Consider the following 72,089-nt stretch of genomic DNA (forward strand, 5'->3'; position numbering starts at 1 on the left):
CAGGGGTTACAGAGGGTTACAAGGGGCTACAACAGGTCAGAGGGTGTTATAAGGTGTTACAGGGTGTTACAGAGGGTTACAATAGGTTACAGGGGTTATAAGGGGTTACAAGGGTTTACAGAGGATTACAAAGTGTTACAAGGGGTTACATGGGGTTACAGAGGGTTACAAGGGGTTTCAAGAGATTCCAGGGGGTTACGTCAGGTTACATGGGTTACAAGGGGTTACAGAGGGTATTGAGGGGTTACAGGGGGTCAGAAGGGGTTATAAAGGCTTACAAGGGGTTACAGAGGGTTACAAGGGTTACAGGGGTTTACAAGGTTATATCAAAATGTTACAGAGGGTTACTTGGGGTTACAAGAGGTTACAGGGGGTTACAAGGGTCACAGGAGGTTACAAGAGGTTACAGGAGGTTACAGGGGGTTTCAAGGGGTTACAGGAGGTTACAGGAGGTTACAAGTGGTTACCATGGGTTACAGGGGGTTACAAGAGGTTTATAGAGGATAACAAAATGTTACAGGGGGTTACATGGGGTTACAGAGAATTACAAGGGGTTTCAAGGGGTTACAAGGGGTTACAGAGAGTTACAAGGGCTTAGAGAAGGTTACAGAGGGTTAGAATAGGTTACAGGGGTTTCAAGGGGTTACAGGGGAGTGCAAGAAGTTACATGGTGTTACAGAGGGTTAAAACAGGTTCCAAGGGGTTACAGAGGGTATCAAGAGATTACAGGGGGTTTCAAGGGGTTATAGAGGCTTACAAGGGGTTACAGAAGGTTACAAGGGAATACAAGGGGTTACAGGGGGTTACAATGGATCACAGGAGGTTACATGGGGTTACAAGAGGTTACAGGGTGTGACAACGGGTTATCCGGGGTTACAAGAGGGGTTTCAGGGGGCTTACCAAGGCTTACAGGGGTTTATAGGGGGTTACAAGGGGTTTGAAGCGCTCACACAGAGTTGCAAGAGGTTACAGAATGTTACAATGGGTTACCGGAGGTTTCAGGGATTACAATGGGTTAGAGACGGTTAAAAGGCGTTACAGGGGGTTGCAAGAAGCTGGAATCGTTTACTGAGGGTTGCAAGAGGTTACAGAAGGTTACGAGGGGTTACCGGGGGTTTCAGGGGTTACAAGGGGCTACAAGAGCTTACAGGAAGTTAGAGAGGATTACAAAGGGTTACAGGGGGTTACATGGGGTAAAAGAGGGTTACAAGGGGTTTCAAGAGATTCCAGGGGGTTACTTCAGGTTACATGGGTTACAAGGGGTTAAAGAGGGTATTGAGGGGTTACAGGGTGTCAAAAGGGGTTAAAAAGGCTTACAAGGGGTTACAGAGGGTTACAAGGGTTACAGGGGTTTACAAGGTTATAGAAGGAGTTACAGAGGGTTACTTGGGGTTACAAGAGGTGAAAGGGGGTTATAAGGGTCACAGGAGGTTACAAGAGGTTACAGGAGGTTACAGGGGGTTTCAAGGGGTTACAGGAGGTTACAGGAGGTTACAAGTGGTTACCATGGGTTACAGAGGGTTGCAAAATGTTACAGAAGGTTATAGGGGGTTACCGGGAGTTTCAAGAGTTACAAGATGTTAGAGGGGGTTACAATGGGTTAAAAGCGCTTACAGAGGGTTGCAAGAGGTTACAGAAGGTAACAAGGGGTTACCGGGGGTTTCCGGGGTTACAAGGGGTTAATGGCGGTTACAAGGGGTTACAGGGGGGGGAACAAGGGGTTAAACGGGGTTACAAGTGGTTAGAGTAGGTTACATGGGGTTAAGAGAGGTTGCAGGGCGTTACAAGGGCTTACTCGTGTTACAAGAAGTTACAGGGAATTACAAAGGGATACAGGGGTTTACAGAGGGTTACAATAGGTTACAGGCGTTTACAAGGGGTTACAGAGGGTTAAAAGGGACTATCGAAGGTTACAGGGGGTTACAAGGGGTTACCGAAAATTATGTGTTGTTACAAAGGGAACAGGGGGTTTCAAAGGGTTATGGGGGGTTTAAAGGGGATAGAGGAGTTTACATCAAGTTACAGGGTGTTACAAGGGGTTCCAGAGGGTTACAAAGGGTTACAAGAGGTTACAAGGGATAACAGGAGGTTACAGAGGATTACACGGGGTTACATGGGGTTACAGAGGGTTACAAGGGGCTTCAAGGAGAACAGGGAAGTGATAGAAGTCACATGGGGTTACAGAGAATTACAACGGGTTTCAAGGGGTTACAAGGGGTTACAGAGAGTTGCAAACGCTTAGAGAAGGTTACAGGGGTTTAGAATAGGTTACAGGGGTTTCAAGGGGTTACAGGGGAGTGCAAGAAGTTACATGGGGTTACACAGGTGTTACAACGGGTTTCAAGGGGTTTCAGGGGGTTACAAGAGGTTACATGGGGTTACAAGAGGTTATAAGGGCTTACAAGGGGTTACAGAGGGTTACAAGAAGTTACAAGAGGTGACAGGGGGTTACAAAGGGTCACAGGAGGTTACAAGGGGTTACAAGAGGTTACAGGAAGAGGTACAAGGGGTTAAAGGTGGTTACAGGGGGTACAATTGGTTACCAAGGGTTAAAAGGGGTTACAGGGGGTTACAAGAGGTTAGAAGCGCTTACAGAAGGTTGCAGGAGGTTACAGAAGGTTACAAGGGGTTACCGGGAGTTTCAGGGGTTACAAGGGGTTATTGGCGGTTACAATGGGTTACAAAGGGGTACAAACGGTTAAAGGGGGTTACAAGGGGTTACAGTAGGTTACATGGGGTTACGAGAGGTTACAGGGGGTTACAAGGGGTTAGAGAGGGTTACAAGGGGTTAAAGGGGGTTACAAGGGGTTACAGTAGGTTACATGGGGTTACGAGAGGTTACAGGGGGTTACAAGGGGTTACAGAGGGTTACAAGGGGTTAAAGGGGGTTACAAGGGGTTACAGTAGGTTACATGGGGTTTCAAGAGGTTGAAGGGTGTTACAAGGGCTTACGGGTGTTACAATAGGTTACAGGAGTTTACAAAGGGATACAGGGGCTTACAGAGGGTTACAATAGGTTACATGGCTTACAAGGGGTTAAAAGGGTTTACAGAGGGTTACGAGGGTTTTCAAGGGGTTACAGGAGGTTACAGGAGGTTTCAGGGTGTTACAAGGGGTTGTAGAGGGTTACAAAAGGCTACAAGAGGTTACAAGGGGTTACAGGAGGTTACAGAGGATTAAACGGGGTGACATTTGGTTACAGAGGGTTACAAGGGTTTTCAAGGGGTTACAGGGTAGTGCAAAGAGTAACAGGGGGTTAAAAGATGTTAAAGGAGGTTACATGGAGTTACAAGAGCTTACAGAGGGTTCCAAGGTGTTAAAGGGGGTCACTGTGGGTTAAAAGGGGTTACAGGAGGTTTTATGGGGTTACAAGAGATTACAGGGGGTAAGATTTAGTTACAGAGGGTACCAACGGGTTACAGGGCTTTACAAAGGGTAACAAAGAAATACAAGGGATTACAAAGGGTTACAACGGGTTACAGGGGTTTACAAGGGGTTACACAGGGTTAAAGAGGACTATCGAAGGTTACAAGAGGTTAAATGGGGTTACAACGGGTTACGGAGGGTATCAAGGGATTACAGGGGGTTACAAAGGGTTATAGAGGCTTACAAGGGGTTACCGACGGTTACAAGGGGTTACAAGAGGTTACAGGGGGTTACAACGGGTCACAGGAGGTTACATGGGGTTACAAGAGGTTACAGGGTGTGACCACTTGTTATATTGCGTTACAAGAGGGGTTTAAGGGGGGTTACCAAGGGTTACAGGGGGTTATAGGGGGTTACAAGGGGTTAGTAGCGCTTAAACAGAGTTGCAAGATGTTACAGAATGTTACAAGGGGTTACCGGGGTTTCAGGGATTACAAGGGGTTACAGACGGTTAAAAAGGATTACAGGGGGTTGCAAGAAGCTGGAATCGTTTACAGAGGGTTGGAAGAGGTTAAAGAAGGTTACAAGGGGTTACCTGGGGTTTCAGGGGTTACAAGAGGTTAGAGGGGGTTACAAGGGGTTAGAAGAGTTTACAGAGGGTTACAAAGGGTTACAGGGGGTTACAAGGGTTACAGAGGGTTACAATAGGCTACAAGAGGTTACAGGGGGTTACAAGGTGCTACAAGAGGTGACAGGGGGTTACAAGGGGTCACAGGAGGTTACAAGGGGTAAAAGAGGTTTCAAGGGATTTCAGGGGGTTACAACAGGTTACAAGGGGTTACAGAGGGTATTAAGGGGTTACAGGGGGTTACAAGGGGTTATAGAAGCGCTTACAGAGGGTTGCAAGAGGTTACAGAAGGTAACAAGGGGTTACCGGGAGTTTCAGGAGTTACAAGGGGTTAGAGGGGGTTACAAGGAATTAGAAGCGCTTACAGAGGGTTGCAAGAGGTTACAGAAGGTATCAAGGGGTTACCAGGAGTTTCAGGGGTTAAAAGAGGTTACAGGGGGTTAGAAGGGATACAGAGGGTTACAAGGGGTTAAAGGGGGTTACAAGGGTTTACAGTAGGTTACATGGGGTTAAAGGAGGTCGCAGGGTGTTACAAGGGCTTACGGGTGTTACAAGAGGTTACAGGGGGTTAGAAAGGGATACAGGGGCTTACGGAGGGTTACAATAGATTACAGGGGTTACAAGGGGTTTCAAGGGTTTACAGAGGGTTACGACGGGTTTCAAAGGGTTACAGGGGGTTACAAAGGGGTTATAAAGGCTTACAAGGGGTTACAGAGGGTTACAAGGGGTTACAGGGGTTTACAAGGTAATACAAGGTGTTACAGAGGGTTACATGGGGTTACAACAGGTGACAGGGAGTTACAAGGTGTCACAGGAGGTTACAAAGGGTTACAAGAGGTTACAGGGGGTTACAAGGGATTACAGGAGGTTACAGGGGGTTACAAGTGGTTACCAAGGGGTTACAGGGGGTTACAAGAGGTTAGAAGCGCTTACAGAGGGTTGTAGGAGGTTGCAGAAGGTTAGAAGGGGTTACCGGGAGTTTCATGGGTTACAGGGGGTTACTGGCGGTTACAAGAGGTTAGAAACGCTTACAGACGGTTGCAGGAGGTTACAGAAGGTAACAAGGGGTTACCAGGGGTTTCAGGGGTTACAAATGGTTACTGGCGGTTACAAGAGGTTACAAAGGGGTACAAGGGGTTAAAGGGGGTTACAAGGGGTTACAGTAGGTTACATGGGGTTACAAGAGGTTACAGGGGGTTTCAAGGGGTTACAGAGGGTGACAAGGGGTTAAAGGGGGTTACAAGGGGTTACAGTAGGTTACATTGGGTTACAAGAGGTTTCACTGTGTTACAAGGGTTACGGGTGTTAGAAGAAGTTACAGGGGGTTACAAAGAGATACAGGGGCTTACAGAGGGTTACAATAGGTTACAGGGGTTACAAGGGTTTACAGAGGGTTATGAAAGGGTTGCAAGGGGTTACAGGGGGTTACAGAGGATACAGGCTGTTACAAGGGGTTGCAGAGGGTTACAAAAGGCTGCAAGAGGTTACAAGTGGTTACAGGAGATTACAGAAGATTAAAGGGGGTTACATGGGGTTACAGAGGGTAACAAAAGAATACAAGGGGTTACAGAGGGTTACGGGGGGTTTCAAGGGGATACAGAAGGTTACAGCAAATATTGGGTGTTACAAGGGGTTCCAGATGGTTACAAGAGGTTACATGGGATAACAGGAGGTTGCAGAGGATTACACGGGGTTACATGGGGTTACAGAGGGTTACAAGGGTGTTCCAGGGGTACAGGGGAGTGAAAGAAGTTACATGGGGTTACTGAGAATTACAAGGGGTTTTAAGGGGTTACAAGGGGTTACAGAGAGTTACAAGGGCTTACAGAAGGTTACAGAAGGTTACAATAGGTTACAGGGGTTATAAGGGGTTACAAGGGTTTACAGAGGATACCAAATGTTACAGGGGGTTACATGGGGTTACAGAGAATTACGAGGGGTTTCAAGGGGTTACAAGGGGTTACAGAGAGTTACAAGGGCTTACAGAAGGTTACAGAGGGTTAGAATAGGTTACAGGGGTTTCAAGGGGTTACAGAGGAGTGCAAGAAGTTACATGGTGTTAAAGAGGGTTACAACAAGTTTCAAGGGGTTTCAGGGGGTTACAAGTGGTTACATGGGGTTACAAGGGGTTACAGATGGTATCAAGAGATTAGAGGGGGTTACAAGGGGTTACAAGAGGTTAGAAGCGCTTACAGAGGGTTGCAGGAGGTTACAGAAGGTTACAAGGGGTTACCGGATGTTTCAGGTGTTACAAGGGGTTACTGGCGGTTACAAGAGGTTAGAAAAGCTTACAGACGGTTGCAGGAGGTTACTGAAGGTAACAAGGGGTTAGCAGGGGTTTCAGGGGTTACAAATGGTTACTGGCGGTTACAAGGGGTTACAAAGGGGTACAAAGGGTTAAAGGCAGTTACAAGTGGTTACAGTAGGTTACATGGGGTTACAATAGGTTACGGGAGGTTAGAAGGGGTTGCAGAGGGTTACAAGGGGTTAAAGGGGGTTACAAGGGGTTACAGTAGGTTACATGGGGTTAAAAGAGGTTGCACTGTGTTACAAGGGTTACGGGTGTTACAAGAGGTTACAGGGGGTTACAAAGGGATACAGATTCTTACAAAGGGTTACAATAGGTTACAGGGGTTACAAGGGGTTACAAGGGTTTACAGAGGGTTACGAAGGGTTTCAAGGGGTTACAGGGGGTTTTAGGAGGTTACAGGGTTTTGCAAGTGGTTACAGGAGGTTACAGAGGATTAAACGGGGTTACATGGGGTTACAGAGGGTAACAAAAGAATACAAGGGGTTACAGAAGGTCACAGCGGGTTACAGGGGTTTACAAGGGTAACAGAGGGTTAAAAGGGACTATCGAAGGTTACAGGGGGTTACAAGGGGTTACCGAAAATTATGTGGTTTTACAAAGGGAACAGGGGGTTACAGAAGGTTATGGGGGGTTTCAAGGGGATACAGGAGGTTACAGGAGGTTACAGGGTGTTACAAGGAGTTCCAGAGGGTTACAAAGGGTTACAAGAGGTTACAAGGGATAACAGGAGGTTACAGAGGATTACACGGGGTTACATGGGGTTACAGAGGGTTTCAAGGGGGTTCAAGGGAAACAGGGGACTGAAAGAAGTTACATGGGGTTACAGAGAATTACAAAGGGTTTCAAGGGGTTACAAGGGGTTACAGAGAGTTACAAAGGCTTACAGAAGGTTTCAGAGAGTTAAAATAGGTTACAGGGGTTTCAAGGGGTTACAGGGGAGGGTTACAACGGTTTTCAAGGGTTTTCAGAGGGGTTACAAGAGGTTACATGGGGTTAAAAAGTGTTACAGAGGGTATCAAGGGATAACAGGGGGTTACAAAGGGTTATAGAGGCTTACAAGGGGTTACAGAGGGTTACAAGGGGTTACAAGAGGTTACAGGGGTTACAACGGGTCACAGGAGGTTACATGGGGTTAAAAGAGGTTACAGGGTGTGAAAACGGGTTGTAGGGGGTTACAAGAGGGGTTTCAGGGGGGTTACCAAGGGTTACAGAGGGTTATAGGGGGTTACAAGGAGTTAGAAGCGCTTACACAGGGTTGCAAGAGGTTACAGAATGTTACAAGGGATTACCGGGGGTTTCAGGGATTACAAGGGGCTACAGACGGTTACAAGGGGTTACAGGGGGTTGCAAGCAGCTGGAAGCGCTTACAGAGGGTTGCAAGAGGTTACAGAAAGTTACGAGGGGTTACCGGGGGTTTCAGGGGTTACTAGGTGTTACAGGGGGTTACAAGAGGTTAGAGAAGGTTACAGAGGGTTAGAAAGGGTTACAGGGGGTTACAAGGGGTTACAGAGGGTTACAAGGGGCTACAAGAGGTTACAGGGGGTTACAAGGTGTTACAGGGTGTTACAGAGGGTTACAATAGGTTACAGGGGTTATAAGGGATTACAAGGGTTTACAGAGGATTACAAAGGGTTACAGGGGTTTACATGGGATTACAGAGGGTTGCAAGAGGTTACAGAAGGTTACGAGGGGTTACCGGGGGTTTTAGGGGTTACAAGGTGTTACCGGGGGTTTTAAGGGGTTACAGTAGGTTACATGAGGCTACAACAGGTTGCAGGGTGTTACAAGTGCTTACGGGTGTTACAAGACGTTACAGGGGGTTACCAAGAAATACAGGGGTTTACAGAGGGTTACAATAGGTTACAGGGGTTACAAGGGGTTACAAGGGTTTACATAGGGTTACTGGAGGTTTCAAGAGGTTAGAGGGGGTTACAGGAGGTTACAGGGTGTTACAAGGGGTTGCAGAGGGTTACAAAAGGCTACAAGAGGTTACAAAGGGTTACAGAAGGTTACAGAGGATTAGACGGGGTTACATGGGGTTACAGAGGGTTACAAGGGTTTTCAAGGGGTTACAGGGGGGTGCAAAGAGATCCAGGGGGTTAAAAGATGATAAAGAAGGTTACATGGGGTGATAAGAGCTTACAGAGGGTTACAAGATGTTACCGGGGTTTCCAAGGTGTTAAAGGGGGTCACTGTGGGTTAAAAGGGGTTACAGGAGGTTACATGGGGTCACAAGAGATTACAGGGAACCAACGGGTTACAGCGGGTTGCAAAGGGTTACAAAGGAATACAAGGGGTTACAGAGGGTTACAGCGGGTTACAGGGGTTTACAAGGGGTTACAGAGCGCTAAAAGGGACTATGGAAAGTTACAGGGGGTTACAAAGGGTTACAGAAAATTATGTGGGGTTACAAAGGAAACAGGGGGTTTCAAAGGGTTACGGGGGGTTTCAAGGGGATACAGGCGGTTAAAGCAGGTTACAAGGTGTTACAAGGGGATCCAGAGGGTTACAAAAGGTTACAAGAGGTTACAAGGGATAACAGGAGGTTACAGAGGATTACACGGGGTTACATGGGGTTACAGAGGGTTACAAGGGGGTTCAAGGGGTTAAAAGGGGTTACAGAGTTTGACAACGGGTTTCAAGGGGTTTCAGGGGGTTAGAATAGGTTACAGGGGTTACAAGGGGTTATAGAGGGTATCAAGGGATTAAAGGGGTTACAAGGGGTTAGAAGCGCTTACACAGGGTTGCAAGAGGTTACAGAATGTTACAAGGGATTACCGGGGGTTTCAGTGGTCACAAGGGGTTACTGGGAGTTACAAGGGGTTAGAAGAGGTTACAGAGGGTTACAAAGGGTTACAGGGGGTTACAAGGGGTTACAGAGGGTTACAAGGGGCTACAAGAGGTCACAGGGTGTTACAAGGTGTTACAAGGTGTTAAAGAGGGTTACAATAGGTTACAGGGGTTATAAGGGGTTACAAGGGTTTACAGAGGATTACAAAGGGTTACAGGGGGTTACATGGGGTTACAGAGTGTTACAAGGGGTTTCAAGAGATTCCAGGGGGTTACTTCAGGTTACATGGGTTACAAGGGGTTACAGAGGGTATTGAGGGGTTACAGGGGGTCAAAAGGGGTTATAAAGGCTTACCAGAGGTTACAGAGGGTTACAAGGGTTACAGGCATTTACAAGGTTATACAAGGAGTTACAGAGGGTTTCTTGGGGTTACAAGAGGTTACAGGGGGTTACAAGGGTCACAGGAGGTTACAAGAGGTTACAGGAGGTTACAGGGGGTTTCAAGGGGTTACAGGAGGTTACAGGAGGTTACAAGTGGTTACCATGGGTTACAGGGGGTTACAAGAGGTTTACAGAGGATAACAAAATGTTACAGGGGGTTACATGGGGTTACAGAGAATTACAAGGGGTTTCAAGGGGTTACAAGGGGTTACAGAGAGGTACAAGGGCTTACAGAAAGTTACAGAGGGTTAGAATAGGTTACAGGTGTTTCAAGGGGTTACAGAGGAGTGCAAGAAGTTACATGGTGTTACAGAGGGTTACAACAGGTTCCAAGGGGTTACAGAGGGTATCAAGAGATTACAGGGGGTTTTAAGGGGTTATAGAGGCTTACAAGGGGTTACAGAAGGTTACAAGGGAATTCAAGAGGTTACAGGGGGTTGCAATGGATCACAGGATTTTACATGGGTTTACAAGAGGTTACAGGGTGTGACAACGGGTTATCTGGGGTTACAAGAGGGATTTCAGGGCGCTTACCAAGGCTTACAGGGGTTTATAGGGGGTTACAAAGGGTTTGAAGCGTTCACACAGAGTTGCAAGAGGTTACAGAATGTTACAAGGGGTTACCGGAGGTTTCAGGGATTAGAATGGGTTACAGACGGTTAAAAGGCGTTACAGGGGGTTGCAAGAAGCTGGAATCGTTTACTGAGGGTTGCAAGAGGTTACAGAAGGTTACGAGGGGTTACCGGGGGATTCAGGGGTTACAAGGGGCTACAAGAGGTTACAGGGGGTTAGAGAGGATTACAAAGGGTTACAGGGCGTTACATTGGGTTACAGAGGGTTACAAGGGGTTTCATGAGATTCCAGGGGGTTACTTTAGGTTGAATGGGTTACAAGGGGTTACAGAGGGTATTGAGGGGTTACAGGGGGTCAAAAGGGCTTATAAAGGCTTACAAGGGTTACAGGGGTTTACAAGGTTATACAAGGAGTTACAGAGGGTTACTTGGGGTTTCAAGAGGTTAAAGGGGGTTATATTGGTCACAGGAGGTTACAAGAAGTTACAGGAGGTTACAGGGGGTTACAGGAGGTTACAAGTGGTTACCATGGGTTACAGGGGGTTACAAGAGGTTAGAAGCGCTTACAGAGGGTTGCAAAAGGTTACAGAAGGTAACAAGGGGTTACCGGGGGTTTCCGGGGTTACAAGGGGTTAATGGCGGTTACAATGGGTTACAGGGGAGGGAACAAGGGGTTAAACGGGGTTACAAGGGGTTACAGTAGGTTACATGGGGTTAAGAGAGGTTGCAGGGCGTTACAAGGGCTTACGGGTGTTACAAGAAGTTACAGTGAATTACAAAGGGATACAGGGGTTTACGGAGGGTTGCAATAGGTTACGGGGGTTTACAAGGGGTTACAGAGGGTTAAAAGGGACTATCGAAGGTTACAGGGGGTTACAAGGGGTTACCGAAAATTATGTGTTGTTACAAAGGGAACAGGGGGTTACAGAGGGTTATGGGGGGTTTCAAGGGGATAGAGGAGTTTACAGCAGGTTACAGGGTGTTACAAGGGGTTCGAGAGGGTTACAAAGGGTTACAAGAGGTTACAAGGGATAACAGGAGGTTACAGAGGATTACACGGGGTTACATGGGGTTACAGAGGGTTACAAGGGGGTTCAAGGGGAACAGGGAAGTGATACAAGTCACATGGGGTTACAGAGAATTACAAGGGGTTTCAAGGGGTTACAGAGAGTTACATACGCTTAGAGAAGGTTACAAAGGGTTAGAATAGGTTACAGGGGTTTCAAGGGGTTTCAGGGGGTTACAAGAGGTTACATGGGGTTACAAGAGGTTATAAAGTCTTACAAGGGGTTACAGAGGGTTGCAAGGGGTTACAAGGGTTTACAAGGTAATACAAGGTGTTACAGAGGGTTACATGGGGTTACAAGAGGTGACAGGGGGTTACAAGGGATCACAGGAGGTTACAAGGGATACAAGAGGTTACAGGGGGTTACAAGGGGTTAAAGGAGCTAACAGGGGGTTACAAGAGGTTAGAAACGCTTACAGAGGGTTGCAGGAGGTGAAAGAAGGTTGCAAGGGGTTACCGGGAGTTTCAGGAGTTACAAGGGGTTAGAGGGGGTTACAAGGCCTTAGAAGAGTTACAGAGGGTTGCAAGAGGTTACAAGGGGTTACCAGGGGTTTCAGGGCTTACAAGGGGTTACTGGCGGTTACAAGGGGTTACAAAGGGGTCCAAAGGGTTAAAGGGAGTTACATTGGGTTACAGTAGGTTACATGGGGTTACAAGAGGTTACAGGGGGTTACAAGAGGTTACAGAGGGTTACAAGGGGTTACAGTAGGTTACATGGGGTTACTAGAGGTTACATGGGGTTACAAGAGGTTGAAAGGTGTTACAAGGGCTTACGGGTGTTAGAATAGGTTACAGGAGTTTACAAAGGGATACAGGGGCTTACGAAGGGTTACAATAAGTTACAGGGGTTACAATGGGTTACGAGGGTTTACAGAGGGTTACGAGGGGTTTCAAGGGGTTACAGGGGGTTACAGGAGGTTTCAGGTTGTTAGAAGGTGTTGTAGAGGGTTACAAAAGGCTACAAGAGGTTACAAGGGGTTACAGGAGGTTAGAGAGGGTTAAACGGGGTTACATGGGGTTACAGAGGGTAACAAAAGAATACAAGGGGTTACAGAGGGTTACAACGGGTTACAAGGGTTTACAAGGGGTAACAGAGGGTTAAAAGGGACTATCGAAGGTTACAGGGGGTTACAAGGGGTTACCGAAAATTATGTGTTGTTACAAAGGGAACAGGAGGTTACAGAAGGTTATGGGGGGTTTCAAGGGGATACAGGAGGTTACAGGAGGTTACAGGGTGTTACAAGGAGTTCCAGAGGGTTACAAAGGGTTACAAGAGGTTACAAGGGATAACAGGAGGTTACAGAGGATTACACGGGGTTACATGGGGTTACAGAGGGTTACAAGGGGGTTCAAGGGAAACAGGGAACTGAAAGAAGTTACATGGGGTTACAGAGAATTACAAAGGGTTTCAAGGGGTTACAAGGGGTTACAGAGAGTTACAAGGGCTTACAGAAGGTTTCAGAGAGTTAAAATAGGTTACAGGGGTTTCAAGGGGTTACAGGGGAGGGTTACAACGGTTTTCAAGGGTTTTCAGAGGGGTTACAAGAGGTTACATGGGGTTAAAAAGGGTTACAGAGGGTATCAAGGGATTACAAGGGGTTACAGAGGGTTACAAGGGGTTACAAGAGGGTACAGGGGTTACAACGGGTCACAGGAGGTTACATGGGGTTACAAGAGGTTACAGGGTGTGACAACGGGTTATAGGGGGTTACAAGAGGGGTTTCGGGGGGGTTACCAAGGGTTACAGAGGGTTATATGGGGTTACAAGGAGTTAGAAGCGCTTACACAGGGTTGCAAGAGGTTACAAAATGTTGCAAGGGATTAGAGGGGGTTTCAGGGATTACGAGGGGTTACAGACGGTTACAAGGGGTTACAGGGGGTTGCAAGGAGCTGGAAGCGCTTATAGAGGGTTGCAAGAGGTTACAGAAAGTTACGAGGGGTTACCGGGGGTTTCAGGGGTTACAAGGTGTTACAGGGGGTTACAAGAGGTTAGAGGAGGTTACAGAGGGTTACAAAGGGTTACAGGGGGTTACAAAGGGTTACAGAGGGTTACAAGGGGCTACAAGAGGTTACAGGGGGTTACAAGGTGTTACAGGGTGTTACAGAGGGTTACAATAGGTTACAGGGGTTATAAGGGATTACAAGGGTTTACAGAGGATTACAAAGGAGTTACAGGGGGTTACATGGGGTTACAGAGGGTTACAAGGGGTTTCAAGAGATTTCAGGGGTTACAACAGGTCACATGGGGTACAAGGGGTTACAGAGGAAATTAAGGGGTTACAATCGGTTACAAGGGTTTATAAAGGCTTACAAGAGGTTACAGAGGGTTACAAGGGGTTACAGGGGTTTACAAGGTGATACAAGGAGTTTCGGAGGGTTACATGTGGTTACAAGGGGTTACAGGAGGTTACAGTGGGTTACAAGTGGTTACCAAGGGTTACAGGGTACATAACTGGTCAGAAGCCACTGACGCCACGGGCGCGGCTGTTAGAGTGGTACTTTTCGACTATCGTAAGGCTTTCGATCTTATTGATCACAATCTGTTTGCCAGAAAGATCGAAGCCTTGGACATGCCACGGTGGGTTCGCGTTTGGGTGCTGGATTTTCTGTCAGACAGGAAACAACGTGTCAAGCTGTCATCAGACTGCCGGTCAGAGTGGGGCCTAGTCCCAGCCGGGGTGCCACAGGGGACCAAGCTTGGTCCCTGGTTGTTCTTATTAATGATCAACGATCTTGAGGTCGACGCGCTCACTTGGAAGTATGTAGACGACACGACTATCGCCCAAACGATACCGCGAGGTTTGACTAGTGATGTACAAAGCGCAGTTTCCGCTGTTGAGGCACACATACAAATCGTTTTAAGAACACTTTTATTCCAAGTATGTGTACAAAATTTTTTGGACCAGTTTGTACCTAGTTATATATAGAGAGTTTTTCGCATTTTTATTGAAATGTTTTTTGCTATAATTTCAATTAGTATTTATATTTTTGGAATTTATTTAATCTTAGTTTTAAGTAATTGTAACGCAATTGCCATGTTCGATATTTTAATAAACTATCTATCTATCTATCTATCTATCTATCAGGGGGTTAAAAAGAGGTTAGAAGCGCTTACAGAGGGTTGCAGGAGGTTACAGAAGGTTACAAGGGGTTAGAAGCGCTTACAGAGGGTTGCAAGAGGTTACAGAAGGTAACAAGGGGTTACCGGGGGTTTCAGGGGTTACAAGGGGTTACAAAGGGGTACAAGGGGTTAAAGGGGGTTACAAGGGGTTACAGTAGGTAACAAAGGGTTACCGGGGGTTTCAGGGGTTACAAGGGGTTACAGGGGGTTACAAGGGGTTACAAGGGGTTAAAGTGGGTTACGAGGGGTTACAAGTGCGTACAGAGGGTTACAAGAGGTTACCGGGGTTTCCAAGGTGTTAAAGGGGGTCACTGTCGGTTAAAAGGGGTTACAGGAGGTTACATGGGGTTAAAAGAGATTACAGGGGTTCAGATTTAGTTACAGAGAGAACCAACGGGTTACAGGGGGTTACAAAGGGTTACAAAGGAATACAAGGGGTTTACAAGGGGTTAAAGAGGGTTAAAAGGGACTATCGAAGGTTACAGGGGGTTAAAAGGGGTTACAGAAAATTATGTGGGGTAACAAAGGAAACAGGGGGTTACAGAGGGTTACGGGGAGTTACAGAGGGTTACGAGGGCTTTCAAGGGGATTCAGGAGGTTACAGCAGGTATTGGGTGTTACAAGGGGTTCCAGAGGGTTACAAAGGGTTACAAGAGGTTAGAAGGGATAACAGGAGGTTACAGAGGATTACACGGGGTTACATGGGGTTACAGAGGGTTACAAGGGGGTTCAAGGGGTACAGGGGAGTGAAAGAAGTTACATGGGGTTCCTGAGAATTACAAGGGGTTTCAAGGGGTTTCAAAGGGTTACAAGAGATTACATGGGGTTAGAGGAGGTTACAGAGGGTATCAAGGGATTACAGAGGGTTACAAGGGGTTATAGAGGCTTTAAAGGGGTTACAGAGGGTTACAAGGGGTTACAAGAGGTTACAGGGGGTTACAATGGGTCACAGGAGGTTGCATGGGGTTACAAGAGGTTACACGGTGCGACAAAGAGTTATAGGCGGTTACAGGCGGGGTTTTGGGGGGGTTACCAAGGGTTACAGCGGGTTATAGGGGGTTACAAGGGGTTAGAAGCGCCTACACAGAGTTGAAAGAGGTTACAGAATGTTACAAGGGGTTACCGGGGGTTTCAGGGATTACAAGGGGTTACAGACGGTTACAAGGGGTTACAGGGAGTTGCAAGGAGCTGGAAGCGCTTACAGAGGGTTGCAAGAGGTTACAGAATATTACGAGGTGTTACCGGGGGTTTCAGGGTTACAAGAGGTTACAGGGGGTTACAAGGGGTTACAGAGGGTTACAAGGGGCTACAAGAGGTTACAGGGGGTTACAAGGTGTTACAGGGTTTTATAGAGGGTTACAATAGATTACAGGGGTTATAAGGGGTTAAAAGGGTTTACAGAATATTACAAAGGGTTACTGGTCGTTACATGGGGTTACAGAGGGTTACATGGGGTTACAAGGGGTTACAGAGGGTATTAAGGGGTTACAGGGGGTTACAAGTGGTTATAACGGCTTACAAGGGGTTACAGAGGGATACAAGTTGTTACAAGGGTTTACAAGGTTATACAAGGTGGTACAGAGGGTTAAATGGGGTTACAAGTGGTTACAGTGGGTTACAAGGGCTCACAGAAGGTTTCAAGGGGTTACAAGAGGTTACAGGGGGTGTCAAGGATTTACAGGAGGTTACGGGGGGTTACAAGTGGTTAAAAAGGGTTATAGGGGGTTACAAGAGGTTAGAAGCGCTTACAGAGGGTTGCAGGAGGTTACAGAAGGTTACAAGGGGTTACCGGCAGTTTCAGGAGTTACAAAGGGATAGAGGGGGTTACAAGGGGTTAGAAGCGCTTACAGAGGGTTGCAAGAGGTTTCAGAAGGTAACAAGGGGTTACCAGGGATTTCAGGGGTTACAAGGGGTTACTGGCGGTTACAAGGGGTTACGAAGGGGTACAAGGGGTTGAAGGGGGTTATAAAGGGTTACAGAGAGTTAGAAGTAGTTACAGGAGGTTGCAGGGTGTTAAGAGGGCTTACGGGTGTTACAAGAGGTTACGAGGGGTTACAACGGGTTACAGAGGGTAACAAGGGGTTAAAGGTGTTACAAGGGGTTACATGGTACTACAGAGGGTTACAACGGGTTACAATAGGTTTTAAGAGGTTACAGAGGGTAAGAAGGGGTTACAGAGGGTTACAAGGGGTTACAGATGGTTTGCAAGGGGTTATAGTGGGTTACAAGAGGTTAAAAATTGTTTGAAGTGGTTACAGAGAGTTACAGGGGTTAAAAAGAGTTACAGAGGGTTACAAGGGGTTACAGGAGGTTACAGGGGGGTTACAAGGGGTTAGAAGGGCTTACAGAGGCTTGCAAGAGGTTACAGAGGGTTACAAAGGGTTACCGGGGGTTTCAAGGGTTACAAGGGGCTACAGGGAGTTACAAAGGGTTACAGAGGGGTACATGGGACTACAGGGAGTTACAAGTAGTTACAGGAGGTTGCAGGGTCATACAAGGGCCTACGGGTGTTACAAGAGGTTACATTGGGTTACAAGGGGTACAGGAAGTTACAAGTGGATACAAAGGGTTACAAGGAGTTACCGAGGGTTGCAAAGGGTCACCAGGGGTTACAATGGGTGACATGTGGTTTCCGAGGGTTACAAAAGCTTACAGGGGTTTACAAGGGGTTAGGGCGGGTTACAAGAGGGGGAGTTACAGGGGTTTCAAGAGGTTGCAGAGGGTTACAAGGAGTCACAAGGGCTAAGAGGGGTTTACATAGGGTTACTGGAGGTTACAGGGAGTTACAAGGGGTTACAGAAGGTTACAAAAGCTTACCAGAGGTTACAAGGGAATACGGGAGGTTACAGGGGATTAAAGGGGTTACACGGGGTTGCAGAGGGTTACAGGGGGTTTCAAGGAGTTACAAAGGTGTTACAGGGGTTTACAGAAGGTTACAAGGGGTTTCAAAGGGTTCCAGGGTGGTGCAAGAGCTTACAGCGGGGTACAAGGAGTTACAGGGGTTTACAAGGGGTTACAAAGGGATAAAGGGGTTACGAAGAGCTACAAGAATTTACAGAGGCTTACGGGAGGTTTCAAGGGGTTAGAGGGGGTTACAGAAGGTTACAAGGTGTTACAACGGGTTGCAGAGGGTTACAAAGGGTTACAAGAGGTTACAAGAAATTACAGGAGATTACAGAGGATTACACGGGGTTACATGGAGTTACAGAGGGTTTCAAGGGGTTTCAAGGGGTTACAGGGGAGTGCAAGAAGTTACAGGGGGTTACAAGATGTTACAGGAGGTTACATGGGGTTAGAAGGGGTTACAGAGGGTATTAAGGGGTTACAGGGGTTTACAAGGTGATACAAGGAATTACCGAGGGTTACATGGGGTTACAAGAGGTTACAGGGGTTTACAGAAGGTTACAAGGGGTTTCAAAGGGTTTCAGGGTGGTGCAAGAACTTACAGCGGGGTACAAGGAGTTACAGGGGTTTAGAAGGGGTTACAAAGGGATAAAGGGGTTACGAAGAGCTACAAGAGTTTACAGAGGGTTACGGGGGTTTCAAGGGGTTACAGGGGGTTACAGAGGTTACAGGGCGTTAGAAAGGGTTGCAGAGGGTTACAAAGGGTTACAAGAGGTTAAAAGGGGTTACAGGAGTTTACAGAGGATTAAACGGGGTTACATGGGGTTACATAGGGTTACAAGGGTTTTCAAGGGGTTGCAGGGGACTGGAAGAAGTTACAGGGGGTTACAAGATGTTACAGGAGGTTACATAGGGTTACAAGAGCTTACAATGGGTTACAAGAAGTTACCGGGGTTTGCAAGTTGTTAAAGATGGTTACGGTGGGTTACAAGGAGATACAGAAGGTTACAGGGGGATAAGAGAGGTTAGAGAAGGTTTCATGGGGTTACAGGGGGTTACAGGAGGTAACAGGGTGTACAAGGGGCTGCAGAGGGTTACAAAGAGTTACAAGGGGTTACAGGGGGTGACAGTAGTTTACAGAGGATTACACGGGGTTACATGGGGTTACAGAGGGTTACAAGGGGTTACCGCGATTTACAAGGTGTTACAGGGGGTTACAGTGGGTTACAAGGGGTTACAAAAGGTTACAGGGGGTTAAAAGGGGTTACAGGAGGGTAGATGGGGTTACAAGAGGTTACAGGTGGTAACATTTGGTTACACAGGGAACCAACGGGTTACAGAGGGTTACCACGGGTTACAGAGAGTTAGAACGGGTTAAAAGAGGTTACTGGGGTTAACAAGAGGTTACAGGAGGTTAAGGGGGTTGAAAATGGGTTACATGGGGTTACAGAGGGTTAAAAGGGCTTACAGAGGGTTACAACGGGTTACAGCGGGTTACAAGGGGTTACAAGGGGCTATTGGGGGTTACAGGAAGCTACCGAGGGTTACAAGTGGTTACAGAGGGTTACAAGAGGTTACAGGGGGTAACAAGTGGTTACAGGAGGTTGCTGGAGGTTGCAAGGGCTTACGGGGGGATAAAAGGCATTACAGTGGGTTTCTGCGGGTTACAAGGAGTTAAGGGGTTACAGGGACTACAATGGGCTTCAAGAGGTTAAAGAAGGTTACAAGAGGTTACAAGAGGATACAAGGGATCACAGGAGGTTGCAGAGGATTACACGGGATTACATGGGGTTACAGAGGGTTACAAGGGGGTTCAAGGGGTACAGGGGAGTGAAAGAAGTTACATGGGGTTACAGAGAATTACAAGGGGTTTCAAAGGGTTTCAAGGGGTTACAGGACAGTGCAAGAAGTTACATGGGGTTACAGAGGGTTACAACGGTTTTCAATGGTTTTCAGAGGGGTTTCAAGAGGTTACATGGGGTAACAAGGGGTTACAGAGGGTATCAACGAATTACAGAGGCTTACAAGGGGTTATAGAGGCTTACAAGGAGTTACAGATTTTTAGAAAGGGTTACAAGAGGTTACAGGGGGTTACAACGGGTCACAGGAGGTTACATGGGGTTACAAGAGGTTACAGGGTGTGACAACGGGTTATAGGGGGTGAGAAGAGGGGTTTCAGGGGGGTTACCAAGGGTTACAGGGAGTGGTAGGGGGTAACAAGGGGGTAGAAGCGCTTACACAGAGTTGCAAGAGGTTAGAGAATGTTAGAAGGGATTACTGGGGGTTTCAGGGATTACAAAAGGTTACAGACGGTTACAAGGGGTTAAGGGGGTTACAAGAGGTTAGAGGAGGTTACATGGGGTAACAGGGGGTTACAGCAGGTAACAGGGTGTACAAGGGGTTGCAGAGGGTTACAAAGAGTTACAAGGGGTTACAGGGGGTGACAGTAGTTTACAGAGGATTACACGGGGTTACATGGGGTTACAGAGGGTTACAAGGGGTTACCGGGATTTACAAGGTGTTACAGGGGGTTACAGTGGGTTACAAGGGGTTACAAAAGGTTACAGAGGGTTGAAAAAGGTTACAGGAGCTTACATGGGGTTACAAGAGGTTACAGGTGGTAACATTTGGTTACACAGCGTAACAACGGGTTACAGAGAGTTACCACGGGTTACAGAGGGTTAGAAGGGGTTAAAAGAGGTTACTGGGGTTAACTAGAGGTTACAGGAGGTTAGGGGGTTTAAAAGGGGTTACATGGGGTTACAGAGGGTTACAAGGGCTTACAGGGGGTTACAACGGGTTTCAGCGGGTTACAAGGGGTGACAAGGGGCTATTGGGGGCTACAAGGGGTTACAGGAAGCTACCGAGGGTTACAAGGGGTTACAGAGGGTTACAAGAGGTTACAGGGGGTAACAAGTGGGTTATAGGGGGTAGAAGCGCTTACACAGAGTTGCAAGAGGTTACAGAATGTTAGAAGGGATTACCGGGGGTTTCAGGGATTACAAAAGGTGACAGACAGTTACAAGGGGTTAAGTGGGTTACAAGAGGTTAGAGGAGGTTACAGAGGGTTACAAAGGGTTACATTGGGTTACAAGGGGTTACAGAGGGTTACAAGGGGCTACAGGAGGTTACAGGGCGTTAAAAGGTGTTACAGGGTATAACAAAGGTTACAATAGGTTACATGGGTTATAAGGGGTTACAAGGGTTTACAGAGGATTACAAAGGGTTACAGAGGGTTACAAGGAGTTTCAATAGATTTCAGTTGTTACAACATGTTACATGGGGTACAAGGGTTTACAGAGGGTATTGAGGGGTTACAGGGGGTTAAAAGGGGTTATAAAGGCTTACAAGGGGTTACAGAGGGTTACAAGGGGTTACAGGGGTTTACAAGGTTATAGAAGGAGTTACAGAGGGTTACATGGGGTTACAAGAGGTTACAGGGGGTTACAAGGGTCACAGGAGGTTACAAGAGGTTACAGGAGGTTACAGGGGGTTTCAAGGGGTTACAGGAGGTTACAGGAGGTTACAAGTGGTTACCAAGGGTTACAGTTGGTTACAAGAGGTTAGAAATGCTTACAGAGGGTTGCAGGAGGTTACAGAGGGTTACAAAGGGTTACGGGGAGTTTCGGGAGTTTCAAGGGGTTAGAGGGGGTTACAAGGGGTAGAAGCGCTAACAGAGGGTGGCAAGAGGTTAGAGAAGGTAACAAGGGGTTACAAAGGGGTACAAGGGGTTAAAGGGGATTACAAGGGGTTATAGTAGGTAACAAAGGTTTATCGGGGGTTTCAGGGGTTACAAGGGGTTACAGGGGGTTACAAGGGGTTACAGAGGGTTATAAGGGGTTAAAGGTGGTTATAAGGGGTTACAGTAGGTTACATGGGGTTACAAGAGGTTGCAGGGTGTTACAAGGGCTTACGGGTGTTACAAGAGGTTACAGGGGGTTACAAAGGGATACAGGGGTTTACGGAGGGTTACAATAGGTTTCAGGGGTTACAAGGGGTTACAAGGGGTTACAGAGAGTTACAAACGGTTAGAGAAGGCTACAGAGGGTTAAAATGGGTTACAGGGGTTTCAAGGGCTTACTGGGGGAATACAAGAAGTTACATGGGGTTAAAGAGGGTTACAACGGGCTTCAAGGGGTTTCAGGGGGTTACAAAAGGTTATAAAGGCTTACAAGGGGTTACAGAGGGATACAAGGGGTTAAAAGGGTTTACAAGGTTATACAAGGTGTTACAGAGGGTTACATGGGGTTACAAGAGGTGACAGGGGGTTACAAGGGGTCACAGGAGGTGACAAGCGGTTACAAGAGGTTACAGGGGGTTACAAGGGGTTACAGGAGGTTACAGGGGGTTACAAGTGGTTACGAAGGGTTAAAGGGGGTTACAGGGGGTTACAAGAGGTTAGAAGCGTTTACAGAGGGTTGCAGGAGGTTACAGAAGGTTACAAAGGGTTACCGGGAGTTTCAGAAGTTACAAGGGGTTAGAGGGTGTTACAAGGCGTTAGAAGCGCTTAGAGAGGGTTGCAATAGGTTACAGAAGGTAACAAGGGGTTACCAGGGGTTTCAGGGGTTACAAGGGGTTACTGGCGGTTACAAGGGGTTACAAAGAGGTACAAAGAGTTAAAGGGGGTTACAAGGGGTTAGAGTAGGTTACATGGGGTTACAAGAGGTTACAGGGGGTTACAAGGGGTTTTATAGGATTACAAGGGGTTACAGTAGGTTACAGGGGTTACAAGAGGTTGCAGGGAGTTACAAGGGCTTACGGGTGTTACAATAGATTACAGGAGTTTACAAAGAGATACAGGGGCTTACAGAGGGTTACAATAGGTTACAGGGGTTAGAAGGGGTTACAAGGGTTTACAGAGGGTTACGAGGGGTTTCAAGGGGTTACAGGAGGTTACAGGAGGTTACAGGGTGTTACAAGGGGTTGTAGAGGGTTACAAAAGGCTAAAAGAGGTTACAAGGGGTTACAGGAGGTTACAGAGGATTAAACGGGGTTACATGGGGTTACAGAGGGTTACAAGGGTTTTCAAGGGGTTACAGGGGAGTGCAAAGAGTTACAGGGGGTTAAAAGATGTTAAAGGAGCTTACAGAGGGTTACAAGGGGTTACTGGGGTTTCCAAGGTGTTAAAGGGGGTAACTCTGGGATAAAAGGGGTTACAGGAGGTTACATGGGGTTACAAGAGATTACAGGGGGTAAGATTTAGTTACAGAGGGTACCAACGGGTTACAGGGGGTTACAAAAAGGGTTACAAAGGAATACAAAGGGTTACAGATGGTTACAACGGGTTACAGGGGTTTACAAGTGGTTACAGAGGGTTAAAAATGACTATCGAAGGTTACAGGGGGTTACAAGGGGTTACCGAAAATTATGTGTTGTTACAAAGGGAACAGGGGGTTACAGAGGGTTATGGGGGGTTTCAAGAGGATACAAGAGTTTACAGCAGGTTACAGGATGTTACAAGGGGTTCCAGAGAGTTACAAAGGGTTACAAGAGGTTACAAGGGATAAAAGGAGGTTACGGAGGATTACACGGGGTTACATGGGGTCACAGAGGGTTACAAGGGGGTTCAAGCGGTACAGGGAAGTGATAGAAGTCACATGGGGTTACAGAGAATTACAAGGGGTTTCAAGGGGTTTCAGGGGGTTACAAGAGGTTACATGGGGTTAAAAGAGGTTATAAAGGCTTACAAGTGGTTACAAAGGGTTAGAAGGGGTTACAAGGGTTTACAAGGTAATAGAAGGTGTTACAGAGGGTTACATGGGGTTACAAGAGGTGACAGGGGGTTACAAGGGGTCACAGGAGGTTACAAGGGGTTACAAGAGGTTACAGGGGGTTACAAGGGGTTAAAGGAGGTTACAGGGGGTTACAAGTGGTCACCAAGGGTTAAAAGGGGTTACAGGGGGTTACAAGAGGTTAGAAGCGCTTACAGAGGGTTGCAGGAGGTTACAGAAGGTTACAAGGGGTAACCGGGAGTTTCAGGAGTTACAAGGGGTTAGAGGGGGTTACAAGGCGCTAGAAGCGCTTACATAGGGTTGCAAGAGGTTACAAAAGGTAACAAGGGGTTACCAGGGGTTTCAGGGGTTACAAGGGGTTACTGGCGGTTACAACGGGTTACAAAGGGATACAAAGGGTTAAAGGGGGTTACAAGGGGTTACAGTAGGTTACATGGGGTTACAAGAGGTTACAGGGGTTTACAAGTGGTTACAGAGGGTTACAAGGGGCTAAAGGGGGTTACAAGGGGTTACAGTAGGTTACATGGGGTTACAAGAGGTTGCAGGGTGTTACCAGGGCTTACGGGTGTTACAATAGGTTACAGGAGTTTACAAAGGGATACAGGGGCTTACAGAGGGTTACAATAGGTTACAGGGGTTACAAGGGGTTACTAGGGTTTACAGAGGGTTACAAGGGGTTTGAAGGGGTTACAGGGGGTTACAGGAGGTTATAAAGGCTTACAAGTGGTTACAGAGCGTTACAAGGGGTTACAAGGGTTTACAAGGTAATACAAGGTGTTACAGAGGGTTACATGGGGTTACAAGAGGTGACAGGGGGTTACAAGGGGTCACAGGAGGTTACAAGGGGTTACAAGAGGTTACAGGGGGTTACAAGGGGTTAAAGGAGGTTACAGGGGGTTACAGGTGGTCACCAAGGGTTAAAAAGGGTTACAGGGGGTTAGAAGAGGTTAGAAGCGCTTACAGAGGGTTGCAGGAGGTTACAGAAGGTTACAAGGGTTAACCGGGAGTTTCAGGAGTTACAAGCGGTTAGAGGGGGTTACAAGGCGCTAGAAGTGCTTACATAGGGTTGCAAGAGGTTACAAAAGGTAACAAGGGGTTACCAGGGGATTCAGGGGTTACAAGGGGTTACTGGCGGTTACAACGGGTTACAAAGGGGTACAAAGGGTTAAAGGGGGTTACAAGGGGTTACAGTAGGTTACATGGGGTTACAAGAGGTTACAGGGGTTTACAAGTGGTTACAGAGGGTTACAAGGGGTTAAAGCTGGTTACAAGGGGTTACAGTAGGTTACATGGGGTTACAAGAGGTTGCAGGGAGTTACAAGGTCCTACGGGTGTTACAATAGGTTACAGGAGTTACAAGGGGTTACAAGGGTTTACAGAGGGTTACAAGGGGTTTCAAGGGGTTACAGGGGGTTACAGGAGGTTACAGGGTGTTACAAGGGGTTGTAGAGGGTTACAAAAGGCTACAAGAGGTTACAAGGGGTTACAGGAGGTTACAGAGGATTAAACGGGGTTAGATGGGGTTACAGAGGGTTACAAGGGTTTTTAAGGGGTTACAGGGGAGTGCAAAGAGATACAGGGGGTTAAAAGATGTTAAAGGAGGTTACATGGGGTTACAAGAGCTTACAGAGGGTTCCAAGGTGTTAAAGGGGGTCACTGTGGGTTAAAAGGGGTTACAGGAGGTTACATGGGGTTACAAGAGATTACAGGGGGTAATATTTAGTTACAGAGGGTACGAACGGGTCACAGGGTTTTACAAAGGGTAACAAAGGAATACAAGGGGTTACAGAGGGTTACAACGGGTTACAGGGGTTTACAAGGGGTTACACAGGGTTAAAAGGGACTATCGAAGGTTACAGGGGGTTACAAGGGGTTACAGAAAATTATGTGTTGTTACAAAGGGAACAGGGGGTTACATAGGGTTACGGGGGGTTACAGAGGGTTACGGGGGGTTTCAAGGGGATACAGGAGGTTACAGCAAATATTGAATGTTACAAGGGGTTCCAGAGGGTTACACAAGGTTACAAGAGGTTAAAAGGGATAACAGGAGATTACAGAGGATTACACGGGGTTACATGGGGTTACAGAGGGTTACAAGGTGGTTCAAGGGGTACAGGGAAGTGATAAAAGTTACATGGGGTTACAGAGGGTTTCAACGGGTTTCAAGGGGTTTCAGGGGGTTACAAGAGGTTGCATGGGGTTACAAGTGGTTACAGAGGGTATCAAGGGATTACAGGGGGTTACTAGGGGTTATAGAGGCTTACAAGGGTTACAGAGGGTTACCAGTGGTTACAATTGGTTACAGGGGGTTACAACGGGTCACAGGAGGTTAGATGGGGTTACAAGAGGTTACAGGGTGTGACCACTTGTTATATTGGGTTACAAGAGGGGTTTAAGTGGGGTTACCAAGGGTTACAGGGGGTTACAGGGGGTTATAGGGGGTTACAAGGGGTTAGAAGCGCTTACACAGAGTTGCAAGAGGTTACAGAATGTTACAAGGGGTTACCGGGGGTTTCAGGGATTACAAGGGGTTAGAGACGGTTAAAAAGGGTTACAGGGGGTTGCAAGAAGCTGGAAGCGTTTACAGAGGGTTGCAAGAGGTTACAGAAGGTTACAAGGGGTTACCAGGGGTTTCAGGGATTACAAGGGGTTACAGGGGGTTACAGTAGGTTACATGGGGTTACCGGGGGTTTCAGGGGTTACAAGGGGTTACAGGGGGTTACAGTAGGTTACATGGGGTTACAAGAGGTTGCACTGTGTTACAAGGGCTTACGGGTGTTACAAGAGGTTACAGGGGGTTACAAAGGGATACAGGGGCTTACGGAGGGTTACAATAGGTTACAGGGGTTACAAGGAGTTACGAGGGTTTACAGAGGGTTACGACGGGTTTCAAGGGGTTACAGGAGGTTACAAATTGGTTATAAAGGCTTACAAGGGGTTACAGAGGGTTACAAGTGGTTACAAGGGTTTACAAGGTAATACAAGGTGTTACAGAGGGTTACATGGGGTTAAAAGAGGTGACAGGGGGTTACAAGGGGTCACAGGAGGTTACAAGGGGTTAAAAGAGGTTACAGGGGGTTACAAGGGGTTAGAGGAGGTTACAGGGGGTTACAAGTGGTTACCAAGGGGTTACAAGAGGTTTGAAGCGCTTACAGAGGGTTGCAGGGATTTACAGAAGGTTACAAGGGGTTACCGGAAGTTTAAGGGGTTACAGGGGTTACTGGCGGTTACAAGAGGTCAGAAGCGCTTACAGACGGTTGCAGGAGGTTACAGAAGGTTAGAAGGGGTTACCGGAAGTTTTAGGGGTTACAAGGGGTTACTGGCGGTTACAAGAGGTCAGAAGCGCTTACAGACGGTTGCAGGAGGTTACAGAAGGTAAAAAGGGGTTTCCAGGGGTTTCAGGGGTTACAAATGGTTACTGGCGGTTACAAGGGGTTAGAAAGGGGTACAAAGGGTTAAAGGGGGTTACAAGGGGTTACAGTAGGTTACATAGGGTTACAAGAGGTTACAGGGGGTTACAAGGCGTTAAAGAGGGTTACAAGGGGTTAAGGGGGGTTACAAGGGGTTACAGTAGGTTACATGGGGTTACAAGAGGTTTCACTGTGTTACAAGGGTTACGGGTGTTACAAGAGGTTACAGGGGGTTACAAAGGGATACAGGGGCTTACAGAGGGTTACAAAAGGTTCCAAGGGTTACAAGGGGTTACAAGGGTTTACAGAGGGTTGCGAAGGGTTTCAAGGGGTTACAGGAGGTTACAGGGTGTTACAAGGGGTTGCAGAGGGTTACAAAAGGCTGCAAGAGGTTACAAGTCGTACAATAGGTTACAGAGGATTAAACGGGGTTACATGGGGTTACAGAGGGTAACAAAAGAATAAAAGGGGTTACAGAGGGTTACAACGGGTTACAGGGGTTTACAAGGGGTAACAGAGGGTTAAAAGGGACTATCCAAGGTTACAGGAGGTTACAAGGGTTTCAGAAAATTATGTGTTGTTACAAACAGATTAGGGGGTTACAGAGGGTTACGGGGGGTTTCCAGGGGATACAGGAGGTTACAGCAAATATTGGGTGTTACAAGGGGTTCCAGATGGTTACAGGAGGTTACAAGGGATAACAGGAGGTTACAGAGGATTACACGGGGTTACATGGGGTTACAGAGGGTTACAAGGGGGTTCAAGGGGTACAGGGGAGTGAAAGAAGTTAAATGGGGTTACTGAGAATTACAAGGGGTTTTAAGGGGTTACAAGGGGTTACAGAGAGTTACAAGGGCTTACAGAAGGTTACAGAGGGTTACAATAGGTTACAGGGGTTATAAGGGGTTACAAGGGTTTACAGAGGATAACAAAATGTTACAGGGGGTTACATGGGGTTACAGAGAATTACAAGGGGTTTCAAGGGGTTACAAGGGGTTACCGAGAGTTACAAGGGCTTACAGAAGGTTACAGAGGGTTAGAATAGGTTACAGGGGTTTCAAGGGGTTACAGGGGAGTGCAAGAAGTTACATGGTGTTACAGAGGGTTACAACAGGTTTCAAGGGGTTTCAGGGGGTTACAAGAGGTTACATGGGGTTACAAGTGGTTACAGAGGGTATCAAGAGATTACAGGGGGTTACAAGAGGTTAGAAGCGCTTACAGAGGGTTGCAGGAGGTTACAGAAGGTTACAAGGGGTTACAAGGGGTTACAGAGAGTTACAAGGGGTTACAGAAGGTTACAGAGGGTTAGAATAGGTTACAGGGGTTTCCAGGGGTTACAGGGGAGTGCAAGAAGTTACATGGTGTTACAGAGGGTTACAACAGGTTTCAAGGGGTTTCAGGGGGTTACAAGAGGTTACATGGGGTTACAAGGGGTTACAGAGGGTATCAAGAGATTACAGGGGGTTACAAGGGGTTACAAGAGGTTAGAAGCGCTTACAGAGGGTTGCAGGAGGTTACAGAAGGTTACAAGGGGTTACCGGGAGTTTTAGGGGTTACAAGGGGTTACTGGCGGTTACAAGAGGTTAGAAGCGCTTACAGAGTGTTGCAGGAGGTTACAGAAGGTAACAAGGTGTTGCAAGGGGTTGCAGAGGGTTACAAAGGGTTACAAGAGGTTACAAGAAGTTACAGGAGGTTACAGAGGATTACACGGGGTTACAAGGGGTTTCAAGGGGTTACAGGGGAGTGCAAGAAGTTACAGGGGGTTACCAGATGTTACAGGAGGTTACATGGGGTTACAAGAGCTTACAGAGGGTTACAAGGGGTTACCGGGGTTTACAAGGTGTTGCAGGGGGGTTACAGGGGGTTACTAGGGGTTACAGAAGGCTACAGGGGTTAAAAGGGGTTACATGAGGTTACATGCGGTTACAAGAGTTTACAGGGGGTAACATTTGGTTACAGAGGGCACCAAAGGGTTACAGGGGCTTAGAAGACGCTACAAAGGAATACAAGCGATTACAGAAGGTTACAATGGATTACAGGGGTTTACAAGGGGTTACAGTGGGTTACAAGGGACTATCGAAGGTTAGAGGGGGTTACAAGGGGTTACAGGAGGTTATATGGGGTTACAGAGGGTTACAATTGGTTACAGGGGTTCACAAGGTGTTAAAGGGTGTTACAGAGGGTTACAATAGGTTACAGGGGTTATAAGGGGTTACAAGGGTTTACAGAGGATTACAAAGGGTTACAGGGGATTACATGGGGTTACAGAAGGTTACAAGGGGTTTTAAAGGGTTTCAGGGGGTTACAAGAGGCTACCTGGGGTTACAAGGGGTTACAGAGGGTATTAAGAGGTTACAGGGGGTTACAAGGGGTTATAAAGGCTTACAAGGGGTTACAGAAGGTTACAAGGGTTACAGGAGGTTACAGGGGGTTACAAGTGGTTACCAGGGGTTACAGGGGGTTACAGTTCGTTACAAGGGTTTAGAAGCGATTACAGAGGGTTGCAAGAGGTTACAGAAGGCTACAAGGGGTTACCGGGGGTATCAGGGGTTACAAGGGGTTACAGAGGGTTAGAAGGGGTTAGTGGGGGTTACAAGGGGTTAGAAGCGCTTACAGAGGGTTGCAAGAGGTTACAGAAGGTAACAAGGCGTTACCGGGGGTTTCAGGGGATATAAGGGGTTACAGGGGGTTACAAGGGGTTACAAGGGGCTACAGTAGGTTACCTGGGGTTACAAGAGGTTACAGGGGGTTACAAGGGGTTACAGAGGGTTACGGGGGGTTTCAAGGGATTACAGGGGGTTACAGGAGGTTACAGGGCGTTAGAAAGGGTTGCAGAGGGTTACAAAGGGTTACAGGAGGTTACAAGCGGTTACAGGAGGTTACAGAGGATTACATGGGGTTACATGGGGCTACATAGGGCTACAAGGGGTTTCAAAGGGGTTACAGGGGACTGCAAGAAGTTACAGGGGGTTACAAGATTTTACAGGAGGTTACATGGGGTTACAAGAGCTTACAGAGGGTTACAAGAAGTTACCTGGGTTTACAAGGCGTTAAAGGGGGTTACGGTGGGTTACAAGGGGTTACAGAAGGTTACAGGGGGTTAAGAGAGGTTACAGGAGGTTACATGGGGTAACAGGGGTTTACAGGAGGTAACAGGGTGTACAAGGGCTTGCAGAGGGTTACAAAGGGTTACAAGGGGTTACAGGGGGCGACAGGAGTTTACAGAGGATTACACGGGGTTACATGGAGTTACAGAGGGTTGGAAGGGGTTTTGAGGGGTTACAGAGGAGTGCAAGAAGTTACAGGAGGTTAGAAGATTTTACAGGAGGTTACATGGGGTTACAAGAGCTCACAGAGGGTTACAAGGGGTTACCGGGATTTACAAGGTGTTGCAGGGGGTTACAGTGGGTTACAAGGGGTTACAGAAGGTTACAGGGGATTAAAAGGGGTTACAGGAGGTTACATGGGGTTACAAGAGGTTACAGGGGGTAACATTTGGTTACAGAGGGTACCAACGGGTTACAGAGGGTTACAACGGCTTACAGAGGGTTAGAAGGGGTTACAAGAGGTTACTGGGGTTAACAAGAGGTTACAGGAGGTTAGAGAGGGTTACAAGGGCTTACAGGGGTTTCAAGGGGTTACAGCGGGTTACAAGGGGTGACAGGGGGCTACTGGGTAATGCAAGAGGTTACAGAGGGTTACAAGGGGTTGCAATGGCTTACAGGGGTTTAAAAGGGGTTACAGGAGGTTACATGGTGTTACAAGGGGGGGTTAAAGGATGTTATAGGGGATTACAAGGGGTTTTATGGAGTTAGAGATGGTTGCAAGGGGTTACAGGGGGTTACAAGGGGTTATAAGTACTTACAGAGGGTTACAAGGGGTTACAGGAAGCTACCGAGGGTTACAAGGGGTTGAAGGGAGTTACAAGAGGTTACAGGGGGTAACAAGTGGTTACAGGAGGTTGCTGGAGGTTACAAGGGCTTACGGGGGGTTACAGGGCATTACAGTGGGTTTCAGCGGTTACAAGGAGTTAAGGGGGTTACAGGGACTACAATGGGCTGCAGGAGGTTACAGAAGGTTACAAGGGGTTACAGAGGGTTACAAGGCGTTACCGGGAGTGACAGGGGATTTCAAGGAGTTACAGGAGGTCAAAGGGGGGTTACAAGAGGTTACAGGGTGTTACAAGGGGTTACCGAAGAGCGGCGGTAAGGCAAAATCAACGTCGGGCGAGAGTACGAAAAAACGGCTATCGATCGTTCCTGGCCTGGAACGGTGCAGTTTTTTTTACGCCACCAGTAGCGAGAGCGCTCTTTCGAGCTACCTTAGTATCCAGCTGTTTACGAGGCGCTTTTCCTCCGGTGGAGTTTCTTGCTGTTTGCTTGGTTCGGGCCATGACTGTGAAACTGATGTTTAGAAGATTAAAGGATCTATGTGAAAACTTGGCAATTTTTATGGCCGCGATTTATCAGGAGGGTGTCGCAAACCGATTGGATATTTAAGAATTGATGTATTTCTGATTGGTTCGGCTTTGGAGACACCCTGCTTTGATTTGCATGCCTTACAATAGACAGTGGGAAGAAAGAAAATTATAATATTCTTTCTTTGTCCTTTTAGTAAGAACATTACTATGTAAATACAAGAAATAATGTTTCCCGAGAGATCAGATTGAAGGTTATAGATTGAAAAGTAATTTCTGTTCTGCAATAATTTAACATAGTACGAGACCTTTCCTTTTTTAAACCTTGACGATAATTCAGACAACCGAGAATGTCCGGTCGCGGGAAAGGAGGTAAAGGCTTGGGCAAAGGTGGTGCTAAGCGTCATCGTAAGATTCTATGCGATAATATCCAAGGAATTACCAAGAAAGGGATCCGTCGTCTCGCTCGCCGTTGGGGTGTAAAGCGAGTTTCTGGACTGATCTACGAGGATACACGCGGTGTTCTGAACGTTTTCCTTGAGAACGTTATCCGCGATGCCGTGACCTACACCGAGCACGCCAAGCGTAAGACCGTTACAGACATGGACGTAGTATACGCTCTGAAACGACAAGGACGTACTCTGTACGGTTTTGGGGGTTAGAAAACACTGTGATCCCTGATCAGCACTTAAACCAACGGCTCTTTTAGGAGCCAACAAATGTATGAAAAGCTCTGACCAATACGTGATAAGAGAATTTGTTTTCATTATCATCATTGCTGAAGGTTTATACACATATCAACAAGTCAACATACACCTGAAATCGCCTCAGCCCTTTATTTACTTCGTGCGTCCACGCGATTTTTTTGAAGTGACTTTACAGCAGCGCAGTCGTTACTTATACAGGGAATTTATCTTTTCCCTTCTAGATTAGCCTCAGCTCTTTGCGGGGCATACATTACTGTAAAGCGTTTGTCTTTAGTTAGTGAATAAACTGTTGTTGTACGTTACTGTTGTCGCAGAATTAAGATAGCAAGACGGTTTGTGTCGTTTACCGACGACGGTTTATAACTGTGTTAGTTTATTTTACGTAAACAGCTTGTGTCCTCAAGGAAATCACGAGGATCTCTTGTAATTTTGACGCAAAGAAAACAGTATTTCAAGCTCAGTGGTAGCAGCAATGTTTGTTCCCGGTTGGTAGGAATGCGATTAAGTGTGTACTCGTTTAAAAAGAGCAGAAAGTTGTTCGATTGTCGCTTGGTATGTACCTCGAATTTCGTATAAAAACCTGTTGGAAACAGCGCGAATGAAAACTGCATAAAAAGCAAACGCAATTTCAACTTTCATGATATAATCCCATCAGTCTTTAAGACTGGTTTCAGTTTCAAGCAATGCTGTGGTTGCTGTTGTTTCTTTCTTACATGCGATAGCCGAAATAGCGCTAAATATGCTTTGGTATACGCATTTATGAACAAAACTAGGAACATGGAACCATGCAAAAACAAATAGAAATAGTGAGTTTCCGCGAGACCTAATTATTTGCGGCTAAGTATCCATCCAGTTATTAACCCCAAACTTAGACGGCGAATACTATTTGGGGGGTACATTACAAATTTATATCGTGATTGGTCATGACTTTATTCTAGACTTGGTGGCTCCTAAAAGAGCCGTTTGTATTTATGGTTGTTGCCGTCGCTTAGTGTTGTTTCTTCTGTCCTTTTAGGTAGTAATACTGCCTGAATGTTGGGAAGAACACCGCTTGAGAGATGGTGACACCGGCAAGGAGTTTGTTTAATTCTTCGTCATTTCGCACAGCCAACTGGAGGTGACGAGGAATGATTCTTGACTTCTTGTTGTCGCGTGCTGCGTTTACTGCTAACTCGAGGATCTCAGCACTCAGATACTCAAGTACGGCAGCCAAGTACACGGGAGTACCGGCTCCGACGCGTTCAGCGTAGTTGCCTTTACGAAGAAGGCGATGGATGCGACCAACAGGAAACTGTAGACCTGCCCTGGAAGAACGAGTCTTTGACTTGGTGCCCTGGGCCTTACCTTTTCCTCGTCCGGTCATTTTGTCGAGTAACTCGTATCTTAATTTAGTTTAAGTTTCACGAGACTGTTTTCCAAGACATAACTTCGGTCGCCATAGTTTATCACGCGCGGACTGCGTTTCGTGGATCAGATTGCACCAATCAAAAGTCTAACATTGGCTCATGTAAAGAAACTCTAACCTCGCAATTGTTCTCTTTGTGTCGATTTGCGGCACGCTCTATTGTTTACACCGAGAAAAAAAACACCAATCACCGACTAGAACTTGCGATCCGCATATTAATTGATCCTATTGAATTTGGCAAGATAAATAGAAACTGTGATATCCCGAATTACCAAACTCGATTTCGAAAAGGCAGAGATATCTTTCTTTACCATGGCACCTAAACCAACTGCAGCTAAAAAAGGGGAGAAGAGCGGCGGTAAGGCAAAATCCACGTCGGGCGACAGTACGAAAAAACGGCGATCGAAACGGCAGGAGAGTTATGCGATCTACATCTACAAAGTGTTAAAGCAGGTACATCCTGACACCGGAATCTCCAGCAAAGCAATGGGTATCATGAACTCTTTCGTGAACGATATCTTTGAGAGCATTGCTACAGAATCCTCCCGTCTAGCCCACTACAACAAGAAGTCCACTATCAGCTCCTGCGAGATTCAGACAACCATCAGACTGCTCTTTCCAGGAGAACTCGCAAAGCACGCAGTCAGTGAGGCCGACACGAAGTACACTAGTAGCAAGTGAAGTCCATTCTTCCATACCAGATCTAAACAACGGCTCTTTTAGGAGCCACCAAATGTCAAAAAAAAGCAATGATCAACACAGTTTCTTATAGTTTTCAATCGTCATTATAAACCCCGACACTTTTCGCACACTTGCTCCCATTAAAAAAATTTCAATGAACGAACAAATCATTCCTCTATTTCCCCGTTTAACTTTACTTTTTACATAAAAAAAGATAAAACTTTTAAAAGATGATTTTTATGTAAGCAAAGAGAAAAGAAGAAAAAAAGAAAGAAATAAACGATTGCTTGGCTGACAACACGCACCGAACCCAACAGTTTCCGCAGGATCTCCTTCCCAGCGCGATGACCACTGCACCACGCCAGAGAATAAACTGATGTAGTTTGTAAAACAACGTTACTTTAAAGTGTTACAGGCATGAACAGGTCATGTCGGTACTGCACTTGAGAACAAGAGAACGGTTTAGCAGGCTGCAAATATATATTTTCCGGGATGTAAGGGTTTTAATACTTCAAATCAGTTAAGCGGGAGGGATTCTTACTTTTGAATATTGGTGTTTACGGTAGTTTTCATTACCCGGGTACCTGATATCTAGTTTCTTAACTAAGGTGCATGTACTGACCACTTCGAATAAAAAGTGTTTATCTTATCTGATCTGATCTGATCTTATGGAGTGGCTTTTGTTTACTCTTTTAAGGCGTCTCTCAGCCGCGGTTCAAGTAACCTTCTGCTCAACAAAAACGAAATCAGTTTCGGCAAAGGAGAAATAAATACTGTGCTATAGGTGAAGGTGACCTAAGGTCAACATACTAGAGGTGATATTGGTGATGACTTTTCTTTATTTGGTGGCTACTAAAGGAGCCGGTAGTTGAATAAGTGGGCGAGTATTACTTGCCACTGACTTTCTTGCTGGCTGATTTTTTAACCGAGGCTTTGCTTTCTTTCGCTTTCTTAGGCAACGGCTTCTTTGTGGCAGTCTTCTTTGGCACTAGAGGTGTCTTCTTCTTGCTGCTGGAAACTTTCTTACCCGGCGATTTCTTGGTTTTCTCGGCTGGTTTGCGGGCGGTCTTTTCTTTCGCGGCGACCTTCTTTAGTTTTGGTTTGTTGGCTGGATCGGCGGTTTTGGTCTTCTTCGCCGGGTCTTTGGCTGCCTGTGCTTTCTTTACTTCTTTGTTGACCTTGAAAGAACCTGAAGCTCCGGACTCTTTGGTGTTGATAAATTGACCACTCTCCACGCCTCTCTTAAGAGCCATTTTAATAAAAATGACTTGCTTTTTCTCCCACTTTGAAGTGGTTCTTAACGTACTTGTCGACAGCTTGACGCGAAGAACCATTACGATCTCTCAGGGCGTGAAGGGCTTGTAAGATCACTTCTGCATACTTAGGGTGTTCGGCCGGCTGTTTAGAAGTTTTCTTCTGGGTGCTTTTGGCAGACATGTCTCGTTATAGTCTCCACAGCGATAGCTAATGTTGGTTACTTGCGCAACTCTTTTCTTAAGTTGTTATAGCGGACCGCAGAGGGATCAGTTACTACTGATCGCGATAGATCTGTTACCTCTAAGACGTTTGCTAAGTCCTTTGAAAATGAGATTGATTGTAAACGTCAACTTAGGAAGACAGGCAGAGAGATTAACTGAACGAAAAAGGAGATGTTGAACGCAATCACTAATTTTTTGGTAAGCTTAGAGATACTAGTACTCTACGGTGTCCTGTGCAGCACTTTTGTTGTGTGTATTATCGCAAAAAACCTGTAACGGCGTAGAGTATGAGAATTATCTCTGTCTCATTTCACTAGTAACTAATAAAGAAATAAGTAGAGACAAGGTAAGAAGTAGTTTATTGGTCATTAACTTTTATTGTCAGGTGGTGGCTCCTAAAGGAGCCGTTTGTAATGTGAGATTGTCAGAACCGAGCTGAGCTGTATGCACGTTCGTCCCGGATCCTACGAGCCAACTGGATATCTTTAGGGATGATGGTGACACGTTTAGCGTGAATGGCGCAAGGGTTAGTGTCCTCGAAAAGACCGACCAGGTAGGTTTCGCTAGCCAATTAAAGAGCCAGCATGGCTGAGCTTAGAAAGCGCAAGTCGGACTTCAAATCCTCAGCGATTTCTCGAACAAGACGCTGAAACGGTAACTTGCGAATCAGCAACTCGGTGGACTTCTGATAACGACGGATCTCTATGAGGGCCAATGTTCCTGGCCTATAACGGTGTGGGTTTTTCACGCCACCGAAGCAGGAGCGCCATTTCGAGCTGCCTTAGTTGCCAGCTGTTTTCGAGGCGCTTTTCCTCCGGTGGACCATCTCGGTGTTTGCTTGGATCGGGCCATGACTGTGAAAGCTATAATTGGAAAGCTTAAGTCTTGAAATAAGCCAAAAATTTGAATTAAGGATTCTGGAAAGCCAAAATCTTGAGATCGGCTAAGATCTTGAATTCAGGATTTTGGCAAGCTAAAATCGTGAAATCAGCGATGATCGTGAATTCATGATTTTACAAAGCTAAAATCTTGAAATCGGTAAAAATCTTGAATTCAGGATTTTGAAAAGCTAAAATGTTGAAATCGGTTAAGGTCTTGAATTCAGGATTTTTGAAACGTAAAATCTTGAAATCAACCGAAATCTTTAATTCAGGATTTTTTAAAGCTAAAATCTTGAAATCAGCCAAACTCTTATATTCAGGATTTTGGAAAGCTAAAATCTTGAAATCGGCCAAAATCTTCAATTCAGGATTTTCGAAAGCTAACATGTAGAAATCCACCAAAACATTGAATTCAGGATTTTGGAAAGTTTAAATCATGAAATTGACCAAAATCATGAATTCAGCAGTTTGGAAAACAAAAATCTTGAAATCGGCCAAAAACTTGAATTCAGGATTTTGGAAAGTTAAGATCTTGAAATCAGCCAAAATCTTGAATGCAGGATTTTGCAAAGCTAAAATCTTGAAATCGGCTAAGATCTTCAATTCAGGATTTTGGAAAGATAAATTTTGAAAGCAGTCAAAATCTAGAATTTAAGATTTTAGAAAGCTAAAATCTTAAAATCGGCTAAGATCTTGAATTCAGGATTTTAGAAAGCTAACATCTTAAAATCGGCCAAAATCTTGAATTCAGGATATTGGAAAGCTAAAATATTGAAATCCGCCAAAATCTTCTATTCAGGATTTTGGAAAGCTAAACTCTTCAAGGCGGCGAAAATCTTAATTTCACGGTATTAGAGAGCTAAAATCTTGAAATCGGCCAAAATCTTCTATTCAGGATTTTGGAAAGCTAAACTCTTCAAGGCGGCGAAAATCTTAATTTCACGGTATTAGAGAGCTAAAATCTTGAAATCGGTCAAAATCTTGAATTCTCGATTTTGGAAAGCTAAAATTTTAAAATCGGACAAAATCTAAAATTCGAGAATTTTGAAAAGCTAAAATCCTGAAATAGGGCAAAATCTGAAATTCCAGGATTTTGGAAAACTAAAATTTTGAAATCGGCCAAAGTCATGAATTCAGGATTTTTGCCCATTTGAGGATTTTAGCTTTCGAAAATCCTGAAATCAAGATGTAGGCTGATTTGAAGAGTTTAGCTTTCCAAAATCCAGAATTCAAGATCTTGGCCTATTTCAAGATTGTAGCTATCCAAAGCCCTGAATTCAATAGTTTAGTCGAGTTCAAGATTTTAGCTTTCCAAAATCCAGAATTCAAGATTTTGGCTGATTAGAAGATTTTAGCTTTCCAAAATCCTGAATTCCAGATTTTGGCCGATTTCAAGATTTTAGCTTTCCAAAATCCTCAATTCAAGATCCTCGCCGACTTCAAAATTTTAGCTATCCAAAATCCAAAATTCAAGATTTTTGCCGATTTCAAGATTTTACCTTTCTAAAATACTCAATTCAACATTCTGGCCGACTTCAAAATTTTAGCTTTCCAAAATCCAGAATTCAAGATTGTGGCCGATTTCAAGATTTGACCTTTCCAAAATCCAGAATTCAGGATTTTAGCCGAGTTCAAGATTCTCGCCAACCAAAATCCTGAACTCAAGATTTTGGCCGAGTTCAAGATTTTAGCTTTCGAAAATCCTGAATTCCAGATTTTGGCCCATTTCAAGATTTTTGCTTTCCAAATCCTGAATTCAAGTTTTTAGCTTTCCAAAATCCTGAATTAAAGATTTTGGCCAATTTCAAGATTTTAACTTCCCCAAATTATGAATTCAATATTTTAAGATTGTAGCTTTCCAAAATCCTAAATTCAAGATTGTGGCCGATTTCAAGATTTTAGCTTTCCAAAATCCTGAATTCAAGATTTTGGCCGTTTCCAAGATTTGAACTTTCCATAATCGTGATTTCAAGATTTTGGTCGACTTCAAGATTTTAACTTTCCAAAATCCTGAATTCAAAAATATAGCTTTGCAAAATCCTGAATTCAAGACTTTGGCCGATTTTATGATTTTAGCTTTCCAAAATACTGAATTCAAGAATTTGGCCAATTTCAAGATTTTTGCTTTAAAAAATCCTGAATTCAAGATTTTGGCCGAGTTCAAAATTTTAGCTTTCCAAAATCCTGAATTCAAGATTTCAGCTTTCCAAAATCCTGAATTAAAGATTTTGAGCGAGTTCAAGATCTTAGCTTTCGAAAATACTGAACTCGAGATTTAGGTCCATTTCAAGATTTTAACTTTCTCAAATCATGAATTCAAGATATTGGCCGGTTTCAAAAGTGTAGCTTTCCAAAATCCTGAATTCAAGATTGTGGCCGATTTCAAGATTTTAGCTTTCCAAAATCCTGAATTCAAGATTTTGGCCGTCTTTAAGATTTGATCTTTCCCAAGTCGTGAATTCAAGATTTTGGCCGATTTCAAGATTTTAGCTTTCCAAAATCCTGAGTTAAAGAATATGGCTTTCTAAAATCTTGATTTTAAGATTTTGGCCAATTTGAAGATTGTATCTTTCCAAAATCCTGAACTCAGGATTTTAGCCGAGTTCAAGATTATAGCTTTCCAAAATCCTGAATTCAAGATTTTGGCCGAGTTCAAGATTTTAGCTTTCGAAAATCCTGAATTCCAGATTTTGGCCCATTTCAAGATTTTAGCTTTCCATATACCTGAATTCAAGATTTTGGCCAATTACAAGATTTAGGCTCTCAAAAATCGTGAATTCAAGATTTTGGCACATTTGAAGATTTTAGCCTTCCAAAATACAGAATTTAAGATCTTGGCCGATTTCAAGATTGTAGCTTTCAAAAATCCTGAATTCAAGATTTTGGCCGACTTAAAGATTTTAGCTTTCCGAAATGCTGAATTGAAGAGTTTGGCCGATTTTAAGAGTTTAGCTTTCCGAAATCCTGAATTTAAGAATGTGGCTGATTTGAATATTTTAGGTTTCCAAAATCCTGAATTCAAGATCTTGGCCGAGTTCAAGATTTTAGCTCTCCAAAATCCTGAATTCAAGGTTTTGCCCGATTTGAAGATTTTAGCTTTCCAAAATCCTCAATTCAAGATTCTTGCCGACTTTAAGATTTTACCTTTCCAAAATCCAGAATTCAAGATTTTGGCCGCTTTAAAAATTTTAGTTTTCCAAAATCCTGAATTCAAGATTTTAGCCTAGTTCAAGATTCTAGCTTTCCAAAATCCTGAATTCAAGATTTCGGCCGAGTTCAAGATTTTAGCTCGTCAAAATTTAGATTTTAGGATTTTCGCGGAATTCGAGATTTTAGCTTTCTAAAATCCTGAATTCATAATTTGGGCCGAGTTTAAGATTTTATGTTTCCAAAATCCTGAATTTAAGAATGTGGCTGATTTGAATATTTTAGCTTTCCAAAATCCTGAATACAAGATTTTGGCCGATTTCAAGATTTTAGCTTTCCAAAATCCTGAATTCAAGGTTTTGGCCGATTTCAAGATTTTAGCTTTCCAAAATCCTGAATTCAAGATTTTGGCCGATTTCAAGATTTTAGCTTTCCAAAATCCTGAATTCAAGGTTTTGGCCGATTTCAAGATTTTAGCTTTCCAAAATCCTGAATTCAAGATTTTGGCCGATTTCAAAGTTTTAGCTTTCCAAAATCATGAATTCAAGATTTTGGCCGATACCAAGATTTTAGCTTTCCGAAATCCAGAATTAGAGATTTTCCGAATTTCAAGATCCTACCTTTCCAAAATCCTGAATTCAAGATTTTGGCCCATTTCAAGATTTTAGCTTTCCAAAATCCTAAATTTAAGATTTTAGCCGATTTCAAGATCTTAGCGTTCCAAAATGCCGAATTCCATATTCTGGCCCATTTGAAGATTTTAGCTTTCCATAATCCTGAATTCAAGATCTTGGCCAATTTCAAGATTTTAGCTTTCCAAAATCCTGAATTCAAGATTTTGCCGTATTTCAAGATTTTAGCTTTCCAAAATCCTGAATTTAAGACTATGGCCGATTTCAAGATTTTAGCTTTCCAAAATCCTGAATTCAAGATTTTGGCCGTTTTTTAGCCGATTTCAAGATTTTAGCTTTCCAAAATCCTGAATTCAAGATTTTGGCCGTTTTGAAGATTTTAGCTTTCCAAAATCCTGAATTCAAGATTTTAGCCGATTTCAAGATCTTAGCGTTCCTAAATGCTGAATTCCATATCCTGGCCCATTTGAAGATTTTAGCTTTCCATAATACTGAATTCAAGATCTTGGCCAATTTCAAGATTTTAGCTTTCCAAAATCCTGAATTCAAGATTTTGCCCTATTTCAAGATTTTAGCTTTCCAAAATCCTGAATTTAAGATTTTGCCCTATTTCAAGATTTTAGCTTTCCAAAATCCTGAATTTAAGATTATGGCCGATTTCAAGATTTTAGCTTTCCAAAATCCTGAATTCAAGATTTTAGCCGATTTCAAGATTTTAGCTTTCAAAAATCCTGAATTCAAGATTTTGGCCGTTTTGAAAATTTTAGCTTTTCAAAATCCTGAATTCAAGATTTTGGTCGATTTGAATATTTTCGCTTTCCAAAATCCTGAATTCAAGATTTCGGCCGATCTCAAGATTTTAGCTTTCCAAGATCCTGAATTCAGGATTTTGGGCGGTTTTAAGATTTTAGCTTTCCAAAATCCTGAATTCAAGATTTTTTGCCGAATTATAGATTTTAGCTTTCCAAAATCCTGAATTCAAGATTTTGCCCATTTTGAAAATTTTAGCTTTTCAAAATCCTGAATTCAAGATTTTGGTCGATTTGAATATTTTCGCTTTCCAAAATCCTGAATTCAAGATTTCGGCCGATCTCAAGATTTTAGCTTTCCAAGATCCTGAATTCAGGATTTTGGGCGGTTTTAAGATTTTAGCTTTCCAAAATCCTGAATTCAAGATTTTTTGCCGAATTATAGATTTTAGCTTTCCAAAATCCTGAATTCAAGATTTTGCCCATTTTAAGATCCTACCTTTCGAAAAACCTGTATTCAAGATTTTGTGCGATTTTAAAATCTTAGCTTTCCAAAATCCTAAATTCAAAATTTTGGCCGATTTCAAGATTTTAGCTTATCAAAATCCTGAATTCCTTATTATCGCCAATTTCAAGATTTTAGCTTTCCAAGATCCTGAATTCAGGATTTTGGGCGGTTTTAAGATTTTAGCTTTCCAAAATCCTGTATTCAAGATTTTTGCCGAATTATAGATTTTAGCTTTCCAAAATCCTGAATTCAAGATTTTGCCCATTTTAAGATCCTACCTTTCGAAAAACCTGTATTCAAGATTTTGTGCGATTTTAAAATCTTAGCTTTCCAAAATCCTAAATTCAAAATTTTGGCCGAGTTCAAGGTTTTAGCTTATCAAAATCCTGAATTCCTTATTATCGCCAATTTCAAGATTTTAGCTTTCCAATATCCTCAATTCAATATTTTGGCCGATTTTAAGATTTAAGCTTTCGAAAATCCTGATTTCAAGATTATGGCCGATTTTAAGATTTTAACATTCCAATTGCTGAATTCAAGATTTCGGCCGATTTCGAGATTTTAGCATTCCAAAATCCTGAATTCAAGATTTTGGCCGATTTCAAGCTTTTAGCTTTCCAAAATCCTGAATTCAAGATTTTGGCCGATATCAAGATTTTAGCTTTCCAAAATCCTGAATTCAAGATTTTGGCCGATATCCAGATTTTAGCTTTCCGAAATCCAGCATTCAAGATTTTCCCCATTTCAAGATCCTAGCTTTCCAAAATCCTGAATTCAATATTTTGGCCGATTTCAGGATTGTAGCTTTCCGAAATCCTGAATTCAAGATTTTGGCCGTTTTCAAGATTTTAGCTTTCCAAAATCGTAAATTCCAGATTTTGGCTGATTTCAAGATCTTAGCTTTCCAAAATCCTGAATTCAAGATTTTGGCCGATTTCAAGATTTTAGCTTTCCAAAATCCTGAATTCAAGTTTTTGCCCGATTTCAAGATTTTAGCTTTCCAAAATCCTGAATTCAAGATTTTGGACGATTTCAAGATTTTAGCTTTCAAAAATAATCAAATCAAGATTTTGGCCGTTTTTAAGATCTTAGCCTTCCAAAATCCTGAATTCAAGATTTTAGCCGATTTGAAGAATTTAGCTTTGCAAAATCCTGAATTGAAGATTTTGGTTGATTTCAAGGTTTTACCTTTCCAAAATACAGAATTCAAGATTTATCCCATTTTAAGATCCTAGCTTTCCAGCATCCTGAATTCAAGATTTCGGCCTATTTCATGATTTTCGCTTTCCAAAATCCTGAATTCAATATTTTGGCCCATTTTAAGATTTTAGCTTTCTAAAATCCTGAATTAGAGATTTTAGCCGATTTCAAGATTTTAGCTTTCCAAAATGCTGAATTCCAGATTCTGGCCCATTTGAAGATTTTAGCTTTCCAAAATCCTGAATTCAAGATTTTGGACGATTTCAAGATTTTCGCATTCCAAAAACCTGTATTCAAGATTTTCGCCGATTTCAAGATTTTCGCTTTCGAAAATCCTGAATTCAAGATTTTCGCCGATTTCAAGATTTTAGCTTTCCAAAATCCTGAATTGAAGATTTTGGCCGATTTCAAGATTTTAGCTTTCCAAAATGCTGACATCCAGATTTTGGCCGATTTCAAGATTTTAGCTTTCCAAAATCCTGAATTCAAGATTTAGGCCGATTTCAAGATTTTAGCTTTCCAAAATCCTAAATTCCAGATTTTGGCCGATTTCAAGATTTTAGCTTTCCAAAATCCTGAATTGAAGATTTTGGCCGATTTCAAGATTTTAACATTCCAAATGCTGAATTCCAGGTTTTGGCCGATTTCAAGATTTTAGCTTGCCAAAATCCTAAATTCAAGACTTTGGCCGATTTCAAGATTTTAGCTTTTCAAAATCCTGAATTCAAGATTTTTGCCGATTTCACGATGTTAGCTTTCCAAAATCCTGAATTCAAGATTTTGGCCGATTTCAAGATTTTAGCTTTCCAAAATCCTGAATTCAAGATTTTTGCCGATTTCAAGATTTTAACATTGCAAAATCCTGAATTCAAGATTTTAACCGATATCAAGATTTTAGTTTTCCGAAATCCAGAATTCAAGATTTTGCCCATTTCAAGATCCTAGCTTTCCAAAATCCTGAATTCAAGATTTTAGTTTTCCAAAATCCTGAATTCAAGATTTTCCCCGTTTTCAAGATTTTAGCTTTCCAAAATCCTAAATTCCAGATTTTGGCTGATTTCAAGATCTTAGGTATCCAAAATCCTGAATTCAAGATTTTTGCCGATTTCAAGATTTTAGCTTTCCAAAATCCTGAATTCAAGATTTTGGCCGATTTCAAGAATTTAGCTTTCCAAATTCCTGAATTGAAGATTTCGGCCGATTTCAAGGTTTTACCTTTCCAAAATAGAGAATTCAAGATTTTGCCCATGTCAAGATCTTAGCTTTCCAGCATCCTGAATTCAAGATTTTGGCCTATTTCATGATTTTAGCTTTCCAAAATCCTCAATTCAATATTTTGACCCATTTCAAGATTTTAGCTTTCTAAAATCCTGAATTAGAGATTTTAGCCGATTTCAAGATTTTAGCTTTCCAAAATGCTGAATCCAAGATTCTGGCCCATTTGAAGACTTTAGCTTTCCAAAATCCTGAATTCAAGATTTTGGCCGATTTCAAGCTTTTCGCATTCCAAAAACCTGTATTCAAGATTTTCGCCGATTTCAAGATTTTCGCTTTCCAAAATCCTGAATTCTAGATTTTCGCCGATTTCAAGATTGTAGCTTTCCAAAATCCTGAATTAAAGATTTTGGCCGTTTTCAAGATTTTAGCTTTACAAAATCCTAAATTCCAGATTTTGGCTGATTTCAAGATTTTAGCTTTCCAAAATCCTGAATTCAAGATTTTGGCCGATTTCAAGATTTTAGCTCTCCAAAATAATCAATTCAAGATTTTGGCCGTTTTTAAGATCTTAGCTTCCCAAAATCCTGAATTCAAGATTTTGCCCGATTTCAAGATTTTAGCATTACAAAATCCTGAACTCCAGGTTTTGGCCGATTTCAAGATTTTAGCTTGCCAAAATCCTGAATTCAAGATTTTCGCCGATTTCAAGATTTTAGCTTTCCAAAAACCTGAATTCAAGTTTTTGACGATTTCAAGATTTTAACATTCCAAATGCTGAATTCAAGATTTCGGCCGATTTCAAGATTTTATTATTCCAAAATCCTGAATTCAAGATTTTGGCTGATTTCAAGATTTTAGCTTTCCAAAATCCCGAATTCAAGATTTTTCCCGATTTCAAGATGTTAACTTTCCAAAATCCTGAATTCAAGATTTTGGCCGATTTCAAGATTTTAGCTTTCCAAAATCCTGAATTCAAGATTTTGGCCGTTTTCAAGATTTTAGCTTTCCAAAATCCTGAATTCAAGATTTTGCCCATTTCAAGATCTTAGCTTTCCGAAATCCTGAATTCAAGATTTGGCCGATTTCAAGATTTTACCTTACCAAAATCCTGAATTCAAAATTTTTGCCGATTTCAAGATTTTAACATTCCAAAATCCTGAATTCAGGATTTTAACTGATATCAAGATTTTAGCTTTCCGAAATCCAGAATTCAAGATTTTGCCCATTTCAAGATTTTAGCTTTCCAAAATCCTGAATTCAAGATTTTGCCCATTTCAAGATTTTAGCTTTCCAAAATCCTCAATTCAAGATTTTGCCCGATTTCAAGATTTTAGCTTTCCAAAATCCTCAATTCAAGATTTTGGCCGATTTCAAGATTTTAGCATTGCAAAATCATGAATTCAAGATTTTGGCCGATTTCAAGAATTTGGCTATGCAAAATCATGAATTGAAGATTTTGGCCGATTTCAAGATTTTAGCTTTCCAAAATCCTGAATTCAAGATTTTGCCCATTTCAAGATCCTAGCCTTCCAAAATACGGAATTCAAGATTTTGGCCGATTTCGAGAGTTTAGATTTCCAAAACCCTCAACTGAAGATTTTGGCCGATTTCAAGATTTTAGCTTTCCAAAATCCTGAATTCAAAATTTTGGCCGATTTCAAGATTTTAGCTTTCCAATATCCTGAATTCAAGATTTTGGCCGAATTTCAAGATTTTAGCTTTCCAAAATCCTGAATTCAAGATTTTGGCCGATTTCAATATTTTAGCTTTTTAAAATCCTGAATTCAAGATTTTGGCCGATTTCAAGATTTTAATATTCCAAAATCCTAAATTCAAGATTTTGGCCGATTTCAAGATTTTAGCATTCCAAAATCATGAATTTTAAACTTTGGTCGGTTTCAAGATTTTAACTTTCCAAAATCCTGAATTCAAGATTTTCCCAGTTCAAGATCCTAGCTTTACAAAATCCTGAGTTCAAGATTTTGTGCGATTTCAAAATCTTAGCTTTCCAAAATGCTGAATTCAGGATTTTGGCCGATTTTAAGATTTCAACTTTCCAAAATCCTGAAATCAAGATTATGGCCGATTTCAAGATTATAGCTTTCCATAATCCTGAATTCAAGATTTTTGTCGATTTCAAGATTTTAGCTTTCCAAAATCCTGAATTTAAGATTTTGGCCGATTTCAAGATTTTAGCTTTCCAAAATCCGGAATTCAAGAATTTTGCCGATTTCAAGATTTTAGTTTTCCAAAATCCTGAATTCAAGATTTTTGCCCATTTCAAGATTTTAGCTTTCCAAAATGCTGAATTTCAGATTTTTGGTCATTTAAAGATTTAAGCTTTCAAAACTGGTAAATTCAAGATTTTGGACCATTTCAAGATTTTAGCTTTCCAAAATGTTGAATTCAGGATTTTGGCCGATTTGAAGATTTTTGGCTTTCCAAAATCCTCAATTGAAGATTTTTGGGGAGTTCAAGATTTTAGTTTTCCAAAATCCTGAATTCAAGATTTTTGCCCATTTCAAGATTTTAGCTTTCCAAAATGCTGAATTCAAGATTTTGGCCGATTTGAAGATTTTGGCTTTCCAAAATCCTCAATTGAAGATTTTTGGGGAGTTCAAGATTTTAGCCTTCCAAAATCCTGAATTCAAGATTTTGCCCATTTCAAGATCCTAGCCTTCCAAAATACGGAATTCAAGATTTTGGCCAATTTCGAGAGTTTAGCTTTCCCAAACCCTCAACTGAATATTTTAGCCGATTTCAAGATTTTAGCTTTCCAAAATCCTGAATTCAAGATTTTGGCCGATTTCAAGATTTTAGCTTTCCAATATCCTGAATTCAAGATTTTGGCCGAATTTCAAGATTTTAGCTTTCCAAAATCCTGAATTCAAGATTTTGGCCGATTTTAATATTTTAGCTTTTTAAAATCCTGAATTCAAGATTTTGGCCGATTTCAAGATTTTAACATTCCAAAACTCTGAATTCAAGATTTTGGCCGATTTCAAGATTTTAGCATTCCAAAATCCTGAATTTTAAACTTTGGTCGGTATCAAGATTTTAACTTTCCAAAATCCTGAAATCAAGATTTTGCCCATTTCAAGATCCTAGCTTTCCAAAATCCTGAATTTAAGATTTTGTGCGATTTCAAGTCTTTACCTTTCCAAAATCCTGATTTCGAGATTTTGGCCCATTTCAAGGTTTTAGCTTTAAAAATTCCTGAATTCCAGAATTTGCCCGATTTCAAGATTTTACCTTTCCAAAATCCTGAATTCAAGATTTTGGCTGAGTTCAAGATTTTAGCTTTCCAAAATCCTCAATTCAAGATTTGTGCCGATTTCAAGACTTAAGCTTTTCAAAATTCTGAATTCAAGATTTTGGCCAATTGCAAGATTTTAGCTTTCCAAAATCCAGAATTCAAGATTATGCCCATTTCAAGATCATAGCTTTCCAAAATCCGGAATTCAAGATTTTGTGCAATTTCAAAATCTTAGGTTTTCAAAATCCTGACTTCAAGATTTTGGCCGATTTCAAGATTTTAGCTTTCCAAAATACTGAATTCAAGATTTTGGCCGATTTCAAGATTTTAGCTTTCCAAAATCCTGAATTCAAGATTTTGGCCGATGTTAAGATTTTAGCTTTCCAAAATCCTGAATTCAAGATTTTGGCCGATTTCAAGATTTTAGCTTTCCAAAATCCTGAATTCAAGATTTTAGCCGATTTCAAGATTTTACTTTTCCAAAATGCTGAATACGAGACATTGGCCTATTTGAAGACTTTAGCTTTCCACAATCCTCAATTCAAAATTTTGGCGATTTCAAGATTTTAGCTTTCCAAAATCCTGAATTCAAGACTTTGGCCGTTATCAAGATTTTAGCTTCTCAAAATCTTGAATTCAAGATTTTGCCAGTTCAAGATCCTAGCTTTCCAAAATCCTGAATTCAAGATTTTGTGCGATTTCAAAATCTTAGCTTTCCAAAATCCTGAATTGAAGATTTTGGCCGATTTCAAGATTTTAGCTTTCCAAAATCCTGAATTCAAGATTTTGCCGGTTCAAGATCCTAGCTTTACAAAATCCTGAATTCAAGATTTTGTGCGATTTCAAAATCTTAGCTTTCCAAAATGCTGAATTCAGGATTTCGGCCGATTTTAAGATTTCAGCTTTCCAATATCTTGAAATCAAGATTATGGCCGATTTCAAGATTATAGCTTTCCATAATCCTGAATTCAAGATTTTGGTCGATTTGAAGATTTTAGCTTTCCAAAATCCTGAATTCAAGATTTTGGCCGATTTCAAGATTTTAGCTTTCCAAAATCCGGAATTCAAGATTTTTGCCGATTTCAAGTTTTTAGGTTTCCAAAATCCTAAATTCAAGATTTTGGCCGATTCCAAGATTTTAGCTTTCGAAAATCCTCAATCGAAGATTTTGGCTGATTTCAAGATTTTAGCTTTCCAAAATCCTGAATTCAAGATTTTGGCCGATTTCAAGAGTTTAGCTTTTTAAAATCGTGAATTCAAGATTTTGGCCGATTTAAAGATTTTAGCTTTCCAATATCCTAAATTCAAGATTTTAACCGAATTCAAGATTTTAGCTTTCAAAAATCCTGAATTCAAGATTTTGGCTGCTTTCAAGTTTTTAGCTTTCCAAAATCTTAAATTCAACATTTTGGCCGAGTACAAGATTTTAGCTTTCCAAAATCCAGAATTCAAGATTTTGGCCAATTTCAAGGTTTTAGCTTCCCAAAATCCTGAATTTCAGATTTTCGGTCATTTAAAGATTTAAGCTTTCAAAAATGGTAAATTCAAGATTTTGGACCATGTCAAGATTTTAGTTTTCCAAAATCCTGAATTCAAGATTTTTGCCCATTTGAAGATTTTAGCTTTCCAAAATGCTGAATTTCAGATTTTTGGTCATTTAAAGATTTAAGCTTTCAAAAATGGTAAATTCAAGATTTTGGACCATTTCAAGATTTTAGCTTTCCAAAATGTTGAATTCAGGATTTTGGCCGATTTGAAGATTTTGGCTTTCCAAAATCCTCAATTGAAGATTTTTGGGGAGTTCAAGATTTTAGTTTTCCACAATCCTGAATTCAAGATTTTGGCCGATCTCAAGATCTCAGCTTTTCAAAAACCTGAATTTAAAATTTTGGGCGAGTTCAAGATTTTAGCTTTCCAATAACCTGAATTAAACATTTTGGTCAATTTTAAGATTTTGGCCGATTTCAAGATTTTAGCTTTCCAAAATGCTGAATTCAAGATTTTGGCCGATTTGAAGATTTTGGCTTTCCAAAATCCTCAATTGAAGACTTTTGGGGAGTTCAAGATTTTAGTTTTCCAAAATCCTGAATTGAAGATTTTGGCCGATTTCAAGTTTTTAGCTTACAAAAATCCTGAATTCGAGATTTTGGCCGAGTCAAAGATTTTAGCTTTCCAAAATCCTGAATTCAAGATTTTGGCCGATTTTAAGATTTTATCTATCCAAAATCAAGGATTCAAGATTTTGGCCCATTTCAGGATTTTAGCTTTATAAAATCCTCAATTCCAGATTTTGGCCCATTTCAAGATTTTAGCTTTCCAGAATCCTGAATTCAAGATTTTGGCCAATTTCAAGAGTTTAGCTTTCGAAAATCCTGAATTCAACATTATGGCCGATTTCAAGATTTTAGCTTTCCATAACCGTAAATTCAAGATTTTGGCCGATTTCAAGATTTTATCTTTCCAAAATCATGAATTCAAGATTTTGGGCGAGTTCATAATTTTAGCTTCCCAAAATCCTGAATTCAAGATTTTGGCCAATTTCAAGAGTTTAGCTTTCGAAAATCCTGAATTCAAGATTTTGGCCGAGTTCAAAATTTTAGCTTCCCAAAATCCTAAATTTCAGATTTTCGCTCATTTCAAGATTTTAGCTTTCCAAAATCCCGAATTCAAGATTTTTGCCCATTTCAAGATTGTAGCTTTCGAAAATGCTGAATTCAAGATTTTGGCCGAATGCAAGATTTTAGCTTTCTAAATTCCTGAATGCAAGATTTTGCTCGATTTCTAGATTTTAGCTTTCCAAAATCCTGAATTCAAGATTTTGGCCGATTTCAAGATTTTAGCTTTTTAAAATCCTGAATTCAACATTTTGGACGATTTGAAGATTTTAGCTTTTCTAAGTACTGAATTTAAGTTTTTGGCCGATTTCAAGATTTTAGCTTTCCAAAATCTTAAATTCACGCTTTTACCCGATTTTAGCATTTCTGGTTTCCAAAACCTGAATTCAAGATTTTGGGCGATTTCAAGATGTTAGCATTTCAAAACTCTGAATTGAAGATTTTGGCCGCCTTCAAGATTTTAGGTTTCCAAAATCCTAAATTCAAGATTTTTGCCCTTTTGAAGATTTTAACCCTCCAAAATCCTGTTTTTAAGGTTTTTTACGATTTCAAGATTTTAGCTTTCCAAAATCCTGATAGAGATAGAGCGACAGCTCTAGCAGATAGAGCGACAGCAGCAGCAGATAGAGCAGATAGAGCGACAGCTCTGACACAAAAACAGAAAGCGCAAAAAGCAGATAGAGCGACAGCTCTGACACAAAAACAGAAAGCGCAAAAAATACTTTTACCCTTTGTCACGCAATTTCAACCGTCATTACCAGGTTTGAAAAACATACTAATGGAAAAATGGCATTTAATAGAAAACCAGCCACTACTCAGAGAGATATTCAAGGAACCTCCCTTGATCTCTTATAGAAAAGGAAAGTCGCTTAAAGACATGCTTGTTAAAGCAAAACTGTAAAGGCTTATAACAACACAACGGTCACACAGCAGGAGCCGCGCAGGTCTGTCAACCCCATTTTACCATGCTTGATATTTTTAGACATGACCCCGTCCTGCGACGTGCCAGACAATCAGAATTTGAACATGTACAATGATACAAAAGAAGTAAATGTACCCAGTACATACGAATATTCAGATCTTCATCTTTGGAAATGTTGAATAGTAATATTTACTTATAAAGTCTATGTACTTTTCAGAGAGGACAATAACCTACATTGTTCAAATACTGACGAGAAAGCCTTCTATAGAAACACAACTGTATGTCGGATCGAAATTGCAAAAGACTCACGTCATTGGCCAGAATCTATGGACCAATAGAAAAACAGGCGCGCATTTTCGATCCGTTAAGTGTTATATAAACGGCTGTAACCTCTTTACGCTACCACTATCCATGAGATATACCTCTAGCAACTGACGAGATTCCCTAGTAGAATCGAAACTGCAGTCTTGCTTCAGCTTTTACATCTACATATGGAATATTCAATTCTCACCAAAGACGGTCAACTTAGACCACCTCAGCCAGAAGAAACAGATGAGTCTCCAATGGACGCTGAAGAGGAAAATCTACTCCTTGACGAGACAGAAGGTGAAGGAAACGAAAGCGCCATTACTGACGACTCTGAAACTATACCTGACTCTCAACCTACCCGCCAGAAGACAACAAGAGTTCCTAGAGAACAGTACCATAACGATAGAAAACGAAAACGGGACCAATCTAACGATCAGACCCATAACGGCAAAACACCACGCAGAGCCGCCGAAGCCGCCTCCTTAGAGACAAAGATTGAAAAATCAGAGACAGCCATCACGAAACTGAGAAAACACATGAAGGACAGAACATGTCCAAAGACACTAAGATACAACGTGCGTGCAAATATCACGCCAGACGAAGAATTTAAACGAGAAATAGGCTCGATTAGAAAAACTGCCGAACAAGAGTTCATTCACTCCTTAGCGAAGTTTCACCAAAGACGCATTGATCGTCTTCAGAACAAACGAAAAAAGGTTGAGAAGGATAAGCCTCACTTCAGGAAAGCGACCAATGTTGTTCAAACTAGAGAGCATAAGACGCCATCGGCGACTAGAGAAAACAATGTAATGAAAAGCACTGATGTAATTAAGTTAGCATCAGACCTCCAAGCTAAGTTCGACAAGTTCTCACAAATGATGTCAAAGTTTACTGATATTGAGAATAAACAAAGTGAATCGTATCCCAGTGTTCTCTCTGTTTCTAACAAGGGAAAAGAGAAGGGGATAAATAGTAAAACACTCACTGAAAGAAATCACAGGAGAAGAAAGCGGAAAAATGTCAAACACATTAAGCTATATAACGAAGCCATAGAGACACGCAAAAAACACATTAAGAACCTCTCAGACACAGAACTAACAACAGAGCAGATCAATTTACTCTCTCGGGGTTTGAAATTCATTCCAACTCCTGTCATGAAAGAAAACCAGATAAGGAGCCAACTAATTTCAGACTTTAACCAATTTGCCAGAAGGATGCGCCTCAAATACATTTATCATGGCAAAGATACTGTACCACACCCCTTCCATGTGAAGTCTAGTTGGATTCCCCCAGTTCAACGGTCAGTTGCTCTAGAATCCTATTTAGAGGAAGTCAAACTACGGCTAACAGAAGTGCCACTAAATAAACCTAAAAACAATCTGCCGCCTGGGGAGCGCCGAGCGCTCCGTGAACTTATTCAAAACAAAGAAATAATCCTTAAGAAAGCAGATAAAGGCACAACAACCGTCATAATGAAAAGAGAGAACAAAATAAATGAGGGACAAAAACAGTTGGATGATAGAAACAACTATCAACCTTTGGAAAAACCAATGGTTAAGGACACATCCCAGAGAGTTAAACACCTCATTAACACTCTACATAACGAAGGTTTCATTGACGAAATGACAGTAAAATGGTTTAACCAGACACCAGATCCGCCACGAATTCCAGTATTCTACACTCTCACAAAAATACACAAACCGACTTTAGTTGGAAGACCTATCATTTCGGGGTGCGATGGCCCCACAGAACGCCTCTCATCATTTGTAGACAAGCTACTTCAGCCAATAGCACAAATACAAGACTCGTATCTTAAAGATACGACACATTTTATAAGATTTATCGAAAACACTAGGGTGCCTAGTAACGCTTTCTTAGTCTCAATGGATGTCACCAGCCTTTACACGAATATCCCACAGGAGGAAGGAATTACTATAGTATGCAACGCATACGAAAAATTTCATGACAAAAACCCTCCTATAGCTACACACCTGCTTAAAGAAATGCTCAGTCTTATCCTTAAAGAGAACTCTTTCCATTTCAATGGGAAAGACTATCTCCAGACTCACGGAACTGCTATGGGCACGAAAATGGCAGTAGCTTTTGCCAACATTTTTATGGCAACAATAGAAAAGGAGATCTTAAAACAAAGCAGAAGGAAACCACTAACGTGGAAAAGGTTTATTGACGACATATTCTCTTTGTGGGACACAAACAAAGAAGATATAGATCTTTTCATTGAGCAAGCCAATTCTTTTCATCCAACAATCAAGTTCACTGCTGAAATATCACAAATTGAAACCACATTCTTGGACACGACAGTCTATAAGGAAGAGAGATTTGAGAAAGAAAGAATTCTCGACGTGCGCACACATTTTAAATCTACTGAAACGTTTCAGTACACTAACTTTAACAGTTGCCACCCACCAGGCGTTAAAAAAGGTTTTGTCAAAGGAGAGGCTCTTAGACTTCTAAGAACTAACTCTTCTAAAGTCATATTTGACAAGAATATTAAAAACTTTAAAACACGCCTTATCTCGAGAGGCTACCCAGAGAGTATGGTAGAAAAGATCCTCTCAGAAGTTAAATATGCAGATAGAGCGACAGCTCTGACACAAAAACAGAAAGCGCAAAAAATACTTTTACCCTTTGTCACGCAATTTCAACCGTCATTACCAGGTTTGAAAAACATACTAATGGAAAAATGGCATTTAATAGAAAACCAGCCACTACTCAGAGAGATATTCAAGGAACCTCCCTTGATCTCTTATAGAAAAGGAAAGTCGCTTAAAGACATGCTTGTTAAAGCAAAACTGTAAAGGCTTATAACAACACAACGGTCACACAGCAGGAGCCGCGCAGGTCTGTCAACCCCATTTTACCATGCTTGAAATCGGTCTAAATCTGGAATTCAGGATTTTGGAAATCTAAAATCTTGAAATCGGTTAAAATTTTGAATTAAGGATTTTGGAACACTAAAATCTGGAAATTGGCCAAAATCTGGAATTCAGCATTTTGGAAAGCTAAAATCTTTAAATCGGCCATAATCTTGAATTCAGGATTTTGAAAAGCTAAAATCTTGAAAACGAGCAAAATCTTGAATTCAGGATTTTCGAAAGCTAAAATCTTGAAATCTTCCAAAATCTTCAATTCAGGATTTTGGAAAGCTAAACTTTTGAAATCGGCCAAAATCTGAAATTTAGGATTTTGGAAAGCTAAAATCTTGAAATCGGCCAAAATCTTCAATTCAGGATTTTGGAAAGCTAAAATCTTGAAATCGGCCAAAGTCTAAAATTTAGGATTTTGGAAAGCTAAAATCTTGAAATCGGCCAAAATCTTGAATTCAGGATTTTGGAAAGCTAAAATCTTGAAATCGGGCAAATTCTGGAATTCAGGATTTTTTAAAACTAAAATCTTGAAATCGGCCAAGATCTCTAATTCAGGATTTTGGAAAGCTAAAGACTTGAAATCGGCCAAAATCTTGAGTTAATGATTTTGGAAAGCTAAAATCTTGAAATCGGCCAAAATCTGGAATGCAGGATTTCTAAAAATGAAAATCTTGAATTCGGGATTTTGGAAAGCTAAAATCTTGAAATCGCCCAATATCTTGAATTTAGGATTTTGGAAAGCTCAAATCTTGAAATCGGCCAAAATTCGGAATTTAGGATATTGGAAAGCTAAAATCTTGAATACAGGATTTTGGTAAGCTAAGATTTCGAAATCGCAAAAAATCTTGAATTCAGGATTTTGAAAAGCTGTGATCTTGAAATGGGCAAACTCTTGAATTCTGGATTTTGCAAAGCTAAAATCTTCAAATCGACTAAAATCTTGAATTCAGCATTTTGGAAAGCTAAAATCTCGAAATCGGCCAAAATCTTGAATTCATTATTTTCGAAAGCTAAAATCTTGCAATCGGCCAAAATCTTCAATTCAGGATTTTGGAAAGCTAAAATCTTGAAATCGGCCAAAATCTTTTAATTCAGGAATTTGGAAAGCTAAAATCTTGAATTCGGTCAAAATCTTGAATTCAGGATTTTGGAAAGCTAAAATCTTGAAATCGGTTAAAATTTTGAATTAAGGATTTTGGAACACTAAAATCTTGAAATCAGCCAAAATCTGGAATTCAGCATTTTTGAAAGCTAAAACCTTGAAATCGGCCAAAATCTTGAATTCAGGATTTTGGAAAGCTAAAATCTTGAAAACGGCCAAAATCTTCAATTCAGGATTTTGGAAAGCTAAAATGTTGAAATCTACCAAAATCTTGAATACAGGATTTTGGAAAGGTAAAGTCTTGAAATCGGCCAAAATCTTTATTTTTGGATTTTGGAAAGCTTAATCTTGAAATCGGCCATAATCTTGAATTTAGGATTTTGGAAAGCTAAAATCTTGAAATCGGCCAAAATCTTGAATTCAGGATTTTGGAAAGCTAAAATCTTAAAATCGGCCAAAATCTAGAATTCAGGATTTTGGAAAGCTAAAATCTTGAAATCGCCAAAATTTTGAATTAAGGATTTTGGAACGCTAAAATCTTGAAATCGGCCAATGTCTTAATTCAGCATTTAAGAAAAGTAAAATCTTGAAATCGGCCAAAGTCTTGAATTCAGGATTTTGGAAAGCTAAAATCTTGAAAACGGGCAAAATCTTGAATTCAGGATTTTGGGAAGCTAAAATCTTGAAATCGGCCAAAATCTTTAATTCAGGATTTTGGAAAGCTAAAATCTTGAAATCGGCCAAACTCTTAAATTTAGTATTTTGGAAAGCTAAAATCTTGAACTCGGTCAAAATCTTGAATTCAGGATTTTGGAAAGCTAAAATCTTGAAATGGGGCAAATTCTGGAATTCAGCATTTTTTAAAGCAAAAATCTTGAAATGGGCCAAAATCTCAAATTCAGGATTTTGGAAAGCTAAAAACTTAAAATCGGCCAAAATCTTGAATTCAGGATTTTGGAAAGCTAAAATCTTGAAATCGGTCTAAATCTGGAATTCAGGATTTTGGAAATCTAAAATCTTGAAATCGGTTAAAATTTTGAATTAAGGATTTTGGAACACTAAAATCTGGAAATTGGCCAAAATCTGGAATTCAGCATTTTGGAAAGCTAAAATCTTTAAATCGGCCAAAATCTTGAATTCAGGATTTTGGAAAGGTAACGTCTTGAAATCGGCCAAAATCTTGAATTCAGGATTTTTTTGAAAGCTAAAATCTTGAAATCGGCCAAAATCTTGAATTCAGGATTTTTGAAAGCTAAAATCTTGAAAACGGGCAAAATCTTGAATTCAGGATTTTGGAAAGCTAAGATTTTAAAAACCGCAAAATACCTTGTATTCAGGATTGTGGAAAGCTAGGATCTTGAAATGGGCAAAATCTTGAATTCTGGATTTTGCAAAGCTAAAATCTCGAAATCGGCCAAAATCTTGAGTTCAGAATTTTGGAAAGCTAAAATCTTGAATTCGGTCAAAATCTTGAATTCAGGATTTTGGAAAGCTAAAATCTTGAAATCGGTTAAAATTTTGAATTAAGGATTTTGGAACACTAAAATCTTAAAATCAGCCAAAATCTGGAATTCAGGATTTTGGAAAGCTTACTCTTGAAATCGGCCATAATCTTCAATTTAGGATTTTCGAAAGCTAAAATCTTGAAATCGGCCAAAATCTTGAATTCAGGACTTTGGAAAGGTAAAATCTTGAAATCGGCCAAAATCTTGAATTCAGGATTTAGGAAAGCTAAAATCTTGAAAACGGCCAAAGTCTTGACTTGAGGATTCTGGAAAGCTAAAATCTTGAAAACAGCCGAAATCTTCAATTCAGGATTTTGGTAATGGAAAATCTTGAAATCGCCCAAAATCTTGAATTCAGGATCTTGGAAAGCTAAAATCTTGAAATCGGCCAAAATCACGAATGCAGGATTTTGGAAAGCTAAAATCTTTAAATCGGCCAAAATCTTGAATTCAGGATTTTGGATAGCTAAAATCTTGAAATCGGCCAAAATCTTGAATTCAGGATTTTGGAAAGCTAAAATTTTGAAATCGCCAAAATTTTGAATTGAGGATTTTGGAACGCTAAAATCTTGAAATCGGCCAATGTCTTGAATTCAGCATTTGGGAAAAGTAAAATCTTGAAATCTGCCAAAGTCTTGAATTCAGGATTTTGGAAAGCTAAAATCTTGAAAACGGGCAAAATCTTGAATTCAGGATTTTGGGAAGCTAAAATCTTGAAATCGGCCAAAATCTTTAATTCAGGATTTTGGAAAGCTAAATTCTTGAAATCGACCAAAATCTTGATTTCAGGAATTTGGAAAGCTAAAATCTTGAAATCGGCCAAACTCTTGAATTTAGGATTTTGGAAAGCTAAAATCTTGAACTCGGTCAAAATCTTGAATTCAGGATTTTGGAAAGCTAAAATCTTGAAATGGGGCAAATTCTGGCATTCAAGATTTTTTAAAGCTAAAATCTTGAAATGGGCCAAAATCTCAAATTCAGGATTTTGGAAAGCTAAAAACTTAAAATCGGCCAAAATCTTGAATTCAGGATTTTGAAAAGCTAGGATCTGGAAATGGGCAAAATCTTTAATTCTGGATTTGGCAAAGCTAAAATCTTGAAATCGGCCAAAATCTTGAATCAGGATTTTGGAAAGCTAAAATCTTGAAATCGTCCAAAATCTTGAATTCAGGATTTTGGAAAGCTACAATCTTGAAATCGGCCAAAATGTTGAATTCAGGATTTTGGAAAGCTAAAATGTTGAAATCGACCAACATCTTGAATTCAGTATTTTGGAAAGCTAAAATCTTGAAATCGGTCTAAATCTGGAATTCAGGATTTTGGAAAGCTTACTCTTGAAATCGGCCATAATCTTGAATTTAGGATTTTCGAAAGCTTAAATCTTGAAATCGGCCAAAATCTTGAATTCAGGACTTTGGAAAGGTAAAATCTTGAAATCGGCCAAAATCTTGAATTCAGGATTTTGGAAAGGTAACGTCTTGAAATCGGCAAAAATCTTAAAGTCAGAATTTTGGAAAGATAAAATCTTAAAATCGGTCAAAATCTTGAATTCAGAATTTTGGAAAGCTAACATCTGGAAATCGGTGAAATTCTTGAATTCAGGATTTTGGAAAGCTAAAATCGTAAAATCGGTCAAAATCTTGAATTCAGAATTTTGGAAAGCTAACATCTTGGAATCGGTCAAAATCTTGAATTAATGATTTTGGAAAGCTAAAATCTTGAAATCGGCCAAAATCTGGAATGCAGGATTTTGGAAAGGTAAAATCTTGAAATCGGCCATAATCTTGAATTCAAGATTTTGGAAAGCTTAAATCTTGAAATCGGCCAAAATCTTGAATACAGAATTTTGGAAAGCTAAGATCTTGAAAGCGGCCAAAATCATGAATTCAGGATTTTGGAAAGCTAAGCTTTTGAAATCGCACAAAATCTTGAATGGAGGATTTTGGAAAGCTAGGATCTTGAAATGTGCAAAATCTTGAAATCTGGATTTTGCAAAGCTAAAATCTTGAAAACGGCCAAAATCTTCAATTCAGGATTTTGGAAAGCTAAAATCTTGAAATCGCCAAAATTTTGAATTGGGGATTTTGGAAAGCTAAAATGTTGAAATCGGCCAATGTCTGGAATTCAGCATTTTGGAAAAGTAAAATCTTGAATTCAGGATTTTGGAAAGCTAAAATCTTGAAATCGGCCATAATCTTGAACTCAGGATTTTGAAAAGCTAAAATCTTGAAAACGGGCAAAATCTTGAATTCCGGATTTTGGGAAGCTAAAATCTTGAAATCTTCCAAAATCTTCAATTGAGGATTTTGGAAAGTTAAACTCTTGAAATCGGCCAAAATCTGGAATTTAGGATTTTGGAAAGCTAAAATCTTGAAATCGGCCAAAATCTTCAATTCAGGATTTTGGAAAGCTAAAATCTTGAAATCAGCCAAAATCTAAAATTTAGGATTTTGGAGAGCTAAAATCTTGAAATCGGCCAAAATCTTGAATTCATGATTTTGGAAAGCTAAAATCTTGAAATCGGGCAAATTCTGGAATTCGGGATTTTTTAAAACTAAAATCTTGAAATCGGCCAAGATCTCTAATTCAGGATTTTGGAAAGCTAAAGACTTGAAATCCGCCAAAATCTTGAGTTAATGATTTTGGAAAGCTAAAATCTTGAAATCGGCCAATATCTTGAATTTAGGATTTTGGAAAGCTCAAATCTTGAAATCGGCCAAAATCCAGAATTTAGGATATTGGAAAGCTAAAATCTTGAAATCGGCCAAGATCTTGAATACAGGATTTTGGAAAGCTAAGATTTCCAAATCGCAAAAAATCTTGAATTCAGGATTTTGAAAAGCTTTGATCTTGAAATGGGCAAAATCTTGAATTCTGGATTTTGCAAAGCTAAAATCTTCAAATCGACTAAAATCTTGAATTCAGCATTTTGGAAAGCTAAAATCTCGAAATCGGCCAAAATCTTGAATTCATTATTTTCGAAAGCTAAAATCTTGAAATCGGCCAAAATCTTCAATTCAGGATTTTGGAAAGCTAAAATCTTGAAATCGGCCAAAATCTTTTAATTCAGGAATTTGGAAAGCTAAAATCTTGAATTCGGTCAAAATCTTGAATTCAGGATTTTGGAAAGCTAAAATCTTGAAATCGGTTAAAATTTTGAATTAAGGATTTGGGAACACTAAAATCTTGAAATCAGCCAAAATCTGGAATTCAGCATTTTGGAAAGCTAAAACCTTGAAATCAGCCAAAATCTTCAATTCAGGATTTTGGAAAGCTAAAATCTTGAAATCGGCAAAAATCTTCAATTCAGGATTTTGGAAAGCTAAAGTCTTGAAATCGGCCAAAATCTTGATTTTTGGATTTTGGAAAGCTTAATCTTGAAATCGGCCATAATCTTGAATTTAGGATTTTGGAAAGCTAAAATCTTGAAATCGGCCAAAATCTTGAATTCAGGATTTTGGAAAGCTAAAATCTTGAAATCGCCAAAATTTTGAATTGAGGATTTTGGAACGCTAAAATCTTGAAATCGGCGAATGTCTTGAATTCAGCATTTGGGAAAAGTAAAATCTTGAAATCGGCGAAAATCTTGAATTCAGGATTTTGGAAAGCTAAAGTCTTGAAAACGGGCAAAATCTTGAATTCAGGATTTTGGGAAGCTAAAATCTTGAAATCGGCCAAAATCTTTAATTCAGGATTTTGGAAAGCTAAATTCTTGAAATCGACCAAAATCTTGATTTCAGGAATTTGGAAAGCTAAAATCTTGAAATCAGCCAAACTCTTGAATTTAGGATTTTGGAAAGCTAAAATCTTGAACTCGGTCAAAATTTTGAATTCAGGATTTTGGAAAGCTAAAATCTTGAAATGGGGCAAATTCTGGAATTCAGGATTTTTTAAAGCTAAAATCTTGAAATGGGCCAAAATCTCAAATTCAGGATTTTGGAAAGTTAAAAACTTGAAATCGGCCAAAATCTTGAATTCAGGATTTTGGAAAACTAAGATTTTGAAATGGCACAAAATCTTGAATTCAGGATTTTGAAAAGCTAGGATCTGGAAATGGGCAAAATCTTTAATTCTGGATTTAGCAAAGCTAAAATCTTGAAATCGGCCAAAATCTTGAATCAGGATTTTGGAAAGCTAAAATCTTGAAATCGACCAAAATCTTGAATTCATTATTTTCGACAGCTAAAATTTTGAAATCGTCCAAAATCTTGAATTCAGGATTTTGGAAAGCTAAAATCTTGAAATCGGCCACCATCTTGAATTCAGGATTTTGGAAAGCTAAAATCTTGAAATCGGTCTAAATCTTGAATTCAGGATTTTGGAAAGCTAAAATGTTGAAATCGGCCAAAATCTTGAATACAGGATTTTGGAAAGCTAAAGTCTTGAAATCGTCCAAAATCTTGAATTTAGGATTTTGGAAAGCTAAAATCTTTAAATCGGCCAAAATCTTGTATTCAGGATTTTGAAAAGCTAAGATTTTAAAATCGCAAAAAATCTGGAATTCACGATTTTAAAAAGCTAGGATCTTGAAATGGGCAAAATCTTGAATTCTGGATTTTGCAAAGCTAAAATCTTGATATCGGCCAAAATCTTCAGTTCAGGATTTTGGAAAGCTAAAATCTTAAAATCGGCCAAACTCTTAAATTCAGGATTTTGGAAAGCTAAAATCTTCAAATCGGCCAAAGTGTTCAAGTGAGGATTTTGGAAAGCTAAAATCTTGAAATCGGCCGAAATCTTGAATTCAGGATTTTGGAAAGCTAAAATCTTAAAATCGGTCAAAATCTTGAATTAATGATTTTGGAAAGCTAAAATCTTGAAATCGGCCAAAATCTGGAATGCAGGATTTTGGAAAGGTAAAATATTGAAATCGGCCATAATCTTGAATTCCAGATTTTGGAAAGCTTAAATCTTGAAATCGGCCAAAATCTTGAATACAGGATTTTGGAAAGCTAAGATCTTGAAAGCGGCCAAAATCATGAAATCAGGATTTTGGAAAGCTAAGCTTTTGAAATCGCACAAAATCTTGAATGGAGGATTTTGGAAAGCTAGGATCTTGAAATGGGCAAAATCTTGAATTCTGGATTTTGCAAAGCTAAAATCTTGAAAAAGGCCAAAATCTTGAATTCAGGATTTTGGAAAGCTAAAATCTTGAAATCGCCAAAATTTTGAATTGGGGATTTTGCAAAGCTAAAATGTTGAAATCGGCCAATGTCTGGAATTCAGCATTTTGGAAAAGTAAAATCTTGAATTCAGGATTTTGGAAAGCTAAAATCTTGAAATCGGCCAAAATCTTGAATTCAGGATTTTGAAAAGCTAAAATCTTGAAAACGGGCAAAATCTTGAATTCAGGATTTTGGAAAGCTAAAATGTTGAAATCGGGCAAATTCTGGAATTCAGGATTTTTTAAAACTAAAATCTTGAAATCGGCCAAGATCTCGAATTCAGGATTTTGGAACCTAAAGACTTGAAATCGGCCAAAATCTTGAGTTAATGATTTTCTAAAGCTAAAATCTTGAAATCGGCCAAAATCTAGAATGCAGGATTTCTAAAAGTGAAAATCTTGAATTCGGGATTTTCGAAAGCTAAAATCTTGAAATCGGCCAAAATCTTGAATTTAGGATTTTGGAAAGCTAAAATCTTGAAATCGGCCAAAATCTTGAGTTCAGGATTTTGGAAAGCTAAAATCTTGACATTGGGCAAATTCTGGAATTCAGGATTTGGGAAAGCTGAAATCTTGAAATCGGCCAAAATCTTGATTTGAGGATTTTGGAAAGCTAAAATCTTGAAAACGGCCAAAATCTTGAATTCAGGATTTCGGAAAGCTAAAATCTTGAAATCGGACAAAATCTTGAATTCGGGATTTTGGAAAGCTAAAATCTTGAAATCGGTCTAAATCTGGAATTCAGGATTTTGGAAAGGTAAAATCTTGAAATCGGTTAAAATTTTTAATTAAGGATTTTGGAACACTAAAATCTGGAAATCGGCGAAAATCTGGAATTCAGCATTTTGGAAAGCTAAAATCTTTAAATCGGCCAAAATCTTGAATTCAGGATTTTGGAAAGCTAAAATCTTGAATTCGGCCAAAATCTTGCATTGAGGATTTTGGAAAGCTAAAATCTTATAATCGACCAAAATCTTGAGCTAGGATCTGGAAATGGGCAAAATCTTTAATTCTGGATTTAGCAAAGCTAAAATCTTGAAATCGGCCAAAATCTTGAATCAGGATTTTGGAAAGCTAAAATCTTGAAATCGACCAAAATCTTGAATTCATTATTTTCGACAGCTAAAATTTTGAAATCGTCCAAAATCTTGAATTCAGGATTTTGGAAAGCTAAAATCTTGAAATCGGCCACCATCTTGAATTCAGGATTTTGGAAAGCTAAAATCTTGAAATCGGTCTAAATCTTGAATTCAGGATTTTGGAAAGCTAAAATGTTGAAATCGGCCAAAATCTTGAATACAGGATTTTGGAAAGCTAAAGTCTTGAAATCGTCCAAAATCTTGAATTTAGGATTTTGGAAAGCTAAAATCTTTAAATCGGCCAAAATCTTGTATTCAGGATTTTGAAAAGCTAAGATTTTAAAATCGCAAAAAATCTGGAATTCACGATTTTAAAAAGCTAGGATCTTGAAATGGGCAAAATCTTGAATTCTGGATTTTGCAAAGCTAAAATCTTGATATCGGCCAAAATCTTCAGTTCAGGATTTTGGAAAGCTAAAATCTTAAAATCGGCCAAACTCTTAAATTCAGGATTTTGGAAAGCTAAAATCTTCAAATCGGCCAAAGTGTTCAAGTGAGGATTTTGGAAAGCTAAAATGTTGAAATCGGCCGAAATCTTGAATTCAGGATTTTGGAAAGCTAAAATCTTAAAATCGGTCAAAATCTTGAATTAATGATTTTGGAAAGCTAAAATCTTGAAATCGGCCAAAATCTGGAATGCAGGATTTTGGAAAGGTAAAATATTGAAATCGGCCATAATCTTGAATTGCAGATTTTGGAAAGCTTAAATCTTGAAATCGGCCAAAATCTTGAATACAGGATTTTGGAAAGCTAAGATCTTGAAAGCGGCCAAAATCATGAAATCAGGATTTTGGAAAGCTAAGCTTTTGAAATCGCACAAAATCTTGAATGGAGGATTTTGGAAAGCTAGGATCTTGAAATGGGCAAAATCTTGAATTCTGGATTTTGCAAAGCTAAAATCTTGAAAAAGGCCAAAATCTTGAATTCAGGATTTTGGAAAGCTAAAATCTTGAAATCGCCAAAATTTTGAATTGGGGATTTTGCAAAGCTAAAATGTTGAAATCGGCCAATGTCTGGAATTCAGCATTTTGGAAAAGTAAAATCTTGAATTCAGGATTTTGGAAAGCTAAAATCTTGAAATCGGCCAAAATCTTGAATTCAGGATTTTGAAAAGCTAAAATCTTGAAAACGGGCAAAATCTTGAATTCAGGATTTTGGAAAGCTAAAATGTTGAAATCGGGCAAATTCTGGAATTCAGGATTTTTTAAAACTAAAATCTTGAAATCGGCCAAGATCTCGAATTCAGGATTTTGGAACCTAAAGACTTGAAATCGGCCAAAATCTTGAGTTAATGATTTTCTAAAGCTAAAATCTTGAAATCGGCCAAAATCTAGAATGCAGGATTTCTAAAAGTGAAAATCTTGAATTCGGGATTTTCGAAAGCTAAAATCTTGAAATCGGCCAAAATCTTGAATTTAGGATTTTGGAAAGCTAAAATCTTGAAATCGGCCAAAATCTTGAGTTCAGGATTTTGGAAAGCTAAAATCTTGACATTGGGCAAATTCTGGAATTCAGGATTTGGGAAAGCTGAAATCTTGAAATCGGCCAAAATCTTGATTTGAGGATTTTGGAAAGCTAAAATCTTGAAAACGGCCAAAATCTTGAATTCAGGATTTCGGAAAGCTAAAATCTTGAAATCGGACAAAATCTTGAATTCGGGATTTTGGAAAGCTAAAATCTTGAAATCGGTCTAAATCTGGAATTCAGGATTTTGGAAAGGTAAAATCTTGAAATCGGTTAAAATTTTTAATTAAGGATTTTGGAACACTAAAATCTGGAAATCGGCGAAAATCTGGAATTCAGCATTTTGGAAAGCTAAAATCTTTAAATCGGCCAAAATCTTGAATTCAGGATTTTGGAAAGCTAAAATCTTGAATTCGGCCAAAATCTTGCATTGAGGATTTTGGAAAGCTAAAATCTTATAATCGACCAAAATCTTGAATTCAGGATTTTGGAAAGCTAAAGTCTTAAGAACGGCCAAATTCTTCAATTCAGGATTTTGGAAACTTGAAATCTTGAAATCGGCCACAATCTTTAATTCACAATTTTGGAAAGCTAAAATTTTGAAATCGGCCAAAATCTTGAATTCGGGATTTTGGAAAGCTAAAATCTTAAAATCGGCCAAAATCTTGATTTCAGGATTTTGGAAAGCTATAATCTAGAATTCGGGATTTTGGAAAGCTAAAATCTTGAAACCGTCCAAAATGATGATTTCATGATTTTGGCAAGCTAAAATTTTGAAATCGGCCAAAATCTTGAATACAGGATTTTGGAAAGCTAAGAGTTTGAAATCGCACAAAATCTTGAATTCTGGATTTTGGAAGGCTAGGATCTTGAAATCGGAAAAATCTTGAATTATTGATTTCTGGAAGCTAAAATCTTGAAATCGGCCATAATCTTGAATTCAGCATTTTGGAAAGCTAAAAAGTTGAAATCGGCGAAAATCTTAAGTTCAGGATTTTGGAAAGCTAAGATTTTGAAATTGCACAAAATCTTCAATTCCGGATTTTGGAAAGCTAAGATCTTGAAATGGGCAAAATCTTGAATTCTGGATTTTCGAAAGCTGAAAGCTTGAATTCAGGATTTTGCAAAGCTAAGATTTTTAAATCGCACAGAATCTTGAATTGAGGATTTTGGAAAGCTAGGATCTTGAAAGGGGCAAAATCTTGAATTCTGGATTTTGCCAAGCTAAATCTTGAAATCGCCCAAAATCTTGAATTCAGGATTTTACAAAGCTAAGATTATCAAATCGCACAAAATCTTCAATTCAAGATTTTGGAAAGCTATGATCTTGAAATGGACAAAATCTTGAATTCAGGATTTTGGAAAGCTAAAATCTTGAATTCAGGATTTTGGAATGCTAAAATCGTTAAATCGCTCAATATCTTAAATTCAGGATTTTGGAAAACTAACATCTTGAAATCGGCCAAAACCTTAAATTCAGGATTTTGGAAAGCTAAAATCTTGAAATCGGCCAAAATCTTCAATTTAGCGTTTTCGAAAGCTAAAATCTTGAAATGGGCCAAAATCTTGAATTCAGGATTTTGGAAAGGTAAAATCTTGAAATCGGCCAAAATCTTCAGTAGAGGGTTTTGGAAAGCTAAAATCTTAAAATCGGCAAAAATCTTGAATTCAGGATTTTGGAATGCTAAAATCCTGAAATCGGCCGAAATCTTAAATTCAGGATTTTGGAAAGGTAAAAACTTGAAATCGGCCAAAATCTTGAATTCAGGATTTTGGAAAGCTAAAATCTTGAAAACGGGCAAAATCTTCAATTTAGGATATTGGAAAGCTAAAATCTTGAAATCGGCCAAAATCTTAGATTCAGGATTTTGAAAAGCTAAAATCTTGAAATCGGCCAAAATCTTCAATTCAGGATTTTGGAAAGCTAAATCTTGAAATCGGCTAAAATCTTGAATTTAGGATTTTGGAAGCTAAAATTTTGAAATCCGCCAAAATCTTGAATTCATTATTTTCGAAAGCTAAAACCTTCAAATCGGCCAAAATCTTGAATTGAGGATTTTGGAAAGCTAAAATCTTGAAATCGGCCAAAATCATGAATTCAGGATTTTCCAAAGGTAAAATCTTGAAGTTAGAATATTGGAAAGCTAAAATCTTGAAATCGGCCAAAATCTTGAATTCAGGATTTTGGAAAGCTAAGATTTTGAAATCGCACAAAATCTTGAATTCAAGATTTTGGAATGCTAAAATCTTGAAATCGGCCAAAGTCTTAAATTCAGGGTTTTGGATAGCTAAAATCTTGAAATCGGCCAAAACCTAGAATTCAGGATTTTGGAATGCTAAAATCTTGAAATCGGCCGAAATCTTAAATTCAGGATTTTGGAAAGCTAAAATCTTGAAGTCGGCCGAAATCTTGAATTCAGGATTTTGGAAAGCTAAAATCTTGAAAAGGGGCAAAATCTTCAATTTAGGATATTGGAAAGCTAAAATCTTGAAATCGGCCAAAATCTTCAATTCAGGATTTTGAAAAGCTAAAATCTTGAAATCGGCCAAAATCTTCAATTCAGGATTTTGCAAAGCTAAGATTTTGAAATCGCACAAAATCTTGAATTCAAGATTTTGGAATGCTAAAATCTTGAAATCGGCCAAAGTCTTAAATTCTGGATTTTGCAAAGCTAAAATCTTGAAATCGGCCAAAATCTTGAATTCAGGGTTTTGGAAAGGTAACATGTAGAAATCGGCCAAAACCTTAAATTCAGGATTTTGGAAAGCTAAAATCTTGAAATCGCCCAAAATCATGAATTCAGGATTTTCCAAAGCTATATTCTTGAATTCGCCCAAAATCTGGAATTCAGCATTTTTGAAAGGTAAAATCTTGAAACCGACCAAAATCTTAAATTCAGGATTTTGGAATGCTAAAATCTTGAAATCGGCAAAAATCTTGAATTCAGGATTTTGGAATGTTAAAATCTTGAAATCGTCCAAAATCTTCAATTCAGGATTTTGGAAAGCTAAAATCTTGAAATCGGCCAAAATCTTGAATTCAGGATTTTGGAAAGCTAAGATTGTGAAATCGCACAAAATCTTCAATTCAGGATTTTGGAAAGCTAGGATCTTGAAATGGGCAAAATCTTGAATTATGGATTTTGCAAAGCTGAAATCTTCAAATCGGCCAAAATCTTAAATTCAGAATTTTGGAAAGCTAAAATCTTGAAACCGACCAAAATCTTAAATTCAGGATTTTGGAATGCTAAAATCTTGAAATCGGCCGAACTCTTGAAAGGAGGATTTTGGAATGTTAAAATCTTGAAATCGGCCAAAATGTTGAATTCAGGATTTTGAAAAGCTAATATCTTGAAATCGGCCATAATCTTGAATTCAGGATTTTGGAAAGTTAAAATCTTGAAATAGGCCAAAATCTTGAATTCAGGATTTTGGAAACCTAAGATCTTGAAATCGGCCAAAATGTTGAATTCAGGATTTTGGAAAGTTAATATCTTGAAATCGGCCATAATCTTGAATTCAGGATTTTGGAAAGTTAAAATCTTGAAATAGGCCAAAATCTTGAATTCAGGATTTTGTAAAGCTAAGATTTTGAAATCGCACAAAATCTTGAATTCAGGATTTTGGAAAGCTAGGATCTTGAAATGGGCAAAATCTAGAATTCTGGATTTTGCAAAGCTGAAATCTTGAAATCGCCAAAAATCTTGAATTCAGGATTTTGGAAAGCTAAAATCTTGAAACCGACCAAAATCTTAAATTCAGGATTTTGGAATGCTAAAATCTTGAAATCGGGAAAAATCTTGAATTCAGGATTTTGGAATGTTAAAATCTTGAAATCGTCCAAAATCTTGAATTCAGGATTTTGGAAAGCTAAAATCTTCAAATCGGCGAAAATCTCGAATTCAGGATTTTGGAATCCTAAAATCTTGAAATCGGCCAAAATCTTGAATTCAGGATATTGGAAAGCTAAAATCTTGAAATCGGCCAAAATCTTGAATTCAGGATTTTGGAAAGCTAAAATCTTGAAAACGGCCAAAATCTTGAATTCAGGATTTTGGTAAGCTAAAATCTTGAAATCGGCCAAAATCTTGTATTGAGGATTTTGGAAAGCTAAAATCTTCAAATCGGCCATAATCTTGAATTCAGGATTTTGGAAAGCTAAAATCTTGAAATAGCCCTTTAAGACCTGAATTTATTTTTTGCACATTTTAAGATCTAAGGCTGGTATTGTTAAATGCACTGAATCTTCCTTGAAATTTAAGGTATCAACATAAACTTTGGATATCTGGTAGACAAGACTTTGGGCTATCTGCCAAGCTACTTTTTATTGATAAGTAACTAATAAATTATAATTAACAGATTGTTAAATATTAAGTTCATGTTACACAACAAGTTCACCTTAATTGTTTTCAGTGTACTGACCTTCCAATTTGGTCATGAAAATTACTGCAGGAGTCTAAATCTAAAGCAAATTTACTGAGGATTATTTTCATACCACATTTGCCTACCTTTGATACTATCAAGGTTATATTCTGTCCACAAAATACAGCATGGTTGGGTGTTACACCTTCGTAGGCCCAACCTTATTAATTCACTGATAATTGAAAGTGAGAACTTCTCGATCGCTTTCTTCCAGGAGCTAAACATAAACATCCAAACAAATGTTCTGTGGCCTTCCAGGATGAAAAAAATCTTAATCACTGTTGAATCATCAATGTATATGTCCCGAAGACTGAGTTTTTCCTCTTCTTCTTCTCCCTGGTTTGAAAAAATTTCATTACTCCATCCTTGCTATCTTCTTCGGTGTTCATATCAAAGCCTTCAATATCCGAAACACGCCAAGATCGGGTTTCTCGAAGTTTCCATCCAAAATAATCAAAAATTCTTTCAAATTATAGCGTGTCCTATGCTCAGACAAGTTGCAGAACTAAAATTAAGCTTACTCTTGCTCTAACAATCGAAAATGCCGCAGAAACTGGTTCAAAACAACTCAAAATGGCGAACAAAACAATCCACTAGGCGCTCTAAAGAAGGGGGGTCTGGAAACTAAGTTTGAGGAAACTGCTGGTCAAATGACTGTGGGCCATATCAGATCGTACAAATTTGTACGATTCGGTCTTAAAGGGATAGGCCAAAATCTTGAATTCAGGATTTTGGAAAGCTAAAATCTTAAAATCGGCCAAAATCTTGAATTCAGGATTTTGCCAAGCTAAAGTGTTAAAATCGGCTAAGATCTTGAATTGAGGATTTTGGAAAGCTAAAACCTTGAAATTTAGCCAAAATCTTGAATTCCTTGATTTTGGAAAGCTAAAATCTAGAAATCGGCCAAAATCTTGAATTTAGGAATTTAGAAAGCTAAAATCTTGAAATGGACCAAAATCTTGAATTCAGGATTTTGGAAAGCTAAAATCTTGAACTCCGCAAAATCACGAATTCAGGATTTTGGAAAGCTAAAATCTTGAAATCCACCAAAATCTTGAATTCAGGATTTTGGAAAGTTAAAATCTTGAAATTGACCGAAATCACGAAGTCAGGATTTTGGAAAACTAAAATATTGAAATCGGCCAAAATCTTGAATGGAGGATTTTGGAAAGTTAAAATCTTGAAATCAGCCAAAATCTTGCATTCAGGATTTTGGAGAGCCAAACCCTTGAAATCGGCCAAAATCTTGAATGCAGGATTTTGGATAACTAAAATCTTGAAATCCACCAAAATCTTGAATTTTTGAGACAAAATCAATATATTGTTCCAAGAGAGATGTTGATCAATAAGAACGCCTAAAAATTTTGTCTCCTTGACTTGCTTGATCATAGTATTCTCCAGAGTAAGAGGGACATTAACATTGACTTTGTTTTTGGCCTTGGATGAAAAATCATAAAATTTGTTTTAGTCAAGTTTAGAGATAACTTATTCACTTTAAGCCAGATAATTATTTTGGCAAGTTCATTGTTAACAATAGAAATGAGGTGGTTGGCATCATGGGAACAATAGATACTTGTGTCATCAGCAAACAGTAAAGATTGAGTGAGACTAGAGACATTAGGAAGATCATTAATGTAAATAATAAACAAAAGAAGTCCAAGAATTGAGCCCTGCGGGACGCCACATAAAATTTTCCGCGGATAAAAGCGATGGGATCCAAACTGGACAAATTGAGGCCGATCATCAAGATAGCTTTTGATCCACGCCAAAGCAGTATCTCGAATACCATAGTGTTGCAGGTTTTGACACAATATTTCATGATTTATAGTATCAAACGCCTTAGAAAGATCTAAGAAGATGCCTAAAGTTGTTTCATTTCTGTCGATAGCTGAAGATATGTTGTTGATCAAGTCAATTAACGCTAATGCAGTCCAACGATTATTACGGAATCCAAATTGTTTCGAGTATAAGATATTATGCAAATTTAAGAAGTTAATCAGTCCGTTGTACATGACTTTTTCAAAGAGTTTAGAAAAGGCTGGAAGAATTGATATTGGCCAGTAATTACTAAAAAGTGTTGGGTCATCTGCCTTAAAAACTGGAATCACTTTGGCTATTTTGAGAGATTCAGGAAACACACCAGTAGACAACGAAGTGTTTATAATGGTTACAAGAGGCTGCACAATATTTTGGAAAGACTGATGAATTATCCTCATGGATATATTATCATGTCCAGGAGCTTTGTTAGCGTTGAACGATTTAACAATATTGTTTAATTCACCGACCGTTAGTGGTTGCAATGAAATGGATTCAGAAAGAGAGCTGCTCAAGAAATCCTTGGGTGATGAATTTGTGGCAGGAATTTTGCTCGCCAAATTTGGCCCTATATTGGTGAAGTAATCACAGAAATTATTGGCAATGTCAGTAGGATTGCTAATTTCCATTTCATTTTAGGTGAAGCTTGCAGGATACGGTGATTTAGCGACACGCCTGTTGATCACTTCATTAAGAATTTTCCACGTTTGCTTTAAGTTTGATCTAGCCTTATCCAATTTGTTGTCATAAAAATTTTTGGTTTCCTTAAGAATAATTTATACAGCCTAGACTTTGTTTTAATTGATTTCAAGATTCCAGTTGTAAGCCACGGATTATACAAAGTTTTTAGGTTTTTCCCTTGACAAAACTTTAACGGAAAACTCCTGTTATAAAATTCAGTATTTTTTTGTAGGAACCCATTGTAAGCGGTGTTAGCATCAGCATAAATAAGAGAATTCCAAAGGAATTCACACAAAAGGTTGTTGAATGCATTAATATTCTGACTAGAGAAGTTGCGAATGGCAACACTTTCCTTAGACTTAATTTTTGAAGAATGAGCATCAGTGTAACAGAGTGTGAAGATTGGTAAATGGTCGGACAGATCATTAATAATGAGTCCATTGTCACACGAAGCAGAAATATTGTTAGTAAAAATGTTATCAATCAGGTTGCGCTGTACGAAGTAAGTCGAGATGGTCTCGAAATTAGCGGGTAAAGAAAATGAGAAAATAACGCATTAATAAATTCGTTCGTAGCTGAATGCAAATCAGTGTTAAGAAGGTCTAAATTGAAATCACCCATTATGTAACACATTTTATTGTCCCTGGTTACCCGCTCGAGCAATTGGTGAAAAGATTCCAGGAATTCATGCAAATTAGCAGAAGGAGGACGATAAACTGTACCGATAATAAAGTTTTTTCCATGCGGATTTTGGATTTCAACAAAAACAGAGTCAAATAAGGCGGAGTTTGACGAGCACAAATCAGACATAATGTTAAAATTGAAAGTGTCGCGTAAATAAAGGCCTTCGCCTCCACCAAGCCTACCCACTCTATTCGATGAGATAAAACGATAGCCAGTAATGTTTACATAATCTTTGTTAATATCATTTAGCCACGTTTCTGAGATACCTGTAGCTGAAAACTCATGCTGCGAAGAATCTAGGAGTTGGGTAAATTTGTCAAAATTTTTAAGTAAGCTACGAGCATTTAAATGCAAAAGGGAAAAATTGATAGCATCCTTCTTATTACCAATTAGGTCATTTAGTTCTGGCTCGTTGTAGTAACTACACTTAGAAGTAAGAATTAGAAAATTGCTATCTGGATCAATGTCACTGGATATTACAGTATTGCAATTACTTATAGGGTTATTAAAACGCACTGGGCCGTGAGCTAACTCATTAAGGGCAAGATTATAAGACACATCGTCAAGATGATTAAAAGAAAATTCGCTCATATAAGCAAAGTCTTGATATTTGTGTCGAGATAACACACTTCAGTAGATGATGTGGATGTGTCCTTAAGTTCCAATTCCGACGGGTAAATCGCGCTGATGCAATTTCCAAATTTCACATCGTTAATACTGAATAAGTCGTCGATATATCGAAAGGTGTTGCTGAACTGGATGGCTTTTGTAATGTCTTGTTTCATTGTTTTGACCATAAAATCGCACTCAAAGGTATGAAG

At 40.2% G+C, this 72,089-nt stretch overlaps 1 protein-coding gene across 1 annotated transcript; it reads left to right on the forward strand.

The window, feature by feature from the left end:
• The first annotated feature begins 51,083 nt into the window (after window positions 1-51,083).
• On the forward strand, window positions 51,084-53,283 carry LOC140921994 (uncharacterized). Its single transcript, XM_073372015.1, has one exon. It carries the CDS (start codon window positions 51,217-51,219, stop codon window positions 53,224-53,226), a length of 2,010 nt encoding a protein of 669 aa, XP_073228116.1. The 5' UTR covers window positions 51,084-51,216; the 3' UTR covers window positions 53,227-53,283.
• Window positions 53,284-72,089: the final 18,806 nt, after the last annotated feature.

Source organism: Porites lutea, chromosome 12 (genome assembly GCF_958299795.1).
Source record: "Porites lutea chromosome 12, jaPorLute2.1, whole genome shotgun sequence".
In the NCBI taxonomy this organism is placed as follows: domain Eukaryota; kingdom Metazoa; phylum Cnidaria; class Anthozoa; order Scleractinia; family Poritidae; genus Porites; species Porites lutea.

Coding starts and splice junctions, on each gene's coding strand:
- LOC140921994 (XM_073372015.1), top strand. CDS start 51,217: ATGAAAAGCACTGATGTAATTAAGTTAGCATCAGACCTCCAAGCTAAG.